Raw genomic sequence first — 67,774 nt, 5'->3', positions numbered from 1 at the left:
ATCATGTACCAGGATCTGAAGCACCCTGCCCTCTCCCACCTCCCTCCCCAAACCTTCCCTGTTTATTTATTTTTATCAGAGCACTACTCAGCTCTGGCTTTTGGTGGGCTGGGGATTGAACCTGGGACCTTGGAACTTCAAGCATGAAATTCTTTTGTATAACCATTATTCTATTCCCTAGTTCCTATATTCTCTCTTCTAATATCCCTTATCATCATTTCTCATATCATACTATTGGTACCTGAGTTTTAGTTTGATTTACCTCTTGATTTTGAGCTCTTGAAATCTAAGCTGATATTTCTTTTTATTTGCTACTAAGATTATCACTGGAGCTTGGTGCCTGTACTGTGAATCTACTGCTCCAGGTTGCCATTTTTTCTTTTTTATTTATTTCATTAAATTTTATTTAGTAGGACAGTGAGAAATTGAGAGGGGCAGGGGAGATAAAGAAAGACACCTGCAAACCTACTTCACCACTTGTGAATAAGTAGGTGGGGAGTGGGGGCTCAAACCCTGGTCACTGCCCAGCCCCTGGGGCTGTTTTTTTTTTTTTTTTAGTTTTTTAAAATATTTATTATTTATTCCCTTTTGTTGCCCTGTTGTTTTATTGTTGTAGTTATGATTGATGTCATTGCTGTTGGGTAGGACAGAGAGAAATGGAAAGAGATGGGGAAAACAGAGGGGGAGAGAAAGCTAGATCCGGGGGCTCAAACCGGGATCCTTATGCCAATCCTTGCGTTTTGCATCTGCACTTAACCCACTGTGCTACCACCCGACTCCCCCCCCCCTTTTTTAATTCTAATACCTGGGGCAGTCCTTGGGCATCCTTTATTGACTGAATGTATGATAAACCACAATTAGACTTGACTCTTACCCATCCCTAGTTTCAAGTGTGCCAGAGTGATGCTCTTGTTCTCTCTTCCCTAGCTCTTGTAAAGAAATAAAATTATTTGTGACTGTACCAAATGTTGTGACATAAGACGGGGGAATAGCATATGGTTATGTAAAGAGACTCCCTTTTCCTGAGTCTCCAAAGTCCCATGTTCAACACACACCACCAACACCACAAGCCAGAGCTGAGCAGTGCTCTGGTTAAAAAACAAACAAAAAAAACATAGAGGAAAAAAACCCCAAATATTGTGACACTTCCTCTGTATGACCATGAAAAATTGGGTTTTTGCAACTTCCTATTCTGATCCAGTTTGAAGAGGATTAATTTTCCCTTTTTCTGAAATTTGGTGCTATTTAAAAACAATTTTTGAAAGACATAAAATAGTGACTTCCACTTATGTCCTCCCATCAGATGGAGTTATTTGTTTATTCAGCATATCGTGGGGGAGGCAGGCATTTGCTTTTACAGTTAGTTCTCTCTCCCACCCACCTTTACATAAAAATTCATTCCCCACTCAATGTCCTTTTTAAAAAAATTTTTATCTTTACTTATTATTTATTATTGCATACAGACAGAGAAATTGAAAGGGAGATAGAGAGGGAGACAGAGACACATCTGCAGCCCTGCTTCACCATTCGTGAAGCTTTCCCCCTGTAGGTAGGGACCAGGGGCCTGAACCTGGGTCCTTTTGCACTGTAGTGTATGTGCTTAACCAGGGGCACCACCCTGTGTCCTTTTGTAACTCATCCCCAACCCATTGGTGAAGTTTCTTGAGCTTATTAGTGTGATTTCTGTCTGTTGTTTCTTTTTTTTTTTTATTTTTTTTTAAATTTTTATTTTATTTATTTATTCCCTTTTGTTGCCCTTTTTTTTTATTGTTGTAGTTATTATTGTTGTTGTTGTTGTTGGATAGGACATAGAGAAATGGAGAGAGGGAGGGGAAGACAAAGAGGAGGAGAGAAAGACACCTGCAGACCTGCTTCACCGCTTGTGAAGCGACTCCCCTGCAGGTGGGGAGCCTGGGCTCGAACCGGGATCCTTATGCCGGTCTTTGTGCTTTGCGCCACCTGCGCTTAGCCCGCTGTACTACAGCCTGACTCCCCTGTTGTTTCTTAACTCCTCACTTTACCCTGATTTCTTTTATATACATTCAGCTTTGGCTAATGGTGCAGGGGTTTGAACCTGGGACTTTGGAGCCTCAGGCATGAGTGCCTTTGCATAACCATTATGTTGTCTACTCTCACCCATTTACCCTTTTTTTTTTTTTGCCTCCAGGGTTATTGCTGGAGCTTGGTGCCTGCACTATGAATCCACTGCTCCTGGAGGCTCCTTCCCCCATTTTGTCCCCCTTGTTGTTGTCATTGTTATTTTTGTTGTCATTGCTGTTGTTGTTGAATAGAACAGAGAGAAATCAAGAGAGGGCAGGAGAAAGAGGGGGAGAGAAAGGCAGACACCTGCAGACCTGCTTCACCATCCCTGCAGGTAGGGAGTCAGGGGCTTAAACCGGGATCCTTACGCGCCACTTCCTGCTGAGTGTGCTTAACCTGCTGTCCTACCACCCAACCCCCTACGCTGATTTCTTAATGTTACATTCTGGTTTCTGAGCCTACTCCATCTGTCCCCCCTTCTCCCCTCCCCCATCATATAACTGGTCTTCCTGGGTTATTATGTATGACCTTGTGAATCTGCTAAATCCAAAAAATGTTTTGTCAGACATCTCTGCTACATTCAACCTAGTTAACCATCCTTCAAGTTCTGTGCCTTTGTATTTGTAGTCCTTGTCACTATTTTCTTCAGCATAATGTTCTGCAGGCTTTATTAGTTTGCTTATTCCCTCATTCAATAAACACGACTTGAGTATTATTTCTTCACAAAGCTGGATATGCTCCCCAATCTCATGGCGCTCATAGTACAGCTAGGAAGTAGCCATTCATTCATTTAATTCAACAAGTACTTGTTCGGTGCCTGCTGTTTTTCAGCCACTACTGAACCTAGAAACTAAATAAATGAAGTGAGCTATTTAAGTATCTATGATTAGTATACTTTTAGTCAGTCAAAGAAGAGATCCTTGAGGAAGGAATATTTCATGGGAGCTTAAATCGCTAAGTAAGGGGAAAAAAGACTTAATGGGAGTAGAGGTTGGCAGGGCAAGGAGACAGGAAAAGAGGTGGTTAATTATTGATTGTGCTGTTACTTATGAAGTGATCAACTGCTGTAGCATCTTAAGAATGAAATTCTGCTCTTATCTTTCGCCACTGTTGTGAACTGTGTGATTGAGACATGCACACTCCTTATTACACCATCCATAGTTGTGGTTCTCCTTCCTGGTCAGTAATATTTTGAGATCTCTACCTGGCAGCACCAAGGAGTTGTTTCTGTTTATTTGTTTTGTTTTTGTTTTTTAAGATTAATTGGGTTGTGGTGACATAGCTCACTTAGCAGAGTGTCTGCTTTACTATGTACATGACTCGGGTTGGAACCCCCAGTACTTTACATTGTGAGTAAATACAGCACTAGAGGAAACCATGTGCCTTCCTTCCTCTCTCTGATGAGTAAGGGTGTGTGTCTTGCCTTATGCAGGATCTGGAATCAAGTCCTGGCACCACATGGGAGTGCCACAGCTCTGGGAAGCTCTGGGAAGTCCATCTCTATCTCTGAAATTAAAAGGATGAAAAAATTGGCCCAGGAACTATGGAATCAAGACCTTGGCATTGGAGAGAGAGAGACCAGAGCACTGCTTCATCATTTGTAATGATGGGAATTCTATATATATTCCCGTTTGTTGACTTTGTTTTATTGTTGTTGTTGTCATTGATGATGTTGTTATTGGATAGGACAGAGAGAAATGGAGAGAGGAGGGGAAGACAGAGAGGGGGAGAGAAAGATAGACACCTGCAGACCTGCTTCACCACCCCTGAAGCGACTCCCCTGCTGGTGGGGAGCCGGGGGCTCCTTGCATTTTGTGCCACATGCGCTTAACCCACTGCACTACCACCGACTCCCTATTGATGGGGATTCTTCCTTGGCCCTCACGTGTGCTGGTTCTGTGCTCCACCTCTGAGCCATCTCTCTGAACTAACTTTTCAATTTAAAAAAAAAAATTTTTTTTTTAGTATTTATTTTGCCTTTTTTGCCCTTTTTGTCTTTTTGTTGTTGTTGTTATTGATGTCGTGGGTGTTGGATAGGACAGAGAGAAATGGAAAGAGGAGGGGAAGATGGGGAGAGAAAGATACCTGCAGACCTGCTTCACCTCCTGTGAAGGGACTCTCCTGCAGGTGGGGAGCTGGGGACTCGAGTCAGGATCCTTACACCGGTCCTCATGCACTAACTTTTCAATTTTGAAGAGAAACCAGTACATATGCATGAGAGGATTAAGTTACAATATAAGTTGTGTGTCACATCAGTGATATTGTTAATGGCCCAAATTCAGAGAAAGGTTCTGTTAAGCAGACATGGGGTGATTAAAGAGGCATTTGGAGGTAGTGAGGGCTGAACTGAAGCAAGACTCAAAAGCAGGGATGAAAGGAAATAGGCATTTCCAGGAGAGATGAAGGAATGAAACCCCTCAAGTGAGAATTTAGTATTCCAGTTAGGGAAAGGTATGTTATTGCCTGTAGGCCTAGACAGGGCCTGTCTTGTCATCAAAGAACCAAAAATATCAGGATCAAGAACTGGGATTTTTAAATGTGAACAGAAAGATAGCATGTGGAAACTCAGTTTTTAAATAAATCCAGCAAGGACTGGCTTCAGAACTCAACTCAAATGTGAAGATGGCTGGGACAGTGGTTGAATAATTCAGTTTCATACATGTTTATGGAGCACTTTCTGTGTGGCGGTGGGAAGGGAAGGCCTTGCGAGAGAGCATTTGCTTCAGAAGCCTAAAGACTTGTGCAAGATATGGTGGGAGGCTGCACTCAAGAGAGAAGTCAGGGGAGATGGAGGAGTAATGGCCCTTCTTCCCACCCCACAACTGTTAGAGGTTGCCTAACAAGCATCCACAGACACAGTCCACCCAGAGACCTGCTTTTGTCCTTGTGCTTTGTGCCATGTGCATTTAACCCGCTACGCTACCACTCAGCCCCCTAGATAGCTGTTTTTGTGAAATGCTTTTTACATTTTAACATGATTTTTCTAGAAAATGTAAAGATAGTTTATTTTATAGACATCTAAAAGAGAGTAGATTTTAATATGTAAAATAATGTAAACTATCAGTTTCATTGTCCGTAAGTCTGAGTTCTTTGTTTTTTTTTTAGCACAGCCTTGCTTGTCCTCTGGATTGCATGTGCCTGTCGTAAGGCACAGCAGCAGAGTGGAGTGACTGCGCGACCCACAAGGCCCACAGTATTTACTGTTCGGCCCTTTCTTCCCTTGAGGCACATCATCCTTAGAGAAATTTCTCTCTTCTCCTCTCTGAAGTGGAAAATCTCTCTTCCTATTGGAGTCCTTTCTCACTACCTGAGCTTTTTATTTTTCTTTCTTTTTTAAATTTTTATTATCTTTATTTATTGGATAGAAACAGCCAGAAGTTGAGAGGGAAGGGGGATATAGGGAGAGAGACAGAGGGTACGGGTGGTAGTGCAGCGGGTTAGGGTTAAGCGCACATGGCGGGAATCGCAAGGACCAGTGTAGGGATCCTAATTCGAGCCCCTGGCTCCCCACCTGTAGAGAGGTAGCTTCACAAGCAGTGAAGCAGGTCTGCAGGTGTCTGTCTTTTCCTCCCCCTCTCTGTCTTCCCCTCCTCTCTCGATTTCTCTCTGTCCTATCCAACAACAATAAACAAGGGCAACAAAAGGGGGGGATGGCCTCCAGGAGCAGTGGATTCACAGTACAGGCATCGAGCCCCAGCAGTAACCTTGGAGGCAAAAAGTAAAATGAAATAAGTAAATAAAACATTAAAAGAGAGAGACATCTGCAGTACTGCTTCACTACTTGAAAAACTTTCCCCTGCAGGTGGGCCCAGGGGCTTGAACCCAAGTCCTTGCACATTGTAACATATGTGCCCAACCAGGTGCACCACCACCTGTGCCCCCCCTTTTAAAGTTTTCTTTTTAAAGATTTTTTTTAAGATTTATTTATTTATAAACTGGAAACACTAGCAAGACCATAGGATAGATAAGAGGGGTACAGTTCTCACCACCAAAGCTCCATATCCTATCCCCTCCCCTGTTAGCTTTCCTGTTTTTTAACCCTGTGGGAGCATGTACCCAGGGTCATTATGGGGTGCAGAAGGTGGAAGGTCTGGCTTCTGCAATTGCTTCCCTGATGAACAAGGGCATTGACATGGTTCATAGAAAGTTCAAGCTTGTTATGTTTCTAGGGGTCTTAAACAAATTGAACAGCCCCATATTTCATAAAATCTGTTACATTGTTTGATCGAGGAGTTTTGTTTTGTTCCTTACAAAGAAGGCACCAAGGGGGTGTTGACCTGGCCAGCCTCTCCATAAAATTTAGCTCTCTAACTGGAGTCCATCTTTCTTGTATGCTTACTATGTGGCCTAGGTTCTCATGTACTATTCCTGTGTAAAGAAGCGGGAGTATAGTGGTGGATGGTAGATTAAAAGGCCCATTGTATCTAGGCGGGTACCATAACTGTCCATTTATTAACTATGCAGTGTAAGGTGGCCCCTCCACTGTGGGAACCACCAGTCTTTCTCAGTATCTTAGGGGGAATACTAAAGTAATGCAGGTTTTGCCATTACTTTTGTTATTGGTCAAGTTCTGAGCCTGGCCACAGGTAAAGGTTATTAAGACCACACAGAGCTTAATCCCAAGTCCTATACATGGCAAAAGGCAAGATGGTTTCAGTTTGTTCTAGAGAGTCCAGCGTGTTGAACTTCCTGCGAAGCTGATACCCTGTCAAGCAGCCCACATAGCAGCACCTGCGCCAAGCAACAAATGCTGGAGAGGTTGTGAGGACGAAGGAACCCTCCTGCGCTGCTGGTGGGAATGTCAATTGGTCCAACCTCTGTGGAGAGCAGTCTGGAGAACTCTCAGAAGGCTAGAAATGGACCTACTCTATGACCCTGCAATTCCTCTCCTGGGGATATAGCCTAAGGAACCCAACACACCCATCCCAAATGATTTGTGTATACCTATGTTCATAGCAGCACAATTTGTAATAGCCAAAACCTGGAAGCAACCCAGGTTTCCAACCACATGAGTGGCTGACCAAGTTGTGGTCTTTATACACAATGGAATACTGCTCAGCTATTAAAAACAGTGACTTTACCGTTTTCAGCCCATCTTGTATGGAGCTTGAAGAAATCATGTTGAGTGAAGTAAGTCAGAAACAGAAGGATGAATCTGGGATGACCTCACTCTCAGGCAGAAGTTGGAAAACAAGATCAGAAGAGAAAACACTAAGCAGAACCTGGACTGGAGTTGTTTTGTACCACAGTAAAAAACTCTGGAGTGGCGTTTGCGGGGGAGGGAGTGCAGGTCCTGGGAAAGGGTGACAGAGGACCTAGTGGGGATTGTATTGTCATGTGGAAAACTGAGAAATGTTATGCTTTTAATTTCTTTATTGGGGAGTTAATGCTTTATAGTCAACAGTAAATAGTTTGTACATGCATAACATTTTTCCCCTTTTGTTGCCCTTGTTATTTTATTATTGCTGTTGTTAGATAGAGGAGGGGAAGACAGAGAGGTGGAGAGAAAGACAGACACCCACCGCCTGTGAAGTGATCGCCCTGCTGGTGGAAAAGCTGGGAGCATCCTCACGTCATTCCTTGCGCTTTGCGCCATGTGCGCTTAACCCGCTGTGCTACCTCCCGACCCCCCTCTCTCTTTTCCTTCTATCTTTCTTTCTTTCTTTCTTTCTGGGCAGAAACAGAGGGATGGGGATGAAAAAGAGGAGACAGAGGCACTGCTCCACTGGTCATGACGCGTCCCCCTGCAGGTGAGGAATGAGGGCTTGAACTCGTGTTTTTGTGCATGGTAGCATGTATGTTCTACTGGTGCGCTACCACCCAGCCCCCAAATCTACTTCTTTATGAAGTTCAAGAGGAGTTGAATCCAGGGCCTCACACATGCAAGCCCTACCTGTGCTCTTCTGCAGCAGGCTACTGCCCACTGCCACCTAACATCTTGATCATTTTCTTTTCCTTGAGTTCCTTTCCCCTGTGACTTTTGTGGCATTATTCTCTTTGCTTCTCTTCCTATCTTCCCAGCCCTGACCTATTGATGACTTCTGATTAAGTACTTTACCAGTACTTAAATGTTAGTTGTTTTCAAGAGTCTATCCTTTGTGCACTTAGGGGTTGGGTGGTAGCTCACCAGGTTAAGTGAACATAATATGGAGCTCAGGGACCAGTGCATGGATCCTAGTTCAAGACCCCGGCTCCCCACCTGCAAGGGGGTCCCTTTGCAGGCAGTGAAGCAGGTCTCTCTCCCTTTCTCTCTTCCCCGCCTCTCTCAATTCCTCTCTGTCCTGTCCAGCAACAATGATGGCAGCAACAACAACAAAAAACAACATGGGGTGGGGGAAAGGATAGCTTCCAGGGGCAGTAGACTCATGATGCAGGCACCAAGACCCAGTGATAACCCTGGAGGCAGGAAGGAAGGAAGGAAAGGAGGACTTACAGAAGGAATGAAGAAAAGAAAGAGAAAGAAAGGTTATTTTATTATCAAGTATCTGCTGTCTGCCTATCACTGTGTTCAAGTGTTTTTACACAAATTATTCCTAACCCCTGCAACACTAAAAAGATTTTTGTTTCTTCATATTATAAATAAGGAGATTGGTACTTAGTGAGTTGAAGTAATTTTTCCAGTGGTTACATACTAAGTGCAGAGTTGAGGCTTGAATCAGGGACTGCTTTGATATACTGTCTTTATAATACTGTATATTATTGTCTTTGTGTCAAAGAATCCTATTATAAACTTTCTCTTTAGCTTTCAGCTTACATTTCTCTCTCTTAAATTTCTTTTTATTATCTTTATTATTTATTTGATAGAGACTGAAATCAAGAGGGAAGGGTGAGATAGGAAGAGAGACAGAGACACCTACAGCGCAGCTTCACCGATCGCAAAGCTTTCCCCCTGCATGTGGGAACCAGGGGCTCAAACATGGGTCCTTCCGCATTGTAACGTGCATTCAACCAGGTGCACCACAACCCAGCCCCCTGCATTTCTCTTTGTTTGGATAGAGACCGAAATTGAGTGGGATGTGGGAAAGAGATGGAAACACCTGCAGCAGTATTTCACCACTCATGAAGCTTCCCCCCACCCTCTGCAGGTGGTGCCCAAGGGCTTGAACCCAGGTCCCTCGTGTGGTAACACATACACTCACAGGTGCACCACCGCCTGGCCCTATCAGTGGGTATTTCTAACTGGAAGTTCTAGTTACACCTCAGATTTACCTAATCGTCTCTCCTCCACCCCTCATTCAAGTCCACTGTCGATCTGACGACTGTTTAGTCATCCAGGTGATAATCTTGATCTCTGTTCTGTCTTTCACTCCATAGCACACAGTTGTCACTTCAACTAATTGCTTCTTGTCGTGGTTTGTTTTCTGTGGAATTCGTCGTTCATAATACCCACTGTCACTTTACTAGTTCAGATTCTTCTCATCTGCCCCCTGAATTTCTGTCCTCACTTTTTAAAAAAATCTTTATTTTATTTATTTTGATTGTTGTTGTACTCACTTTCTTTTATAAGAGATAAGACTGATTGAGAGGAATGGAGAGGGAGGAGGGAGTAGCCAGAGCAGCACTCTGGTGTAGGCAGAGCCAGAGATCTGTCTCAGGACTTCATGTTCCTGTGTCCAGAGCCCTACTGCTGTGCCATCCTTAGGGTTTATGCCTTATTTTTCTATACTCTTCTTCAAGTCTTTCATGAACTGTAATTGTGTGTGCTTCACTGTGCCAGCACATTTTGTTCTCTCTCTGCTGCTCCTAAGATGTCATCTTTTTTCTGGAATATCCTTCTCCTGGCTCTTCTAAGGAATGGCTTTTTAGTTTATTCCAAAAAGGAGGGGGAAAAAAAAGCTACCAAAAACAGACTTGGGGAATAGCTCAGCTGGTAGAGCACAGGACTTACATGTGTTCAATCCCTTGAGTGGTTCTCTGGCGCCTCTCTCTCTCTCTCTTTAAAGAATTTATTTATGAGAAAGATAGGAGGAGTGAGAAAGAACTAGACATCACTCTGGTACATGTGCTGCTGGGGATCGAACTCAGGACCTCATGCTTGAGAGTCCAAAGCTTTATCACTGTGCCACTTCCCGGACCACAAAGTCTCTTTTTTTATTTTAATTATTATCTTTATTTATTTATTGCATAGAGACAGTCATCAGAGATCAAGAGGGGAGTGGGAGATAGAAAAGAAGAGAAACACCTGTTTCACCATTTGTGAAGCTTTCTCCCCTGCAAGTGGGGACTGGGCGCTCGAACCCAGGTCCTTGTGCATTGTAACGTGCACTCAATCAGGTGTGCCACCACCCAGCCCTGGCTTTCCTATGTCATGTAAAACTCTCAAATGAAATGAAATAATAATTAAAAAGAAAACTAAAATAATAATAATAAATCTCAGCTCAAAGAAAATATTTCAAGCTTCTAGACCTTCACTATTTTCATCTTTTCCCTCTTTATGCCCCACCCCCAGGCATTTTCTGCAAGTTTGTGCATGTCAGTTGAGCCAGTATCTGTTATAGGAATCGGCAGTCTGTAAGTAATAAGGGCCTCCATGGTCCAGGAGGTGGCGCAGTGGATAAAGCACTGGCCTCTTGAGCATGAGGTCCTGAGTTTCATCCCCAGCAGCACATGTACCAGAGTGATGTCTGGTTCGTCACTGGCTTATGGAGGTGCAGGGGACTGAACCTGGGACTTTGGAGCCTCAGACATGAGAGTCTCTTTGCATAACCATTATGCTATCTACCCCTGCCCAGATGTCTGGTTCTTTCTCTTTCTCCTCCTATCTTTCTCATTAATAAATAAGTAAGTAAAATATTTAAAAATAATAATAAGTGCCTCCTTAAAGCCGGCACTCCTTAACAGCAGAGATTTTTGTCTCCTTCATTTTTTTTGTTTTTTGTTTAATCTGTGGTATCTAATTTATTTCCTGAGGAAATAATAGTTCTATATCTGGCAAATGACTAACACTCATGTCATCAGAGATGTGGACACAGGCTTTGGAGAAAGGTGAAAATTAAGGATGAAGATGTTCACTAAAGTTGAAGAATAAATAGCTAATAGTGGCTCCTTGGTAGGTGTAATATCACCTAATGACAGTATTTCTCAGAAATGTTTTTTTCTCATTTCATTCCACTCAAAAGCACTAAGACAAGTAGAGAAGACATTAATATTCACATTTTAGAAAGTAACCAAAGCTCAGGAAAAATGACTAACTGATAGCCTTAAACATAAGTGCTAGAGTTCAGTCTTTTCCCACCCAGGTCTTTTATTTGTTTATGCTGCTGTGCATTTTTAATTGAGATATAGTTAACATGCTACAGCATTAACATATTAAGCTGGGGAAATAGCTGGCAGAGCGAGGGACTTGCATGTCTGAGGCTCTTGGTTGGGCCACTAGCCCTACATAGACCTCTGTCATCTTCTGGCTTTTCTTTCTTATGTGACACTCTATTTCAAATGAAATAAATTAAAATCTGTAGAAAACATTCACCATTTTAAAGCATGTAATTCAGTGACTGTTAGTGTAGTCACAATATTGTGTAACCCTCATCACTGTCTAATTCCAGAACACTTGTATCACTCCAGAAAGAACCTCATACCCATTGGCCATCCCCATTCCTTTCTCCTCTTAGCTCCTGGCAATTATTTATTTATTTATTTTTAAACAAGAGTGACTTAGATGAGTACAGAAACTAGCGGCCAACTTGGAGCTCTTTCTCTCTCCTCTCTCTCTCTCTCTCTCTCTCTCTCTCATTTATTTATTTATTCATGAGAAGTATAGGAGGAGAGAAAGAATGAGCCGTCACTCTTTGTGATTACATGTGCTGCTGGGGATTGAACTAGAGACCACATGATTGAGAATCCAATGCTTTATCCACTGCGCCATCTCCCGGACCACGCTCCTGGCATTACTAATCCACTTTGCATCTCTGGACATGCCTCTGCTTGGATTTGTATGTAAATGGAATCATACAGTCTTTGGTCTTTTGTATCTAGTTCCTGTCACTTACCATTTTAAAAAATTTTGCATATGTTATAATATGTATCTGCTTTGTTTGTTTATTTGCCAGAGCACTGCTTAGCTCTAGTTTTTGGTGGTGCCTGGGTGTGGCCTTAGGCATGAAGGTCTTTCATAATTACTATGCTATCTCGCCTGCCCTGTGACAGGTATCTGTATTATTTTGCTTTGTTGAGGCTAGATGATATCTCCTGTCTATATAAACCTTTAATTAAAAAATTGGGGGGGGGGGCGGGTGGTGGTGCACTTAGTTCAAGCCCCTGGTCCCTACCTGCAGGGTGCAAAGGGCAAAGACCCGTGCAAGGATCCCAGTTAGAACCCCTAGCTTCCCATCTGCAGGGGGAGGTCGTTTCACAAGCAGTGAAGCAGGTCTGCAGTTTTCTTTCTCTCCCCCCTCTATCTTTCCCCCCTCTCAATTTCTTTCTGTCCTATCAAAAAAAAAAAAATTTTTTTTAAATGGCCACAGGAACAGTGGATTTATAGTGCTGGCGGAGAGACCAGTGATAACCCTGGAGGCAAAAAAAAAAAGATAAAATGAAAGAAAAAGAAGAGAAAGAAAGAGTTTTCCATTCTCCACATCCTTGCCAACACTTTTTATTACCAGGTTTAAAAAAATTAAAGCCATCCTCATGGCTAAATGAGTCTAATGCTACTTACCCTACACCCATGTAAATATGGCAAAGGTTTGAGAGTTGAGAGAGGTTTTGGAATAAAGCTATATGTCAAAGTTTAGAGAAACAAGTGATTAAAGTGAAGGAGTTGGGCAGTAGCAGCGGGTTAAGTGCACGTGGTACAAAGTGCAAGGACTGGCATAAGGATCCCCATCTGCAGGGGACTCGCTTCACAAGTGATTCTCTCCCCCTTCCTGTCTTCTCCTCCTCTCTCCATTTCTCTCTGTCCTATCCCAACAACGACGACAACAATAACCACAACAATAAAACAAGGGCAACAAAAAGGGAATAAATAAATAATTTTTTAAAAAACTTTTTTTAAAAAAAGAAAAAGAAAGAGAGCACCTAATGATATACTGGGTTATTAAGGACAGGTTTTTAGGAGAGGACATCATCAATGAGATGTTTTTTGTAAATAATGAAAAAAGTGACAAAGAATGGAAGCGCTCATGAGGATAGTTTTGTATAGTGAAGCAGCTTGCTAAGTAGATAAGGAATACTTGAGTTTTGAGGGGATGGAGACACGCAAATGAAAGGTGAAAGGAGACTGTTGGGAGTGGGAGCATGAGAAATGTCATACTACCAAATATTCTTTTTTTTTTTTTTTTAACCATTATGCTATCTACCCTCTGCCCACTACCAAATATTCTAAGAAATTCTTTTTATTTTGTAGATTTTTAAAAATGCAGTAGAAGGGTGGGGATAGATAGCATAATGGTTATGCAAAGAGACTTTCATGCCTGAGGCCCCGAAATCCTAGGTTCAATCCCCTGCCACCTCCATAAACCAGAGCTGAGCTGTGCTCTGGTAAAAAAAGAAGAAAAGAGAAGATGCAGTAGAACATATGCTAGGGAAATGTTTCTTGGTGGCTGTGTATACAAATATTTAGGATGTTTTAGATTCAGTTTAACTTTGGTCAATTCTAATCAAGATACAGTGATGGGGTTAGGGCGTTTAATCAAGTCTTATAAAGACGCCATATTTCTATTTGAAAATAGATGACTAACAGGATACACCCACCTATAGAGTACAGAAATATTCTAGAGTTTGAAAAGACTGTTCTTCTTTTCATTTAGAATAATCACCTACCTACAAGCTTTTCTCTTTTCTATTACTCATCACTTGTTCAGGTGTGATTTGATCAGTAGGAAGAGTTCCCCACTTTGTTGTTAGAGATTGTTTTCTGTATTTATGATGATAACTCATTTGTATCTATCACACCTGCTAGGAGCCAAGCTTGAGTGTTAAGGTTGTGGACAGCTCTCTGTCCTACTGATAAAGTGTCCTCTGTCTGCCAGGTAAAGCGGTACCAGTGCACCTTTGAGGGCTGTCCCCGCACCTACAGCACAGCAGGCAACCTTCGGACCCACCAGAAAACTCACCGAGGAGAATACACCTTTGTCTGTAATCAGGAGGGTTGTGGCAAGGCCTTCCTCACCTCCTACAGCCTCAGGATCCATGTGCGAGTGCACACGAAGGAGAAGCCATTTGAGTGCAACATGCAGGGCTGTGAGAAGGCATTCAACACGCTGTACAGGTTGGCCCCTTCTCCCAACCTCTGACCCTCACTTCCGAGATCAGACTAGATCGGGCGTGTTCAGGGTGGTGTGGCCGTAGACTGACCCTCACTTCATAGTGTTTGCAGAGATCCCTCTCTATTTGCAGGGCTCACTTGCAGGGCTTTGAAGAGTTTATTAGAGGAACTTGTTACTTAAAGATTTCGTATATCAGGTTAGTTATAGGTGATAGCAAATTTGTGTTTAGATTTGTATCTCTTGGAGTGACGTTCTTTCTGAACTTGGGACTTCAGTATTTGGCACAGAGTAGCAACTCACCTTGATTCAGAATCTTGGTACTAAGGCCTCTGTCATTTTGTTTATTTGTTTGTTTTTCTTCCTACCTCACTTTGAATATAACTTTTTAAAAAATATTTATTCCCTTTTGTTGCCCTTGATTTTTTAAAATATTTATTTATTTGAATATAATTTTTTTCCTACCCTGAAAGATAGGAAGTGGTATACATATTACCATTTCTCATTTCTTTTTATATCAGGAGACTAGATTACTCTTCATTGAATTTAAGTAAACATCGCAATAGCTATCATTTAAGAAGCACTCACTCCAGTCTGAGTACTAATCCTCATAGCAGCTGATAACTTGCAATAGAGGTTCTGTAACTGACTCTTCAGGCCCACAGAGGTGGGTCCAAGATTTGAACCCTTAGGCATTGTGATTCCAGAGTCACACTCATGCGTCTCTGCTATCTGCTTCTCTGAATTTCTCTGAGCAAACCATTTTGTGTATTAGTATTGTGAATTAGAATTTTTACATGCTTCTGGGGCACGGGAAGCTGACAGAGAAAGGCTATGTTGTACATTCTGAATAAAGAATTTCCCCGTGATATCTTGTAGGCTGAAAGCACATCAGAGGCTTCACACAGGGAAAACGTTTAACTGTGAATCTGAAGGCTGCAGCAAGTACTTCACCACACTCAGTGATCTGAGGAAGCACATTCGAACCCATACAGGAGAAAAGCCATTTCGGTAGGTCTTGCTGTCTACTTGTTTGTCACTGATGAGGTTTCGACTGGGCATGTGGATGTATTCTAACATTTTTCAAAGTGGAAAGCAAATCCCTGCCACTATTTCTTTGGGAGTGTTAGCTCTCCACAGGCTAGCTGTAACCAGCTACTGCAGACTGATTTCAAGGGTGTCCTTGCTCCAGGGATGATAATAGCCTTTCCTCTTCATTTTCCCCATTTGTTGAAGCACACATCATATGGTAAGTGCTTCTTTTTTTTTTTTTTTTTTAAATATTTTAGTTATTTATTCATGAGAAAGATAGGAGGAGAGAGAAAGAACCAGATATCACTCTGGTACATGTGCTGCCAGGGATTGAACACAAGACCTCATGCTTGAGAGTCCAGTGGTTTATCTACTGCGCCACCTCCTGGACCACATGGTAAGTGCTTTTATCATGCTGGAGAAACAGTAAAACTTTCCTGCTGAGAACCTTGGACTAATGGGAGAGCCACAGGTGACCAGACAATGTCTGTGACCAAGGTGCCCAAAGATCTTTGAGCACAGGGAGCGGATACCTGCCCCTAACAAATAGGTAGAGTGGGAAAGAGACAAGTAGAGGAAATGAAGACTATGAGTGTTTAAGCTAGTAATGCAGACTTTTAATTGTATTACTTATTCGGTGATGATTTTTGCAGTGTCTTACTCCTGTACATTTATCTGTCTAGTGTTGGCCTCACTGGGGCTTCACTGCTCCAGGCCGACACCTTCAGATAGAAAGAGGAGAGACAGAAAGGGAGAGACCCCACAGCACCAAAGTTTTCCCCAGTGTCAGAGTTCTTGTGTGGTGTACTGGGGGCTCCAGTGGGGGGTTACAGGATTACAGAGGAGGTTAATGGATTACAGTTTTAATTGACACATCGGTACAGGTACAATGTCTCGTCTCCCCGTGACAGATGTCTGCAATGCACTCTCACCAGTTTGGGTCCCTTTACACCGTTACGCATCAAGACCCCAAAGCCTCCCCAGCTGCCTCCTTCCCCTTTCTTCCCACAACTGCTAATTTTCCTTAATTGTTATGTGGGGTTTTAGAAACAGTGATTATGGGGCCATGTGGTGATGCAGTCTGTAAAGCGCACAAGTTACCATGCAAGAAGACTCAGGTTCAAGCCCCCTGGTCTCACCCGCAGGGTGAGACTTATCTTCAGTGTAAAAAAGATCTACTTTCTTTGTTTCTTTTTACTTCTTTTTGATAGTCAGGTACTCTTGCCTTTTACAAAACTACTGAGCCATTCATCTAAATACTTTGTGGAATCTCTTATTGCCTAACTCATTTTATCTCTGTATACATACATTATTTGTTTTCCTGAATTATACACTTTTTTTTTTTTTAACACACCAGAGCACTTATCAGCTCTGGTTTATGGTGGTGCAGGGGATTGAACCTGGGACTTCTGAGCCTCAAGTGTGAGGTTGCATAAACATTAGGCTATCTACCCCTACCCTAAGCTTTTTTTTTAAAAGGTTTGTTGCTTGTTATTACCATGCTATAATTCCCAGATACCAAGTGTGCCACCACCGGGCTCTCACTCAATATGTTCTGACTAATTTTACTCTAGTATTTGCTTCATGCCTCCGTGAGAACCTCGGTACTCATTGTTGATGTCCCTGATATTCCATTGGCAGTGAATTTTCCATGTGGGCTGTTAGTATCAATGGAGTTCTGTTAAATAATTCATTAGAAGGATTTTATTGTCAGGGCTTTCAATGTGTGTCTTACTTGTAGGATAAGACGTATTATATATATATATATATATATATATATATATATATATATATATATATATATATATGTAATTTGTTTTCCGTTTTGTAGCCCTTGTTTTTTATTGTTGTTGTAGTTAAGTTGTTGTTGTTATTGATGTCTTTGTTGTTAGATAGGACAGAGAAATGGAGAGAGAAGAGGGGGAGAGAAAGACAGACACCTGCAGACCTGCTTCACCACCTGTGAAGTGACTCCCCTACAGGTGGGGATCTGGGGGCTCAAAAAGGGATCCTTATGCCGGTCCTTGTGCTTTGCGCCATGTGCGCTTAACCTGCTGCGCCTGACTCCCATAAGATGTATTTCTAATGGCCAGTAAAATAGCTCACTTGGGTAGTATGCTGCTTTGCCTTGTGCAGAACTCAGCCACCCACTGCATTGAAAAAAGCATGGGTGCTGTGGTCTCTTTCTGGCAAGGAAGGAAGGAAGGAGGGAGGGAAGGAAAGAGTGAAAGGGAAAGAGGAAGATGAGGAGGAGGAGAAAGGGAGGGAGGAAGATAGAAGGAGGGGAAAGAGGGAGAGGGAGGAAGGAAGATTTCTATAGGATCATGGGTCCTTCTGATCCTATAGATCACGCTACCTTATCTAATAACCTCTCATTCTCATCTCTAGAACCAATTTTATGGATATTATCTTAGAGTTCTAAACATTTGTTTAAGTTAGTATTTACAAGAAATGGTAAAGATAAGGCCTATTAACTAATGGGTTCTCTTTCTGTTTGCTTAACCTTTTTAGGTGTGACCATGATGGCTGTGGAAAGGCATTTGCAGCAAGCCACCATCTTAAAACTCATGTTCGTACACATACTGGTGAGTTCAGGTTAACTTTCATACTTTATTTTAACCTTCACTGAGCCTGTAGCTATCTTGTCTCTATTGAGATCAGGAGAATTTTGTGAAGGGAGAAAGTCAGATCAGCTTAACCTGCCTGCCTCTAATGTTTAAGCTTCTTTCAGAGGTAAAAGGATCTAAAGGTTGGACTCAGGAATTCAGCCTTCAGAAATGAAACCAGAACGACGACATCAATAACAACGATAACAAAATGGAATAAATAAATAAATAATTTAAAAAATAATAAAAAAGAAATGAAACCAGAGGCTGGGCAGAGTAGCGCAGCGGGTTAAGTGCACATGGCGCAAAGCACAAGGACCAGCATAGGTTCCTAGCTCGAGCTCCCGGTTCCCCACCTGCGGGGGGGGGGGGGGGGGGTGTTGCTTCACAGGCGGTGAAGCAGGTCTTGCAGGTGTCTATCTTTCTCTTCCCCTCTCTGTCTTCCCCTCCTCTCTCAATTTCTCTCTGTCCTATCCAATAACAATAAGCAACAAGGGCAACAAAAGGGGGAAAAATAGCCTCCAGGAGCAGTGGATTCGTAGTGTAGGCACCGAGCCCCAGCAATAACCCTGGAGGCACACACACACAAAAAGAAACCAATACATAGATAATAATAACAAGAAGGTGAGGAGTCCGGCGGTAGTGCAGTGGGTTAAGTGCGTGTGGTGCGAAGCGCAAGGACCAGCACAAGGATCCTGGCTTGAGCCCCCAGCTCCCCACCTGCAGGGGAGTCGCTTCACAGGCGGTGAAGCAGGTCTGCAGGTGTCTATCTTTCTCTCCCTCTCTGTCTTCCTCTCCTCTCTCCATTTCTCTCTGTCCTATCCAACAGTGACAACATCAGTAACAACAACAACAATAAAAAAACAAAGGGTAACAAAAGGGAAAATAAATAAATATTAAAAAAAAGTTTTAAAAAAAAGTAACAGGAAGGTGGGGAAAAATTAATCTGCTCTTCGAACATCCTAGGAGCTGCCCATTCTCAGAGCTCTACTCAACATTAAATTTTGGAACTGAGATGGTTACCATGTAACTATCTAGCTTTTAGCAACTGTTACCTGAATCCTCATAAGAATAGTTACATCATTCTTTTAGGGAAAAGTAGATGTCTTAAGCCAATGAAAGGACTTAATGGTAAAATTAACATTACTTGTCATTCTTGCAGGTGAAAGACCCTTTTTCTGCCCCAGTAATGGCTGTGAGAAAACATTCAGCACTCAATACAGTCTCAAAAGTCACATGAAAGGTCACGATAATAAAGGACACTCATACAGTGCACTTCCAAATCACAATGGATCAGAGGTGTGCAGTGTTTTGTCTTGTTTTAATCTGGGCACCAGGAAACACCAACAATTTGCTTATGTATCAAAAGGTTAAAATGTCTACTTTATAAACCTTATTAGGGAGAAGAAAACTCAGGGTCAAGGTCAGTGTTTTTGTGACGGGCTAACAGAAATCAGAAATTGCACCAGGTTTTTTATGCTTCAGCCTCTGATTCAGCTTCACATAATTTCTACTGGGTTTGTTGGATGTGTCTGGAAAGCAGAGGTTTCAGAATTACTTTCAAAGGACCAGTCCAATGCTCAAATGGTGTTATCTTCTCATGAATGTCATATGTATATCTGTACTTGAGTTTAAGGCATAAATTAATGATTCATCTCACAAATTCATAATCCGTCATTGGAGAAATACGTAGAGTTTAGCAGGTCCCTTGCCCTTCTGAATTATTTTCAAAATAAAAGGATTGAGATCCCGTGAGCCATCTGTTATTTTCAGCAGGTTCTTTGTGGAAACCCCTCTACCATATTTCTCTCTTTTCTGTGGCTCCATCATGGAAAGATCCTGGGATAAGTTTAGAGTGTGTGTGTGTGTGTGTGTGTGTGTGTGTGTTAGTGGAGCCAGGGCTCGTGTGTGTGTGTGTGTGTGTGTGTGTGTGTGTATGTTAGTGGAGCTAGGGCTTCTTTACCCATACAAGATTTACTCGTGCGTGTGCGTGTGCGTGTTTGTGTGTTAGTGGAGCCAGGGCTTTACCCATACAAGATTTAACTGCACTGAGTTTTTCAGACAGATAAACCGGGGGTGGGGTGGGGGGGTATGAATGAGAGGGGAGATGCCGAGCTCTGGCGCCATAGATCTCCTATGTGGTATGGGACTCAAACCTGGGCATGAAACCCTCACCAGTGTACTACCCCCCTCAGGTCTGTGCTATTAGTTCTGATATGATGGCCTCTTACTTTATATCTTTTTAATTTTTTATTATTTTATATAGGATAGAGACAGAAATCCAGAGGGGAGGAAGAGAGAGACACTTGCAGCCTTGCTTCACCACTCATGAAGCGTTCCCCCTGCAAGCGGGGGCCAGGGGTTTGAACCTGGTTCCTTGCATATTGTAACGTGCACTCAGTCAGCCTGGCTCCCTTACCTTCTATCTTTATAAACTGAAGAACTCACACTTCCTTTTGAATAATCAGGTTCTGAAGTCAGAGGGAATGGGAGATAGAGAGACAGAGACAGATATAAAGAAAGCCACCTGCAATACTATTTCACCACTTATGAGCCCATCCCTACCCATGTAGATAGGGACCAGGGTCTTGAACCCAGATCCTTGTGCACTGTCATGTGTGTGCTCTGTGCTCTACCAGATGTATCACCATCTGGCTCCTGAAGTAGTATGGTTTTGATTTTACAAGAGACAGTATATCTTAGTTTTGTGGTTTCCAATTTTAAAATAGCAAAGTTTCCTTTAAAGAACTCTGTATTGTATTATTACTAATAACTGATTTTACTGAATGCTTACCATGTGCCAAATGCTGTGCTAAGTACTTTCTATTTTTTAAAAATATTTATTCCCTTTTGTTGCCCTAATTGTTTTATTGTTGTAGTTATTATTAATGTTGTTGTTGTTGGATAGGACAGAGAGAAATGGAGAGAGAAGGGGGAGGCAGGGAGAGAGAAAGATAGATACCTGCTGACCTGCTTCACCGCTTGTGAAGCAACTCCCCTGCTGGTGGGGAGCCGGGGGCTCGAACCGGGACTCTTAACGCCAGTCCTCGCACTTTGTGCCACATGGGCTTAACCCGCTGCACTACCGCTGGCTCCCGCTGAGTACTTTCATATGGTTTATCTCACTCATAAGAGTTCTGCAAAGAGGTCATTCCTATCATTATCATCTCCATATTGCTTACGAAAAAACTCGATTCAAGGAGAAATGAAATAACTTGCCTGAGTATTCAAAACTTAAAATTAAGTTCTCACAGGTGGTCTGATTCCACTGCCCAAGCTCCTTCAGTGCAGTGGAGGCTGGGCTTGAATGTGGATAGCGTACATGGCAAAGTAGTACACTATCCAAGTGAGCTATTTTGACAGCCCTATATTTCAGTGATTGATATGAATAACAGATGAAATCATGGAAAGTTGCTCTGTAACTGTTAAGACCATATATACAAATAATAATTGTATGTTCTGTTTTTGTTACTCTGGAACCTAGGTTGTGAAATAACCTTTCTCTTTTTAATTGCCACCAGGATAATAATCCCTGGGGCTCAGTGCCTGCACAATGAATCTGCTATTCCCAGTGACTTTTTTTAAATGATTTTTTTAAAGTATCTTATATTTATTGGATAGAGACAGACAGAAATCAAGACGGAAGGGAGAGAGGGAGAGACACCTGCTGCGCACAGCTTCACTACTTACAAAGCTTTCCCCTCTGCAGATGGGGACCAGGGGCTTGAACCTGGGTCCTTGTGCACTGTTATGTGAGTGCTTAACCAGGTGTGCCTCCACCTGGCCCTTTGCCTCCCCTTCTCCCCCCACTTCTTCTTCTTCTTCTTCTTTTTTTTTTTAATATTTATTTATTTTTCCCTTTTGTTTCCCTTGTTTTATTGTAGTTATTGTTGTTCTTGATGTTGTTGGATAGGACAGAGAGAAATGGAGAGAGATGGGGAAGACAGAGAGGGGGGAGAGAAAGACAGACACCTGCAGACCTGCTTCACTGCTTGTGAAGCGACTCCCCTTTAGGTGAAGCGACTCCCCTGTAGAAGTGGGGGCTTGAACCGGGATCCTTACGCCGGTCCTTGAGCTTTGCACCACGTGCGCTTAACCCGCTACACTACCGCCTGACTCCCTCTTCTTTTTTTTTTTTAGAGAGAGAGACAGACAGAAGTAAAGAGTAAGGGAGAGAGAAAGCAAGACAGCAGCATCACTGCTTTACCACTTGTGAAGCTTCCTCCCTGCAGATGGGAGCTCGGAACTTAAACCCAGGTCTTTGCACATGATGGGGTATGTGTGCTCTACCAGGTGCACCAGCACCAGCACCAGCACCTACTGCCCACCCTGCCTTTTTTTTTCTTCCTTAAAAGGAGAGTATATTAACACTATTCCTGCCACCAAAGGTCTGTGTCCCCACCCCCTCCCCCTAGAGGTTTTTTTTTTTTTTTAACTTAGGTGCAGTAGTCCAAGCTCAATCAATTTCTGCTTTGCATTTCCCTTTCTGTGTGAGGGAGGCCAGGAGGCCACAGCAGCACTCTAGCAAATGTGGTACTGGGGATTCAAGTCAGGACCTGATGTTTGCAAGGCCATAGTTCTACCGCTGTGCTATGTATCAGGCCACAAGAGATTTATTTTCAAGCTGTTTTTTAATGAAATTCCAGGGAGTAAGCCCAGGAAGTGATACAGTGGATAAGGCACTGGACTAGGAAACATGGGGTCTGTAACTCCATCCCTGGTATCACATGTGCCTGAGTGGTGCTTTGGTTCTTCCTCTGAATTAATGTTATATGAATACCAGGAATATTTTTTTAGTAGAAACCATTCACATAGCCCTCCCCTGTCCCTTCAGGCCAACTTTTTCATAGAGAGAGACAAGAGGCAGGGGCAACAGCATAATGGTTATGCAAAAGGACCCCCCACACACACACATCACCATAAGTCAGAATTGAGCAGTACTTTGTCTGGCATAGAGAGGAGAGAGAGAGAGAGAGAGAGGAGGGGCAGGGTGCCAAAGCTCCCTTCAGTGCCTCGGGGACTGCTCAGACCTGGATTGTGTGCATGGCAAAAGCAAACAACACTATCCAAGTTAACTGTCTTGCTGGGCCCACATAGCTTTTGCCTCGGGCAGTTCATACCTCAACTAGCTATTTGAAACCAGGGGGTTTTGTAATCCAGTGCTGTCTTGAATGATATGCTATTACACCTTCTAGTATTTGTGATACTCAGATGTTTTCTCTTTCACAGGATACAAAGCACTCACTTTGTCTGAGTAATCTGAGCCTTCTGTCCACAGATTCTGAATTGCAAGAAAATTCTAATACAGTAAGTATACCTGAGATATGGGTGATAGAAAAATAAGCGCAAGGAGGGTTGGGAGTAGTGCACTTCGTTGAACGCACAGGTTATCTTGTGCAAAGCCCTGGGTGCAAGCCCCCAGCCCCCACCTGCGGGGAGGTAGGGAAGAAACTTCAAGAGCGGTAAAGCAGTGACGTAGATGTCTCTCTTTCCTTCTCTGTCTCCCCCTTCCCTCTCAGTTTGTCTCTACACTAACAAATAAAAGAAAAGGAAAATATGGCCACCAGGACCGGTGAATTGGAGGTGTAGGTTGAGTCCAGTGATGACCCTGGTGACAAGAAAGAGAGGAACACAAATACAAGAATTGAGCATGCCCTTTAGTGGGAAAATTGAGGGAGACCGATATTTGAAGTTTTCTAGGTTTAATTGTATTTTACTGGCCGTTGAGAATTTTTGTTTTCCTATTAAGAGCTCTTATAAGAGGTTGTTCTCTTTGACATCTAATGTCTTTTGACCCAGCTCATTCAATAACCTCTTAGTCCCTGAAAATTTCCTTATTCACTTAGCAAATATTTATTGACTGTTTACTTTTTCAGGAAGTGTGCCAGTACTGAGCTTGTAGTGGCAATAAAGTTTGCTCTGTCCTTGAGATATTTAACATTAGTTCACTAAAACATGGACTGAGAAACCTAGCTTCTAGCATTTTTTTTTTAAGCCTTACCTCACAGGTAGGGGAGATAGTATAATGGTTATGCAAACAGACTCTCATACCTGAGGCTCTGAGACCTCAGGTTCAACCCTCCTCCACACCACCATAAACCAGAACTGAGCAGTGCTCTGCTTTAAAAAAAAAAAAAAAAAAAAAATCAGGAATCAGGGGGTCGGGCGGTAGTGTAGTGGGTTAAGCACACATGGCACGAAGTGCAAGGACCAGCGTAGGGATCCCAGTTCGAATCCCCGGCTCCCCACCTGTAAGGGAGTCCCTTCACCAGTGGTGAAACAGGTCTGCAGGTGTCTATCTTTCTCTCCCCTTCTCTGTCTTCCCCATCTCTCCAATTTATCTCTGTCCTATCCAACAACAAACGACATCAACAACAGTAATAATAACCATAGCAAGGACAACAAAAGGGGGGGAAATGGCCTCCAGGAGCAGTGGATTCACGGTACAGGCACTGAGCCCCAGCAATAACCCTAGAGGCAATAAATAAATAAAAATCAATGCCTGAGACTCCAAAGTCCCAGGTTTAATCCCCCACACTACCATAAGCCAGAGCTGAGCAGTGCTCTGGTGTTTCTCTCTGTGTCTCTGTGTTTCTCTCTCTGCATCCCTCTCAAAAATAAAAATAAATAAAATACTTTTAAATAAATTAAATCAAGCCCTACCTCTGACCTGAGTTATGAGTTAGTCTTTTTCCTTTACTAAGCTCATTATGTTGGGGTTTTGAAGAATCCACTTCTACAGACCCTCTGCTAAAGGACCCAACTATCTCTTGATCTTCATTTCACTCTGTTAGAAATTTTCCCTTCCATTCCCAAGGCCCCCTGATGTGCTTCACGGAACACTGCATTAATCCTAGACTTATTTTTATTTATTTATTTATTTATTTATTTATTTATAGATTTTAAAAAATTTATTCATGAGAAAATAGGAGGAGAGAGAAAGAGCCAGACATCACTCTGGTACATGTGCTGCTGGGGATTGAACTCAGGACCTCTTGTTTGAGAGTCTGCTGCTTTATCCACTGCGCCACATCCTGGACCACCCTAGGCTTATTTTTAATGGAAGCGATACACAGAAACAAACAATGACAGAAAAATAAAAACAAAAAACACATACCAGCTCACTGTTCTATGGTGGTGCTAGAGATTGAACCTGGGACCTTGGAGCCTCAGGCTTGAAATATTTTTGCATGACCATTATGTCTCTCTAGCCCCTGAAAAATTAGATTTATACTAAGTATAAACACAGTAAAGAAGGAATAGTGGTGGGAGATATTTGAACAGAGACTGAATGAATCAAGAATGCCGTTAATATATATATATATATATATATATATATATATATATATATATATATATATATTCTCAAAGTGTGGCCAGTGGAGTCTGCTATTGCTGGCCCTTGAGTTTCACCCAGGTCTGCTGAGGTAATTTCCTCTGAAGGTGGCATTCAATGCTACATTTTTATGTAAGCATCTAGTTGCTTAGGTGCTTACATAAAGGGTCTTGTTTCTGGGAAAAACAAAGTTAACCTGGGACCTGGGAGCCTCGGGCATGAGAGTCGGGTTTGTATAACCATTATACTATCTCCCCCACCTAAGACAAAGTTCTTATCAACTCAGTTATCCCATAGAAAACAGCTATGTATGTTGGGGAAAAATAGAGAACTCAACTATTTGAAGGCATCAGAGAGTACCCTGAACAGGTAACATCTGGAAGAAGGGCCCACTTGGAAGATAACAAAGGCACTGAATGGGTTTTCAGGTTTTATGACTTAGCCACTTTGGGGCAAGACCTGATTGATACCAAACATGATGGCTAAAGCTTAATAGTCAGAGAAGAATCTATCTCTACAGCATATCCTTTACAACATGCAGGATAATTCAAAATTAATAAATGTAAGAAGAAACAGGAAAATGTTACTTCTACATAAGAGGAAAGATAATCTTTGGAGACCCCAATAAATTAGATATTAAAAATAGCAAAGGATTTTTAAGCATTATTATATGCTGAAAGGTATTAAGGAATATGCTTGTGATGACTGGATAAAGTGAAAATCTCATGGTCCGGGAGGTGGCACAGTGGATAAAGCATTGTACATGTACCAGATGATGTCTGGTTCTTTTTCTCCTCTGACCTTTCTCATAAATAAATAAAATATTTTTTAAAAAAAGTATTAACATTTTGAAAAGAAAAGAAAATCTCAGCAGAGAAATAGATGAGCCAAATAGGATTTCTGGGAATGAAAAGTATATCAAAAAAAAAAAATTAATTGTATAGATCTAACAGAGGATTAGAAACAGCAGAAGAATCAGTTAAATGGAAGGTAGCAACTAGCCAATATAAAGAATAAAGAAAAACATTAGGTAAGCACTTCACATGATGTTTGTATATATTTGCATTTCATAGCTAATGCTCAAAAATTATGCAGTGGGTGACCTAGATGCCCTTAATTAAGTTATTAAATCTAAGATTGCTAGGTAAACTGTTTCTTTACCTTAGGATTATATTTTATGGTTAGAAGTCCATTCTCTGGCCAGGGTTCTGACATATGGTTGAAGAGCTTTCTGGAATTATGAGATCACCAAGTGAGGAATCCTGACATGAGGGGACATTAAGTATTGTCAAAAAGTGATTTTTTTTTTTTTTTGCCTTCAGGGTTATTGCTGGGGCTTGGTGCCTGCACTATGAACCCACTGCTCCGGGAGGCCATTTTACCTATTTTGTTGCCCTTGTTGTTGTTATTATTGTTGCCATTGCTGTTGGATAGAACAGAGAGAAACCGAGAGAGGAGGGGAAGGCAGACAGGGAGAGAAAGATAGACACCTGCAAACCTGCTTCACTACTTGTGAAGCAACTCCCCTGCAGGTGGGGAGCCGGGGTTGTGAAGCGACCCACTGTAGGTGGGGAGCCGGGATCTGGAACTGGGATCTTTACACTGTCCTTGCATATGTGCGCTCAACCCGCTGTGCTACTGCCCGGCCCCCAAAAATGAAGGTTTTTCTGTCACGTTTTATATTGGCAAGAGGAAAGCTGCTGTACCCCTTCAGGTCAAATTACATACTGTGTTCTTGTCACTTAGCATTTGTCCCAGAATTGAAAATAGTTCTATTTTTAGCCTTTCAAACTAAGATCACAATTCCTTGAAGCAATATGATTAATTTTACTTTGGTTTAAAATAATTATGAATTGCTAAAGTCAAATAACAAATTTTCATAAGATTATAATTCTGTGTGTGTGTGTTTCTGGACATCCACATGTGTATGCATGTTCCAGATAAGAACTTGGTTTATTTTGATCTGCTATTAAAAAGAGTTGAAGGCTCTAGGGAATGGCCCACTGGCCAATATTGAGCTTCAGGATGCATCCAGGCCCCAGAACACTCCCAGTAGTCTCTCATCTCTGCTCTGGAACCCAGGGATTCAGCCTGTGCTTCTCTTTCTCCTTCTCCTAAAAGATGTATATATTTGTTAATGAGAGAGAGAACCAGAGCATCACTCTGGTACATGGAATGCTTGGAGTTGAACTGGAGACTTCATGTTTGAGCTACCTCCCAGCCTCTTCCTGTCTTACTCATCCCATCCCTCACCCCCTGGGATTTTTCCCTGTGTCCTGGCAGTAATGGAGTAAGAGTCCCCTTAGCCTTTCTTCAAACTTAAAAAAGTGTGTTATTTAGATATAATATGTATATACATACAGGAAAGTACACACACACACACACACACATATACCCTTATACCCTCTACAGCTTGAGGAATCATCACAATTTATCACATCTTTATAGCCAGCACTTTAAGAGCACATCTCATGTCTCTTAACAACTATTATCTCTCTCTAATGAACTACTGTCCTAACTTCTAACAACCTAATATGGACTTTGCTTGTTTTTTGTGCTTTGTGTCATTGGAATCCTACAGTAGGTATCTGTTTTGTGTTTGACCTTTTTTTCTCTCAATATTATATTTAAGTGACTAATCCATATTGTTTCAGATAATATTAAACCATTCTAGGATGGTCAGTTAGATACCATAATGATTATGTGAAAAAAGACTTTGGTGCCTGAGGCTCCCAAGTCCCAGGTTCAGTCTCCCGCACCACCATATACCAGAGTTGGACAGTGCTCTGGTAAATGTAAAATAAAATTATGTTGCTGCACATTTAATGTAATATGAATGAGTGAATATGCCACATTTTGTTCTGCTTTTTGCCATTTGGATAGTTTCTGTTTTGGAGTCATTACAAGTAATACTGCTGTAACCTGTATTTATTTTTTATTTGTGCTATCATTGGGGCTACACTGCTCCAAGTCAAGATTTTTAAGACAAAAAGAGGTACAGAGACGGAGGTGTGATATTAAGATACCATAGCACTGGGACTGGGAAAATAGCCATAATGATTATGCAAAAAGACTCTTCATGCCTGAAGATCTGAGGTCCCAGTACCACCATATTCCGGGGATAAGCATTGCTCTGGAAAACAAAACAAATAAACACTGAAGCTTTCTGCAATGCAGTGACGCTGGGCTTGAGCCTGGGTTGTGGGCATGGCAAAGCAGGCATATTACCACATGAGCTATTTTGTCAACCTTGTCATCATTCTTGTATATTCTCTTGGAGACACACAGGCTTATCTGGATTTTAACAGTGTTACTGCTAATAAGGTTTTGTAGACAGCAAAAACAACCTTGAGGAAGTTGTATAGCTTAAAGTGGGTTAGCAATGTTAGCCCCATTCTTCAAACTAGGTTGCACATCTTTGTTGGGCTATAAAATAATGGCTTTTAGTCAGTAATTTAAAATACATTAATAAGAGAAGATATTGAAAAGCATTTCACAGTCTTTTTTCAGTTATACTGTTTGCAGTATGGACTGTATATATGAATATATAATGTGAAGTATTTTTTGGTGTCAGTATTAAAAGTCTGAAGGTTACTATATGACCTCTGGTTCATTCATATATAATTTTCCCTTTTGTTGCCCTTGGTTGTTTTTTTTTTAATTGTTGTTGTAATTATTGTTGTTGTCATTGATGTCATTGTTGTTAGATAGGACAGAGAGAAATGAAGAGAGGAAGGAAAGACAGAGAGGGGGAGAGAGACACAGACACCTGCAGACTGCTTCACTGCTTCTGAAGGGACTGCCCTGTAGGTGGGGAGCCTGGGGCTCGAACTGGGATCCTTACGCGATGCACTTCACGCCATGTATGCTCAACCTGCTGCACTACTGCCTGACTCCCTTCTTTTTTTTTTTTTATAAGATTTTAAAATAATTTTTATTTTTTTATTTCTTTATTGAGGGATTAATGTTTTACAGTTGACAGTAAATACAATAGTTTGTACATACATAACATTTCTCAGTTTTCCACATTACAATACAATCCCCACTAGGTCCTCTGTCATCCTTTTCCAGGACCTGTACCTTTCCCCCCCATCCATCCCAGAGTCTTTTACTTTGGTGCAATACACCAAGATTTCTTTAATCATTTCATATGGGAGAGTATGTCCCATGAACCAGAAAGAGGGAAAGCCAGGGCACCACTCTACAGTGTCAGGAATCAAACTGGGAACCTTGGACACTCAAGTCCAGTCCTTAACCAACTGGACTATTTCCCTAAGCCATGTGACCTGATTCTTAACTCCTTCTGGACTAGAAGTTGGAAGCCTCCATAGCCTTCTGCCTCTACCCTCTTTTATACTAACACATTAACTGAACTTCCCCCTCTCATTCTTCCATTGATTTGGTCATGTGGAATTGGCCTCTTTCAAATAATGAGTCCCACTGGCTCACAGGGGCAGTTTCATCTACATGAGGACCTCTCCATCTCTAGACACCTACATTCACTGCATTTCTTACCCATTCCCATTTCCCTTTCCAGAGGCAGAGCTGTTGCAAAATGACTTTGAAAACACAAGCTGATACTGGGACTAAATCTGGCTTGAATATTGGTTTTTGCTTAGCCTACACCGTGCTTCTCACTTGTTATCTGTTACTTGCTTTTAGGTATAAACAAATAGATTTCATATAAAACTCCAAATTCTAGCCTATTCTTCAGCTCTTGTAGTTCCTAGCTTACTGAAGCCCTTCAGTGACTGGCTGCTTTCTCTCCAGTTGGCCAAAGCTTCCCCATTCCATACCCCTCTTGTTTCACTTATTTGTATTACTTGTCTGGACTCCTGCAAACTATTGCTTGTGTCACTTTTCCCCTACAAAATTTGGGGTTGGAAGTAGACTACAGATGAATTATTGTACTTGACTTACAGAAAATCTGGACATCATCATTTTATTTGATGTCTGTCAAAAGTTAGTCCCTTAGGCTACTATATGCTTTCCTTTGTTCACATTTTATCTTTATATAAATGCTTCTGACCTTTTATTATTTATTCATGAGAAAGGGGAGAGAGAGAAAGAATCAGACATCGCTCTGGTACATGTGTTGCCAGGGGTTGAACTCAGGACCTCCTGGTTGAGAGTCCAGTGCTTTATTCACTGTGCCACCTCCCAGACCACTAAACATTTATTCATAATTACCAGAAAGAGAGGATCTCTCTGATACTTGTGATGACAGGGATTGAACTCAAGGCCTTATGCTCCATGATCCAATGCTTTATATACTGTGCCACCTCCCAGTTCACTACAATTCTATTTTTTAAAAAGATGTATGTATGTATGTATTAATAATGAGTGAGAAAACTAGAGAATCACTCTGGCATGTGTGCCGGGGATTGAATTCAGGACCTCATACCTGACAAGCAATGTCCACTATATGTCCCAGGCCATTACAACCCTTTTTATATAGGATTTATTCTTCTAGAGCAGATGTCAGCAGACCTTTCTTTGTAAAGGGTCAGGCAGTAAATTTTTTCAGCTCTGTGGGCCACACATTTATATCACAACTCCTTGACTACAGTTGTGATTAAAAAGCATAGACGGGAGTCAGGTTAAGCGCAGGTGGCACAAAGCCCAAGGACATCTCTGTGTCTGAGATTTAGGGAAATATATGTCACTTTGGAAAAAGGGAAGTCGGAAAGAAAAAGCTTATGATAGGAGTCTTTGCTTCTGCTGCTCTATGTTCTATGAAGAATTGCCTCAGGATGTAAGTCTTACATCTTTGCCTTTGTCCGTCAGACACAGGGCCAGGATCTCAGCACACTTTCACCAACAATCATCTTTGAATCAATGTTCCAAGAAGATCCTCAACAGACAGGTTCGTTATATGGGCTCTCCTCCTGCTCAAAGCTCAGCGCTGGGATAAGGGGGTCATACTTGTTGACATACTGAATGGCAATAAATATTATTTCAATTCCTTTGAAGTATACTTTCAGTGTTTGATCAACCCATATTTTTCCCGACCTGCAAAAAAAAAAAATAGAAGGCTTTTTTTTTTTTTCCCCTCAAAAACTCTTGTTCACTTCAAAAGTGAGAGGAGGGGGCCAAGTAGTGGCATAACCAGATGACATGCATGTTATCATGTGCAAGTCCCTGGGTTTGAGTTCTCACCCCCCCACCTGCAGGGGGGATACTTCATAAATAGTGAAGCAGGTCTACAGGTGTTGTCTTTCTCTTTACCTTCCTCTCCTCTCAGTTTCTCTCTGTCCTATCAAATAGATTAGAAAGAAAGAAAAAAAAGGGGTGCTGGGAGTGGTGGATTCTTTTTTTAAATTAATTTATTATTGGATAGAGAAAGGGAGAAATTAAAAGCAGAGGGGAGATAGGGAGGGAGAGACAGAGGGACACCTGCAGCCCTGCCTCACCAATTGTGAAGCTTTCTCCCTGCAGGTGGGGACCACGGGCTTGAATATGGGCCCTTGCGCACTGTAGTGTGTGCGCTTAACCAGGTGCACCACTACCTGGCCCTGGGAGTGGTGGATTCTTAATGCTAGCACTGAGCCCCAGCAACAACCCTGGTGGCAATAAAAAAAATAATTAACATAAAAAGTGAGAGGAACTTTGGGGACAAGGTAGATAGCATAATTATGGTTATACAGAAATACTTTCATGCCTGAGGCTCCAAATAACCCAGATTCAATCCCTGGCATCACTGCAAGTCAGAGTTGAGCAATGTTCTGATAAAAAAGTAAAAGAATAAAAGAAGTATTAAGGGGGTGGGTGGGTGGTGCCACACCCAGTTAATCACACTTGTTCAAGCCCACCTGTAGTAGGGGAATGCTTTATGAGCAGTGAAGCAGGTCTGCAGGTGTCTGTCTTTCACTCTCCTCTCTACCTCTCCCTCCCCCCTTCAATTTCTCTGTCCTATTGAGTAAAAATAGAAAGAGGGGAATGGCTGCTGGGAGCAGTGGATTTTTTGTGTAGGCATCGAACCCCAACAATAACTGGTAAGAAAGGGAGGGAGAAACTATGAGCTTTCCTTCTTTCAACGACAGTTCCTTCTCATGATTAGGTAGGACATTCAGTGCTCGATCAAACTGTGTTTGAATGAGGACTTGCCCCTAAAGCTTCTTAGTAGTCAAAAAGTGTTCAGGGTTTATTCACCTTCCTTGCGTGTCTAATTTCTTTCACAGGAAAGCTTTAGAACACTTTTTTCTTTTTCCCCAAATGACTACATCTATACTAGATCTTCACATTTAGAAAGAATTGTTGATCATAAAGCCAAAGTACTTGACCAGAGATGCCATTGAGTGAAGAGCAGAAAGCCTGTCAGCAATGAGGGAATTGACTCTAATGTCTTTGGTTTCAACCATTATGACTTTTTATGGTTCCTCTAAAACTTGGGGTATACATATACATATATCTCTATTTCTTTTTCTTGCCAGCTGCCTTGATTGAAAGTTTTAATGGTGATGCAGAGTCAGTCAATGATGTTCCGCCACCCACAGGAAATTCAGCATCTTTGTCTCTTCTACTTGTACTGCAGCCTGGCACCTCCGAGCCACCCCAGCCTCTACCACCAGCCTCAGCACCATCTGCTCCTCCGCCTGCTCCCTCCCTAGGAACTGGTTCCCAGCAAGCTGCATTTGGCAACACCCCTGCTCTCTTACAACCTCCAGAAGTGCCTGTTCCCCACAGCACACAGTTTGCTGCTAATCATCAAGAGTTTCTTCCGCACCCCCAGGCACCGCAGCCCATTGTACCAGGACTTTCTGTTGTTGCTGAGGCTTCTGCAGCAGCAACAGCAGCAGCAGCGACACCAACCATGGCAGCACCACCCCAACCACAAAGTACTACTGAGCCCCTGCCAGCCATGGTCCAGACTCTGCCTTTGGGTGCCAACTCAGTCCTAACCAATAATCCCACTATAACCATCACCCCAACTCCCAGCACGGCTATCCTGCAGTCAAGCCTAGTCATGGGAGAACAGAATTTACAGTGGATATTAAATGGTGCCACCAGTTCACCGCAAAACCAAGAACAAATTGTAAGTATCATATGTAAATATATCCAGTGGAAAGAAGTATATTTCCATGGGTGGCATGTTCAGAGAACTGTTCCTAATAATAGCATATTCTCTTTGGACTAGGAATTTTACCTCTTAATCATTTTCTCTATGACTGAGCCATATGAATCCAATCCAGGAAATACTATGGTCAATACAGTACTGTGGAACCTCCATGCTTTTTTTTTTTTTTTTTTAAAGATAGAGATAGAGAATGAAAGAGACCACAACACTAAAGCTTCCTTCAGTGCACTGAAGGCTGAGCTTGAACCTGCATCATACACATTATCCAAGTGAGCTGTTTTTCCCACCCTCCATACGCTTCTTATTAGATTTCCATACAGCAGCTAGAATGAACTTGAACAAAAAGGAAAGTAGGCCTGGATTCTATCTCTGACAGTGCTTTGGTATCTGTCTGTCACATATACCAGTGTAAGAATCCCGGTTCGAGCCCCCAGCTCCCCACCTGCAGGGGAGTCATTTCATAGGTGGTGAAGCAGGTCTGCAGGTGTCTATCTTTCTCTCCTCTGCTCTGTCTTCCCCTCCTCTCTCCATTTCTCTCTGTCCTAACAATGATGATGTCAATAACAGCAATAATAACTACAACAACAATGAAAAACAAGGACAACAAAAGGAAAAATAAATATAAATTTTTTTTTAAAAAAATTCTATTGGTCTAGGAGGTGTTGCAGTGGATAAAGCGTTGGATTCTCAAGCATGAGGGCCATAGTTCAACCCTCAGCAGCACATGTACCAGAGTGATGTCTGGTTCTCTCTCTCTCTCTCTCTTCACGAATAAAAAAATCTTGAAAGAAAACAAAATTCTAGCTGCCATGTGGGCCCATCTGGAACAAGAAAGCAAACAGCAAACTCCACGGGCCCAAGTAATTTTCAGTAAAATAGGTTTTTCTTTAAGGCAGAGCCAGATGGAGTCAGACAGCAGTAATCAAGTCAGAGAAATAAAATTGTTTATCCTAGAACCCCCCTATCGAGGTATTTTCTATGAAAGTGCTTAGTCTTGATGACTAAGGATTTTACTTGCTCATTCAATTAAATATGTTTTGAAAGCCAGCTTTTTACCAAATACCATTAGCATGCAGGATTCTTTGACAAAACAAAAAACAAGAAAGAGAGGAAGGAAGAAACCAGCCTGTATGTGTGTTCATTCTAGTTAAAGAGGCTAAAATGCCCTTAAAAAGTTAATATTAGGATCAGCAAGATAGTTCACTTGAATATTATTTTGCTTTGCCATGTGCGAAACCCAGATTTGAGCCTGGCTCCCATAGCACTCTAGGAAGCTTTGATGCTATGGTCTCTCTCTCTCTCTCTCCCTCCCTCCCTCCCTCCCTCCCTCTTTCTCCCTCCCTCCCTCCCTCTTTCTCCCTCCCTCCCTCTCTCTATTAAAAAAACAAAAAAAAAAATGTGGCCTGGGGAGTGGCATAGTGGTCAGAACACCAGACTTGAAACCATGAGGTCCTGAACTTAAGTTCTAGCATTACATATGCTAGAGTGATGCTCTAGTCTTGCTCTCTCTCTCTCTTTCTTTTTTTAAATTTTTATTACCTTTATTTTTTGGATAGAGACAGTCAGAAATCGAGAGGGAAGGTAATAGAGAGGGAGAGAGAGACACCTGCAGCCCTGCTTCACCACTCCAAAGCTTTCCCCCTACAAGTGGGGACTGGGGGCTTGAACCTGGGTCCTTGACCCAGGTCCATTCTAACATGTGCACTCAATCAGGTACACCACCTTCTGGCCCCAGTTCTTTCTCTCTTTTTTTTTTTTTTACCAGAGCAGGTGGTACAGGGGATTGAACCTGGGACTTTGGAGCCTCAGGCATGAGAGTCTCTTTGCATAACTATTATGCTATCTACCCCCACCCTCTCTTTTTCTTTTTAACTTGCTTCCCCCCCCCCTTGTTGCCCTTGTTTTTGTAGTTGTAACTGTTATGGATGTTGTTGTTGGATAGGACAGAGAGAAATGGAGAGAGGAGGGGAAAACAGAGAGGGGGAAAGAAAGACACCTGCAGACCTGCTTCACTTGTGAAGCAACTCCCCTGCAGGTGGGGAGCCAGGGGTTCGAACTGGGATCCTTACGCTGGTCCTTGTGCTTAGCGCCATCTGCACTTAACCTGTTGCACTACCGCCCGAGCCCCTGGTCTTGCTCTCTTTCTTTTACAAATAAACACTTTTTTTTTTTTCCAGAGCACTGTTCTCCTGTAGCTTATGGTGGTGTGAGGGATTAAATCTGGAGCTATGGAATCTCGGGCATGAGAGTCTGTTTGTATAACCATTATGTTATATCTACCCTCTACCCTAACAAACACATTTTTTTAAAGTTAATATTAGGCCTAGGAAGTGGTGCAGTGGATAAAACATTGATATATTTCTTGGTTTTTTATTTATTGACTAATGAGAAAGATAGGAGGAAAGAACCAAACATCACTCTGGTACATGGGCCGCGGGGCATTGAAATCAGGACCTCATTGCTTTACCCACTGCACCATCTCCCAGACTACAAGCCTTGAACTCCAGCATGGGGTCCTGAGTCCATCCCACAGCACCATATGTGAGAGTGGTGCTCTAGTCTTCTCTCTCTCCTATGAATCACTAAGTAAAACTTAAAAAAATTTTTTTTAAATTTTTTTTTAGTGTTTTATTTATTTATTATTATATAGAGACAAAGAAATAGAGAGGGAGAGAGACAGAGAGACACCTGCAGCCCTGCTTCACCACTCGTGAAGCTTTCCCCCTGCAGGTGGGACCAGGGTCTTGAACCTGGATCCTTGCACACTTAACCAAGTACACCACCGCCTGGCCCCATAAGTTTGTTTTTTCATATTGTTTTGTTTTGTTTTTGTTTTTGTTTTACCAGTGCACTGCTCAGCTCTGGCTTATGGTGTTTTGGGGGATTGAATCTGGGACTGGAAACCTCAGGCATGACAGTCTGTTTGCATAACCATTATGCTATCTCCTCCACAAGTTTTTAACTTTTTTTTTTTTTTACCTCCAAGGTTATCACTGGGCCCCAGTACCTGCACTACAAATCCATTGCTCCTGGCAGCCATTTTTTCAATTTTTTGGACAGGACAGAGAAATTGAGAAGGGGGGGAGGATAGAGAGGGAGAGAGAAAGATAGACACCTGCAAGCCTGCTTCACCACTTTTGAATCAACTCCATCTGCAGGTGGGGAGCTGGGGGCTCAAACTGGGATCCTTGCTTCCAGTCCTTGCTCTTTATAGTGTGTGCACTTAACAGGGTGTACCACTGCCTCACCCTTAAAAATAATTTTTAAAAGTTAATACTACCAGTGGATAACATGTCAGATAATAACCAAAGTGACACTAAATTAGGAAACAACGTCTATGATATACTGAACCCTTACTATGTGTAAGGATGTACTATGCCAACTAAGCATTTTTTTCTTTGAAAACAAACAAAAAGCCTTATTAACAATAGAGCATCACTGACACATGTGATATAGGGCATCAAACTTGGAACCTCAGTGCTTTATTCACTGAACCTTACTTTGCTTTTAAAATATGTATGAGAGAGAGACTGACTACATGCCATTATTCTGGCACATTGGATGCCAGGGATCAAACTCATGACCTCATGCTGTTAAGTCCAGTACTCTAGCTATTATGCCACCTCCTGGGCTACTTTTTCAGAAGTGAAGAGTTAACATTCATCATTCATTACCTTATGTACTTTATTTTTAGATTGTATATTTCTTAGATGCTGTTGCACCGATAGTACAGAGAATTTTCACACTCTAGATCCCCACCCACCCAGTTTCCCCTGTTACTGGCATCGTGCCTCTTTATGGTATTTGTACTGACGAATCAGTGTTGACATATAGTAACCAAAGTCAGTAGTTTACATTAGAGGTCACTCTGTAGTGTGGTTCCACCAGTGCTGACAGTTCATTACACATCTACTGTTACCTATCAAGAATGGCTTCACCACTCTAAAGATCATCTGTGCTTTGCCTCCTCATCCCCAGCTTTCCCATAGTAGCCCCTGACTTTTTAATATATCTGTATCATAAATATTAGCCACTTGGCTAAGTAAGCAATCTTTAATGCAATACACATTTAGTCACAGAAATCCTTAAGAAGTAGGTATGATTTTACTGATGTAGAGCTGAGACTCAGAAGTTAAATGACAAGCCCAGAGTCACACAACTCCTAAGTGCAAAGCTGAGGACTGAGCACAGAGCCTGTGCCTTGGCTGCTGCATTATACTGCCAGAGAGGGGTTCAGAGACCACAAATTTGAGTGAAGCAACACTGGAGGGTCTTTCAGCACACAGAACCTATTGGTTTAAGCATCTAGGAGACAGCCAAGTGTGTGGGGGTTGGGGGGGGACACAGGGAGAGACACAAAGCTGGCTACATTGTCAAACCTAAATGTCAAGCAGTATGGTGGCCTCCGGTCAGAGTACAAAACATTATCACTCAGTACGAAAGTCCCTAAAACACTGAGGTTTTCAGTGTTTACAATTAGGAATCCTTAGAGATCTCTGTGATTAAATGGAAGTAAATGTCATTTTTTTCCCCCCCAGCAGCAAGCATCTAAAGTTGAGAAGGTGTTTTTTACCACTGCAGTACCAGTAGCCAGTAGCACAGGTATGTAATTCTGTATTAGATTTAAAAGAAAGCTTTGGGGGGCTGGGTGGTGGCACACCCGGTTAAGCACACGTATCACTATGCATGAAGCACCCAGGTTCAAGTCCCTGCTCCCCATCTGCAGGAGGGATGCTTCACAAGCTGTGAAGCAGGTCTTCAGGTGGCTCTCTCCCTCCCTCTCTCCTCCCTCTCACTTTCTATCCTGTCAAATAAAATAGAAAAGGGCAGGGATTGGAATGGCCTACAGAAGCAGTGGGTATGTAGTGCCAGTACTGAGCCCCAGTGATAACCTTGGTGACAAAAAAAAATTTTTTTAATTAAATTTTTAAAAATTGAGGAAGGAGGGTGTTAGGAAGTAGCACATCAGATTAAGCACACATAGTGCGAAGCACAAGGATCCCAGTTCCAGCCCCCAGCTCACCACCTGTGGTGGTTGGGGGGCTTGCTTCACAAGCCAAGAAGCAGGTCTGCAGGTGTCTCTCTTTCTCTCCCCCTGTTTTCCTTCCTCTCTCAATTTCTCTGTCCTATCCAACAACAATAGCAGCAACGACGACAATGGGGAAAAAGATGACCACCCGGAGCAGTGGATTTATAGTGTGGCATAAACCCTAGAAATAACCCTGGGGGCAAAAATAATAATAAGAGAATAATAATAATAATAATAAAGTCAACTCGCTCGTCCTCTTGAGGTACACTCAGTTGTAGCTTTGCTCAAGAATTGAAACTTTAAAATTAAAAATCTCATATTGTATCATTACTGTATTAAGAATATTTCTTGGGGGAATCAAGCAGTCAGTAGTGCAGCGGGTTAAGTGCAGTTGGCACAAAGTGCAAGGATCCCAGTTTGAGACAGAAGGAGAGAAAGATAGACACCTGCAGACCTGCTTCACTGCTTGTGAAGCGACCTCCTGCAGGTGGGGAACCAGGGGCTCTTACCGGGATCCTTACGCTGGCCCTTGCACTTTGAGCCATGTGCACTTAACCTGCTGCGCTACCGCCCAACTCTCTCAAATACAGTTTTTAAATGTAGTCAGAAAAAAGAAAAGAAAAAAAGTCTGAATCACAGTTGATGCTAAAGAGGGCAGTTGTTAATTGATCAGACGTTTTCTAATTACAGTCATGAAGAAATAGCATCTAGGTCAAAGACTCTTGAGAGAGTTGGAGGTCCTTTTTTCAAACTATTATAAACAAATTGGAATCCTGAAACACTGAATGGTTTCCAGAGTCACACACGGAGTTGTGGCTGAGCTGAAGCGCTAGCTGTCAGACCTCCTTGCTTCCATTCCAGTCTCCTACTCCTTCATCTCTAGCCTTGTTGAGATATGTGTGCGGAGCTCATCTGAATTCAGAGTGTGTACAACAGACATGCACACAAGGAGAATGTACATGCACACTAGGTTCAGAGACTGCAGCTCCAAACATGAGCAAACTCTCTTAAAGGAGCAGGCAGAAAGAACTAACAGGGACTGTGCAGTGTAGAGAGAGGCATGAGAAACGGACAGTGTCTCTGCACTTGTGCCAGCGGCCTTCAGCCATCCTTCCATTTAATACTGTTGGAAAACACTGCCTGGATTCATCGGGAGAGGGAGTGAGCAGGGTCTTCAGAGATAAGCATAAGTGCTCCAGAAAAAGCCTGTGAGGAGTTTAGGCAGAAGGCCTGGAGGTATGAAGAGCATGTCAGGAAAAGGGAAGCGTCTGTTGTGGCTGGCTGTGGTGGGTGTAGAGGAGAATGACTGGAAATAATAGGGTGAATGGAGTAAGAATGTGATCCAACTTAAAGCAGAGCAAAGCCTAGAGTGTGGCACCGCCCACTCCTGCCTTCATGGCACTGGGCTCCAGCTAATTTATATACCCCTGCCCTGTGGCTCCTTGAAGAGCAGTCTCTCTCACTCTTTCACAGGGAGCTCTGTACAGCAGACTGGCCTCAGTGTTCCTGTGATCATCATCAAACAAGAGGAAGCATGTCAGTGTCAGTGTGCATGCCGGGACTCTGCCAAGGAGCGGGCAGCAGCCAGGAGAAAAGGCTGTACTTCCCCACCCCCTCCAGAGCCAAGCCCCCAGCCTCCTGATGGGCCCAGCCTGAAGCTACCACCACAGACTTTCCCTGCATCCCCTGTCTCCCTACCATCACCCTCCACCCTAACCTCTTCCTGTGAGCAAAGCAGGCAAACAGATACTCCTTCAGACCTTAAGACAGAAACGTTAAGTGCCATGGATATGTCAGATTTTCTGTCCCTTCAGAGTCCAGACACCCCGTCCAGTCTGATTCCCATTGAAGCACTACTGCAGGGGGAGGAGATGGGCCTGACCAGCAGCTTTTCCAAGTGAAATGTCTCCATGTGCTCACCTCCAGGAAGAGGGGGCGAACTGGCAACATAAGGTGTGATACCTACCATCTTGGGTTCAACAGTTTGAAGGATGAAGAAATCTGTTTGAAATCCTCGCTTTCAGATGTGTTTTCTTTATTCACATCCCAGGAGCACCCATTTTAAGAAACTGATCTTTGGAGAAAAAAAAAAAACAGCAACAACAAAAAAAAAAGCTAAGTTATAAATGAAATGAACTGTTCGGCTGCACTGTATGTCACTTTTGCTTATTGTCATGTGAACTTGGAAATTAAGGTTACTCCGTATGCATAAAAATTCTAAATGAAAGGGTGTGGTTTCCATCAATCTGATGCTGCCCATCACTTGCACTGGGGTCTTCGTGGTTTGGGCAGAAGAGTTTCATTGTGTCAGCTGTTACTCCTGTATCTTGAGTCTGAGGTTGGAAGCTTGCTTGGGAAACCAGAGCCTCAGTCCTTCAGAGGGAGGTAGCAAGCCAAGTCTGACTGCCAGGAGGTTGGACAGGAATGGGGTGTGGTGGTAGTGTTGTTTGTGATTGGGGTCAGTGGAGCTCGGGGTGACTGGCAGGGCTGTCACTGCAGCCTGCTTCAGCACAGATGGGCCACTGAAAGCTTGGCCCCAACACTCTGGGTGTGATTTAGTTCTGCAGATGCCCAAGGCAAGTTACTGACTACCGTCTGTGGATGATGTGTGTACAGAGCAGGCTCTAGCAACATGGTCACAGTCTTGGCCTTCCTGGTTCTGTGTCTTGGATCTGCTTGCCAGGGCATGTAGATCACAGTGAATTTTTCTTGGGGAACATTTTGCTCTGGAGTGGAAATGTGGCTTATGGCCAGTTGCTGGTTGGTGGTCTGCCTTCCTTAAATGATGTTTTCTTCTTCGGAGCAGATGAGCTGCATTTTGTTTATCAAGAGAAGCTTTGACTTTTAACAAGTTTAATTAGGTGGCATGTAATTGACAGGCCAGGTGTCTTGGGTCCAGATTCAAGCCAGGCTTTTGGTTGTTCCCTTCCATCTCTGCCTCTCACCCCTCTAGATGGTGCATACAGTCTAGTACAGTGCAAAGAAGGATGTGGCTTACTCAGTCATAGACTTTTTAGATAAAAACAAACAAACAAACAAAAACACAAAACGATGATCTTCTACTCAGGGTAAGACGAAAAAAAAAAAAATTCCCCTTCCACCAAAAAGCCTGAAATGTTGCAATAAGTTATCTCATTTGGAATGTTTCATTAAGTTATGTTATTGTAAAAAAATTTTTTTTCTTTGATCTGTGTATATTATATTCATCCGTCTGCCTTTGGCTCTAAGTAATTGCCTCTTAAAGTAAAACATAAATTGCAACCCACACTAAAAGAAAGTTTCTCCCAACTGGCTATATTAATATAGTCATGAGCACTAAGCAAACTCACTGAGCTCAGAAACTAAGCATGGCCCGAGGTCTAAATTAGCGTGCTGCCTCCTCCCAGGAGCTCTCTCTCTGCTTTGAGCTAGAAGCAGGAATCCACAGCCAGTGCTGTTCTGCTGAGTAAATGACATCAGACAGAAAGCAACCACCATTCTGCCTGCCTTTTCCAGTCCCTACTGTAAAGACGTCTGCATCTGTTATTCTGTTCTCTGGGCCACTACTCAGGGCCAGCCATGACAGTATCCAGAACAGATCAATTGCAGAGGCAGCAGAGACCCTGCCTTTAACAGGATATTCAGGGACAGACTTGGACAATAGGGCAGTGGTGGTTAATGTTATTACTGCCATGAGGAGAAATGTGCTTAACCACAGGCAACTGGTGGCTTCTCATCCGAAGGGTCTTGACAACAGATTCAATTTCTTTTTGACCTTCTGCATCTCACCCTCGTTTCTCAAAAAGCTTATAGACTCTGGCTGTTGACCTTAGCAGAAATTGATAAGGCAGGAGGACTGTTGTATTATTACATTGGAATAATAGAGCAGGTGCTGGTGTGGATTGTCCTTAGCAGTCTCTGGGGCCTTGCACCCATAGGAAGTGTTGAGATAGGACTCTTGCTGTCTTCTCTACAGTCTGAAAGATAGGTGTGACGGGACCTCCATGTTAGCTTAGTAGATGGCAGGTATGACCACCCCACATCTCCATCCTGCAGTTACCTGGGTAGTATTCTCGAGGAGCTGGGGTAGGAAACTGGAGTCAGAAAGGCCCTTTGGAAGCATCCAGGGCTTAAACAATGCCTCTTCCTGTGCTTGTGTTGGCCTCCACTCTAGTCAGTGGCTTTTCTACTCTCAAAGTTTGAGAGTGACTAAGTGTCATCTTAAGACAGTATTTAAGCAGACTGATTTTTCTAGTGGAAGTTTCTGCCTTTTGAGGACGACTCAAAATTATAAGGAGGACTATTGGTTCTATCACCTTGGAGGGGCCAATCAGGAGTGTGGTTAAGATGTGAGTGAGTGGTTGTGGAGTGCAGTTTATCCCACAAGGTAGGCAGTCTTTCCTTCCTCTCCCAGGACTTTCCCTCCTCATCCTTTTTTTATAAGCCTAACCTCTAGTGCCAAGGGCCTGTGGAACCAGCAATAGCCTCCCTAGAGAGTATGGATTTCCAAATTCAGGGATGGATCTAGGGTGAAGTTAAGGAAGGCCTGCAGACTCCTGGTGGGTAAAATCAAGCCTTCTTTTCTCCTCATGATAACTTTAACCATGTTCACCCTATAGATTTCTACTTCCAGCTCCTACTGGCATCAATCATCCCACTAGTTAATACTGTCCCTTTAGAGGGTACTACTAATCACCACCGGGAATTAAAGTGTCTGGGTTTAGAAGGTGGTAGGAAAAATTGGCTGATATTGCCAAACTGCCTTAGTGAAATTGGCCCTTTCAAGGCAGGTGGGTTGAAAGTAGAGGAAAAGTGACCCTACCTTTCCTGGCAGAGGCTAGTCAGTCTTAAGGGAGCATGGCTAGTTGGGTGAAAAAGTTGGTGTCATTTATTGAATTCCATCCCACCTTAGGAGATCATGGTACAAAGCCAGGAGGGGCCTTATGGTGTGAATACCTCTGTGGGTAGAAGGCAAGGGACTTCTTTTTATCACCTCTTGGAGAGTCTGTAGACTGAAAAGTTTTTCCTTCAGGGTCAAGGCAGTGGATTGAGGGAGATAACGGAGGGTGAGTGGGTTTTCTTGACTTTGTATAATGTTGAATGTGTCCAGAGGGACAAGTTTGCAGAACCTCATATTGGTATATTAAATAATAAAATAAAAAGCACTTTAGGTTATTTTATCTTTAACCCAATTGCTGCAATTTCTTTTGTGTATATATACATATATATACTTTCCACAAAGTTTTATTTTTTGCTCAGAATAAAAAGTTAAATTGAGGTGTGAAAAGAAAAGCACTTACCTTGGTGCAATATGTGTATCTTGACGGTCGTTGTCCCATGTGGCCCTGGCCGCCTTTTTCTGCAGGACCAGCCCTGTACTATGAGGCTGTCTATAGGGAAACACTATTATGCATTTTCAGCATCTGTTCAATCTATGCAAGCCTTCCCATGTACCTGAGGGTGCCCCCTCAGGCTTTCTGAAGAACTGCTGCAGGTCCTGTTTTCTGCTGACTGTTAAGACCCTTGTTCATCACTTCTAAGTCCCTTGCCATTTTCCCCCCTCTTCACAACAAAATGATACCTGAAAGGAGTAGATCATGCCTAGGTGAGACTTGGCACCTTCTAGACTTTTATATTTGTAATCACATTCATTATCCTTTATCTCGAAGGCCTCTCCAGAGTCTGAAACCATTTGTGGAACTGTAACAATATTACTCAATAGAAACTAAAGAGTTTGCAATTTTCCTACAGTATCAATCAGAAATATGTTTGGCGAGGTGTTGGTGGTAGTGAGCAGGGCCTATAGCAGGAATTGTTTCTATACTGCTCCCCGTCTCTTAAGCACAACAATAACAAAAAAATAAAACCCTCTATTTTTATTAAATCCAGTAAACCAAGTTGTCAGTTACCTGCTTTATCAACTTTCTTCCTTTTCCTACTCTCCCCTCTTGCCCCATCTTCAATTCTCATACTAATAGAGGCATTTACAAATATACTTCAGCCAAAGCAAAAACATCTCCAGACTCAGTATGCAGATGCTTCTGCTGAGACATACATCAGAAATTGCCCATTCCTTTATATTGGGGAGCAGAATTAGATATGATAAACATATTTCTGGTTGGTCAGTCACTATAGCCTGTTTCTTCCATAATTTTGGAGGAGAAAACAAAAGGATCCCTGATTTCTTCTCATCATACCCTTCAGGACAACTGGCGATCACTAGATGGGGGCATTTCTCACTGTTACTCCTGCTCAAGAAGGGGCTCACAGTCTGCACTGAAAAAAAAATGCAAATTAAACTGGATCTTTATGTCATTGTGTACATAGTAAAAGCTTTTTTTACTGGAAGCAAAGTTTAAAACTACACACTGCCCTTTTTCGTGGTGTGCCTGCTGGGCCAAAAACTGGGTGATAATTTAGTGTCATTTTCTCAGCTCAGTGCAGTTTCTACTTTTTTTCTTATGGGAAATTTTTCATAAACCCTTTTTTCACCAAAATGCAGGGGTGTTTTTTGCAATGTCCTTGTTATCCTCATAATGATGCCAAGTCAGAGGCCTCTCCTGCCCTTCTTTCTCCCCAGTGTCCTTAGACCTCCCAAGGACTCTGTTTGATTCAGTAATCGACATCCTTTGTTGTGTTCTGGAGACTATGGGGGTGAGAGTCGATGTTCAGGGTGACTATCCCTTTCCCTGTAAGCTATTCCTACTTTGCTTGAGGAGGTGGCTGAAAACAGATTGTTGCTGAGCCTCTGCATCATATCTTCTGGCCAGAAAAGGCATGACACAAGAGAGCCGCCTTTTTTTTTTTTTTTTGGCATGCATTTAGTTATTGGTTGGAGGTCTTGGTGACAGTCTCTCAAACCCCTGATAGTTTTATTTGGATTAAGTTTAAAAAAAAAAAACTATCAAATTTATTTTAAGTGTGAAACATGGGAACAACAGACTTCCACTGAGCACTATGAAAACGTTACAGGTTCAGTACTTCCAAAGGAAGAAACCTCCAATCCCTCTCCCCTTCCCTCAAAGAGTAAATATGAATTTGTATTTTTGAAGAATGTGAAATAATGGTGTTTGCTTAATTGCTCATTTTGTATAAACTTAATATTGTACTTTAAAATATCTGCTAAAAAGTGAAAATTTAACTTTTTGGAATTGAAAAAGCAATATTAAATACTAATGAAATCCTAATTAAATGCTTATTTAAATCTGGTAGTATCTATGACATTTCTTCCCAGTTCTGTCCACGGTTGATGATTTCCCACCACTTTCCCCCTCCCCAGCCATCAGAGTCTTAAGAAAGGAAAGGTCAGTCACCAATAGAGTCTGCAGTTTTCCTTTTAATCAAGGTTCTGCTTGAAGTGTTTTTGTGAGGCTTGGAGCCCCCAAAGCGTGAAATGGACATGTAACACCACCTGGATCCCCCAAAGCAGGCCAGACCATTCTGGCGAGCACTGCTGGTCTGTCCAAATCTGGATCAGCAGACTGGGTATTGGCGACATTTCAGAACTCAGCACTGCCTTCAGCCAGGATGAAGTGGAAGTGAACCCAGCTGCTAGCAGAGCTGCCACCCCAGGCTGAGAGCCAAGTACCAGCCACTGTCAGTGAAGACTGGCCCCTTCACAGAGGGGGGTTGTTCAGAGTTCAGCCACTAGCCCCAGGGAGAGAGGTCAGGGTGCCCGGCTCCAGGAGGGTCAGGGCTCCACAGCACCGTCACCAGCATCCTTTGGTAAGCCACCTCTGGCGGAGACAGCTGGCTGGGGGGGCGCTCCGGGTTTGGCTGAGACGTTCTAGTTAGAACAGAAAGGGGAGGGGGAAGAGAAAAAAAAAAAAAGAAAAGTAAGGCTGGGCAGGAAAGGCCTTGGATTAGGCCCCGCGAGGATATGGCCACTTGGCATCTGGATAGCGCCTAACTTTTTCAAAGCCCGGGAGAGGAGAGGTTGGGGTAAGCAGTGGGAACCCTCTTCCTTCCACCCTGGGGCTCAGGAGGCCAGTCGGCGGCCAGTCCCCACCTCCACGCCCAGCCCGGGGTGGGCACTGACCGCGCCGCCAGCTGGCTCCGGGCGCCGGCGACCCAGCTGCCGCAGCATCTCCTCGCAGGCAGCGATGGTGTCCAGGAGCTGCCGCTGCCGCTGCTCCACCGCGTCCAGCAGCTGCTGGGCGCGCTCATCCCGGGGCTGCTGCGGGGGTGGCCTCCCGCCGAGCCCCAGCCCCGCCTTCCCACGGTCCACGCCGGCAGCTTCCCTGCCCGGGGAGAGCGAGAAACAGGCGGTCAGGGCCGGCGCTCGCGCGGAGTTCGAGCCCCCTCCCCCCGCCCCGACGGGCCCCCTCTCACCCCCGTGACCAGTCTGAGCCCGGGCCCCACTCCATCTCCTCTTGCGCGGCCCGACCACCGCCCCCCTTTCGGCCGTCCCCCCTCCCCAGCGCAGCGCCAAGGCTCTGCACAGCTGCGCCCCGCCCCGTCCCCACCGGTCTCCTTCAATCCTCCTGGGGGTCGTGGTCCCTTTAAGGTGACCGGCGCGGGGGTGGGACCGAGCCTCCAGAACCGGAAGCTGGCAGGGCGCGTCACTTCCTCCCGGAAGCGGGCCCTGGCGGATGTCTCCGGCGCGTCGGTGCAGGGGGCTGAGGGCCGCGGTGGCTGCCAGCGTGGGGTTGAGCGAGGGGCCGGCGGCCTCCGCCCGGAGCGGCCGCCGCCTCCGTCCGCCGAGCCCGACCCCGGGGGCCCGGCTGTGGCGTCTCCCCGGGGGTGGGGCCGTGCGCGCCGCGAGCCCGGAGCGCTCCGGCTGGACCGAGGCGCTGCGGGCCGCTGTGGCCGAGCTGCGCGCCGGCGCCGTGGTGGCTGTCCCCACCGACACGCTGTACGGCCTGGCCTGCTCGGCGAGCTGCTCGGCGGCGCTGGGCGCTGTGTACCGACTCAAGGGCCGCAGCCAGGCCAAGCCGCTGGCCGTGTGCCTGGGCCGCGTGGCCGACGTCTACAGGTGAGGCCGCCCCGCCCCGGCCCCGCTGGGGGCGGCTCCGCGGGAGGGGCTTCCGGTGACAGGCCTGGGAGACTGAGGCGCCGAGAGCGGGAGGGGCTGGTCCGGGCTCACCCCGGAATCCGGAACTGGAAATGTGCATCCAGCGCCGCATGAGTGTCGGCCCCGGACAGGGTCTGGGGCGCCGCGGCTATCGGAGGCCGAGGACGTCGCGAGGGAGAGCCTCGCGGCGGGGCATTTGGAGTCGGTCACTCTTGTGTGGTAGGAGCTGGCGCAGCGGGTTAAGCGCAGGTGGCACAAAGCGCAAAGACCGGCACAAGGATCCCGGTTCGAGCCCCCGGCTCCCCACCTGCATGGGGGTCACTTCACAGGCGGTGAAGCAGGTCTGCAGGTGTCTGTCTTTCTCTCCCCCTGTCTTTCTCTCCTCTCTCCATTTCTCTGTGTTCTATCCAACAACGACGACATCAATAACAATAATAACACAAAACAGGGAAATACATAAATAAATGATTTTTTTTAAAAAAAGAAGGTGGCTTGAAGAAAGTAAAATGCAACGACAGAGCGGTGCAGCGGAGACCAGAGGTTTGTGGGCTCCAGAGCCAAGTGTGGTCCGAAACCCGGCCTCCACTCCGGCTCTGAGGGAGCTGGCACGTCTCACTGTCAGCCCTGAAGACCCCTTTTCTGGACCCGCCTACAGGCTGGAATGGGACCGGCAGGGGCTCTTCATTCCTGGATGCGTTGCCTGTGTCCTAGGTACTGCCATGTCCAAGTCCCCGAGGGGCTGCTGCAAGACCTGCTACCAGGACCAGTGACGCTCGTGATGGAGCGCTCAGAGGAGCTCCACAAGGACCTGAACCCCTTCACTCCCGTGAGTCAGACTTGCTCTTCTCCTCCTCCCCACCGTGCCCCCACCCCCACTCCTGCCATTTGATTAGGATCCAGACCAGACTCAGCCCCTGCGCCTTCCAACCTTCCTCATCATCCCTTTTTGCTTTGGCCCTCAGCTTGTAGGCATCCGGATTCCCGACCACGCTTTCATGCAGGATTTGGCCCACATGTTTGGGGGGCCTCTTGCACTCACCAGCGCCAACCTCAGCTCCCAAGCTAGTTCTCTGAATGTAGAGGTGAGACTCTACCACCTCCTCCACCCCATCCCATCCCACCCCACCCCACCTCCTAGTTACCTAACTAGTTTCCTTTGAAGTGGGGTTGGGGGGGGGTGGTCGCTGGAACTGACTGGAAGTTTCCCACATCCCATCCTAGAGAATGAGTTCAAGGACCATGGGCCCTGAGTGCACCACTTGTCTTATTCTCAGACTTCAGGCTTCACTTGGACCTGGTGCCTGTACTCAAGGAATGGGGCAGCTGGAGCGGAATTCTGGGCTTTTCAGCAAGCAGTTGGTCTTTCCAACAGTCACTGGTGTTTATTATTACCCCTCATCTCTGATTACCAGACCTGCCACATGCATGGGTGTATATATTTTGGGAGGCTGGGGGAGGCAGTTAGAGACCAGGGTGCTCTCAGTTAAGGGCTCAGTCTGTAATTCTGGGGGGAGCATCCTTCCCACAACCCAGTGACTTAGTTCTAGTGGCATCCACAGTCAAAGGTCTTCATTCTGATTTTCTGTTTGTTTTTCCCAGAGCACTGATTAGATCTAGATTATAGTGGTGATGGGATTGAACCTGGGACTTTGGAGCCTCAGGCATGAGAGTTTCTTTTTGTAACTTTTATGCTGTCTACTCCCACCCTTCATTCTGTTTTTCACACCCTACTCTGATCCAGAGTTTGATATAAGATTAGTGATCAAGGTACTAGAGCTTGAAGGACCTTTACTGTTCAGTCCTGGATATATATATCTGCATTTATTTTGGAGAGAAATTGAGAGGGAAAGGGGAGATAGAAGAGAGACAGACAAGACACCTGCAGCGCTATTCCACTACTCGTGAAGCTTTCCCTGTGCAGGTGGAGAGTGGGGACTCGAACTCAGATCCTTGTCCATTTGTAACATGTCTGTGCTACTGGGTATGATACTAACGAGCCCCAATAACGTAATCAACATATAGTCACAAAGATTTGGTAGACAGCCCAGAATAGAGCCCACATCCTTGGAATTATACTCAGAACTCAAGTTTTTGTATTTAGACCTCCCTGACAGAAGCAGTGTGTTAAATCCCTGTTGTACAGCAACGTTCTCAAGCTCTATACAAGTGTTGTTTGGTGCTGATAGTCAGGAGTGGGCTTCAGATCCGATAGCATGCGGTGTCATAGCCACCATTAAAGTCTCTTGGTACACTTTACCTTAGTAAGGTTTTTTTCTTGGGTGGCTAGGAGATAACTCACCTGGTAGAATACGTATCTCACCATATGCATGGACTTGGGTTCAAGTCCCTACCAACATAATGGGAGCTCTTGAGTGCTGGCACAGTGTGTGATGTCTCTCCTTCCTCTCAAATTTTCTTTCCCCTGCTTAGAGAAAGTTGCCTCTTGGGAGTCGGGCGGTAGCGCAGTGGGTTAAGTGCACGTGGCACAAAGCTCAAGGATCGGCATAAAGATCCCGGTTCGAGCCCCCGGCTCCCCACCTGCAGGGGAGTCGCTTTACAGGCGGTGAAGCAGGTCTGCAGGTGTCTGTCTTTCTCTCCCCCTCTCTGTCTTCCCCTCCGTTTCTCTCTATCCTATCCAACAACAACAACAACAATGAAAAAGAACAAGGGCAACAAAAGGGAAAATAAATTAATTAAAAAAAAAAAAAGAAAGTTGCCTCTTGAGCAGGGGTAGATAGCATAATAGTTAGGCAAACACTCTTATACCTGAGGCTTCATAATCCCTAGTTCAATCTCCCATACCACCATAAATCAGAGCTGAGTAGTGCTCTGGTAACGAGAGAGAGAGAGAGCGAGAGAGAGATATTGAGGTGCTTTTTGTCTTAGTACCATGTAGCCTTTCATTTAAACCCTCCATGCAGTGTGTCATCATTGTAGATAACTGGGAGTTATGTCAAACTCTTCCTCTTAGGAGTTCCAAGACCTGTGGCCTCAGTTGTCCCTGGTCATTGATGGAGGACCAATTGGTGATGGTCAGAGCCCTGAGTGTCGCTTAGGCTCCACTGTGGTTGACTTGTCTATACCTGGGAAGTTTGGTATTATTCGTCCAGGCTGGTGAGTCTCTTTTTCTGTGATATGAAAATAGAATTTAAAAGCAGTTGAGAGAGGGAGTCGGGCGGTAGTGCAGCGGGTTAAGCGCAGGTGGCGCACAGCACAAGGACTGGTATAAGGATCCCGGTTCGAGCCCCTGGCTCCCCACCTGCAGGGAGTCCCTTCACAGGCGGTGAAGCAGGTCTACAGGTGTCTGTCTTTCTCTCTCCCTCTCTGTCTTCCCCTCCTCTCTCGATTTCTCTCTGTCCTATCCAACAGCGACGAAAATAATAAAACAACATGGGCAACAAACAATAAATAAATATATTTTTTAAAAAAGGCAGTTGGGAGATGTAAAATATATCCTTGACAATGGATTAGAGATGGAGATGTGCATTACCAAGCATGAGGCCAACACTAGGGAAGATCCATGGGTGGTAGGACAGTGCTGAAGTGTTTCTCCCTCTAAAACAGAGAATTGGAAAACATCAGCCCAGGGACCTGGGAGACCACATGGTATTGTGCATACATCTTCATTCTTCAGAGAGAGAGAGAGACACACACACATACACACACACATCGCAGAATGAAGATGTCAATCTGTGGGCAAATTTGGGAAGCAGGATTGTTAGTGTTTGCTGACTTTTCCAGAATCCAGTGGTTTGACAGAAAGCATGGTGATATCAGGAGTGTAGGAATTCCTGAGGACCAGACTGGTGAACTTGAATTTTGATAAGTCCAATTTTTAACTGTTTTCCATTTCCTCCTCAGTGCCTTGGAAAGCACTACAGCCATTCTCCAACAGAAGTATGGACTAAGTCCTTCCCATGGACCCTGCTTGTGAGGATGGACGTCTCGGGACTGGTGCTGGACACTGTGTGTCTGTTTGGCAAGGCCTCGTTTGCAGAGGTCACTGGGACTATATCACTCACCTGACCCATCTAGGTTTTCTGAACATTGTAGAACTGACCCCAGAAGCTGCTGGTTTTAGCCTTACATCTGGGGGAGAGCATATTTATTATCGAAAATCTCGTTTATCAGCCAAAGCTGAATAGAGACTTTAAAGAAAATCCACGTTTATTCTCTTTATTTTTAACTTTAGAAAATTAATATATTTAGGTTCTAATAACACTTTGTGGATGGTGGGAACTTTTAAAGTTCAAATCTGTGAGAGCAGTGGCTGGTGCTGTTTTAAGTCTCACATGACCAAAGTCACAAGTTCACTCTTGAAGCTGGAACCTGTTGGGATTAATATCTTAGAGCCACAAGCCAGCACTTCCTCTGAGCCAGGGAGATGCTAGTGGTGTGATTGTTCAGTGGAGAATGCTTTGATTTTGGTCTGAAAGTGGAATGCTAGCTGGTAACACCTTTATTTAAATCCAGTGTCGGGAGTTGAGCCGTAAAGCAGGTGGCGCAAAGCACAAAGACCAGTGGAAGGATCCCGGTTCGAGCCCCCGGCCCCCCACCTGCAGGGGAGTCACTTCACAGGCGGTGAGGCAGGTCTGCAGGTGTCCATCTTTCTCTCCCCCTGTCTGTCTTACCCTCCTCTCTCCACTTCTCTGTGTCCTATCCAACAATGACAACAATAAAACCAAGGGCAACAAAAGGAAATAAATATAAATTGTGTCTATTCAGCAGTTTTTTTTTTGTTTGTTTTTTTTTTGTTTGTTTTTTTTTTAAATAACCAGAGCAGTGCTCAACTGTAGCTTATGGTGGTGCGGGGTATTGAACCTCTGGGACCTTCGAGCCTCAGTCATGAAGCCTTTATTCATATGTATACCAGGTGTAAACAACTTCAGTGTCTTTAAAAGAAAGTAAAGTGGGTTAAGCGCACATGGCGCAAATCTCAAGGACTAGCTTAAGGATCCTGCTTTGAGCCCCTGGCTCCCCACCTGCAAGGGGGTCGCTTCACAGGCAGTGAAGCAGGTCTGTAGGTATCTGTCTTTCCTCCTCTGTCTTCCCCTCCTCTCTCCATTTCTCTGTCCTATCTAACAATGACAGCATTAATAATAACTACTAGATCCTCTCTCCATTTCTCTCTGTCCTAACAACGACGACATCAGTAACAATAATAACTACTACAGCAATGAAAAACAAGGGCAACAAAAGGGGAGATAAATATACATAAAAATAAAATACAGGAACAGTAAGGGGGGAAAAAGGGAAAATACTAAAAAAAAAATAAAAAGTAATGTAGGCAGGGGTAGACAGCATAATGGTTATGCAAAGAGATTCTCATGCTTAAGGCTCCAGAGCCACAGATTCAATTCCCCCACACCACTATAAGCCAGGGCTGAACAGCCAATGCTCTGGTTTAAAAAAAAAAAAGTAATGCTAATGGTTTGTTTTTAATTATTTCCCTAGAATGGGACTACCAGGTTAAAGGGTATACAAGTTTTATGGCTCTTTGCAGATTAGCCTTCAAATGAACTGAATTTATAGGACCATCAGCAGTATATGATTATCAAGGTCCCTTCCCCCCTAGCCGTGTGGGAAATGAATCCTCTTCTGTAAGTTAAGACAGAGCAGGGTCTAGCCCCGCTCCCTGCACCTATTGCTTTGGTTTTCCCAACTAAACTTAGTTTTCCCAAACTGGGAAACCAGGCCTTTCCATCCTTTTATTTGCTTAACTGGAACTTGAAGCCCTTCAGACTACTCACTCTCCCCCACCCACTCCTACCTCAATTCCCAGGCCCGGGACTCAGTCTTCAGTCCATAAACTCACTATGGTGGCTTCTGATACACATATTTCCAAGTAGATTCTAAAACTTGCTAGAATTTCCCAGGGGCCTGCTTTAATGTTTAATGAGGGCCCCTGCCACTAGCGTTTTCATTTTACCAGGGTTATTGCTGGGCTTGATGCCTGTGTAAAACCTTAAAAGAGATTGAAAGGAATGCTTACTTGAGAGACTATCACATTTAATACAAATCACAGTAGCACTGAAAATGGCTCTAGTGGGTGGGCCTCATTCAGTTTAGGCAACTAAAGGGAGTAGGGTATCCTAGTCCTCTCCCTGGAGCTAGGTGTTCATCTGGAAAATGCAGGCTCTGGAGTACAGAGGTATATTCTGAAAGGGAAAAGAACCGAACTCCCAGCCCAGGTTAGCAAAAATTCTTGTGCTCAGGCATGAGCTACAAGGTCACTCCAAAATAAGGAAGGCTGGGATACTGGAGGCTTCAGGAGGACAGGTACCACCCCTTGGTCAAGTCTGCCCATAGCACCTAACACATAGGTGCTCAATTAGTATGTGGTGAATGAAAGTGAATGCTCAGGATTATTTCCTAATAATTGGGTTCAAGATCTACCAGGGGAAAACAAAACCAACAATAACAACAAAACAAAAAAAACTTAAAGCTAGAATTTCCCATTAGAAGGTCTTAAAACTTAGAAGACAAATGTGGGAAAGCAGTCCAAAAAGTAGATACAGGTTGGCAGAAGGGAGCACGGTGCATGCTTGCCCAGAACCCTGTTCCTCTTCCAAGAACAATGACTGGGTTGTGCCATGATGCCAACCTGCCAAGTTCAAAACTGGAAGTGCTTAAAGTGTGAGGATGTGGAGTTGCCCTGGGCTAAGTCCGGTCACCTGTCAGCCTGTTTCTCTGGAACAGTGCCTGGTGTTGTTAGAAACATGCTTTACATGGGCTCAGGCATGACTTGGAGAACAGCAAGTGCTTCTCGTCTCAGCTGAGCCCCACAGGAGAACATCTTCCCTGGAGGCTAGGACACTAGCACCTCAGGCTCAATTTGCCAGCCCCTCACATTAGCCACTGTTCCTTCTCTTTGATGAAGTGCTCTGCCCAGCGGCGAGTCAACTCTAGGTACAAGTTGGGCTGATGGGGCAAGTAGTCTAAATACAGCCGAGTTGGTGTCTTCTTGGGTATGGCCTTTTCAATCTGGGTGCCCTCATGCCACTCATTGAAAGAGGTGATGGAAACGATCTCAGGCCTCACTGTCAGCGCTGCCTGCAGGGCTGTTTCATAGTATTTGCCATTGACCCTGTTTCGAGTATTGTGGTTGTTCCAAGGCCTGATGCTGGTGTCAATGTAGCCAGGCCCTACACTGGGAATGAACATGAGGTTGTTGGCATCGCAAAAGTTCTTCACAGCTTTCCAGTTCTGATGGGAAGAGCCGAAGGAGAAACCATTGGAGGCAAAGTAGGTATACATGCCATCAAATCCAGCAGCTAGGATGTCATGGGTGTGGCCCTCTTCCACCAACAATGCTATGAAGACCCCATCGTATGGAGTGTTGCGGATTGAGTGGGGCCCATTTGGTGTCAGGAGGTGGGCCCAGGCCTCAGGGGATGTCAGGTATGAGTCGTAGATATAAAAGAGCGGGAGGCTCTTGCCCATGCTGTTCTTATAGCGGTAAAATGCACCATGGGAGCCATACCTGAGGAGCAGGAGGAAGAATCACCTGAGTTGATAGCCTGTGGAGAAGCCAGCACAGCCACAGGATCCACCATGAACGAGACCTTTCTTGATGCCCCAGTGCAGTTAGGGATCCAGCCAGTCTCCACAGTTGAACTCCATCCTCTAAGCTAGAACCTAGTTCTCACCTTCTCCCAAACTTGTTAGTCCCCTGTGTTTTGTTTTTTAAATATTTTTATGTTGGATAGAGACAGAAATTGAAAGGGAAGAAGGGGGAGGTAGAAAAGGCAAGACACCTGCAGCACTGCTTCATCACTTTGAGGCTCCCCTGCCAAACAGGCCAGAGACTAACCCAGGCCCCTGGTTCTCTATTCAAGCCTCTCCTGCTCTAGTTACACAAACATTAACTCCTGTAACTCATAAGATTCAAGAGTTTTGCCTCATATCACCCATCAGATCACCATCATCTTTTACGGGGACTTCAGCAATACCCATCTGACTAGACCTCTAGGTTTCTATTGACTCTTAGAATCCATTCTCTTATTACTGGACCTTCACTGCTCCAGGCTGACTTGTTTAAAAATATGGAATGAGGAGGCTGGGTGGTAGCACTGCAGGTTAAGCACACATGGCGCAAAGCGCAAGGATCCCGATTCGAGCCCCCAGCTTCCCACCTGCATGGGGGTCACTTAACAAGTGGTGAAGCAGGTCTGCAGGTGTCTCTCTCCCCCTCTCTGTCCTCCCCTCCTCTCTCTATTTCTCTGTCCTATACAACAGCAATAACATCAATTAACAAGGGCAACAAAAATGGGAAAAATGGCCTCCAGGAGCAGTGGGTCTGTAATGCAGGCACCGAGCCCCAATGATAACCCTAGAGGCAAAAAAAAGAAGGGAAAAAAAAAATATATATATATATATATGTATATGGAATGCTTCATGAATTTGCCTTTGATCCCTGCACAGGGGCCATGCTAAATGTGGTGCCAAAGTGAGCACCAAACTGACTTTTAGGTACAAAGAGATCATAGCAATGAAGCTTCCTCCAGTGTGGTGGGGGCCAGGCTCTAACCTGAGTTGTGCACATGAGAAACAGTCACAATAGATGAGTTTTTCTGCTGGCTCTAATCTACTCTTTCCTCCCCCCTCCCTTCAAAGCACTGCTAAACTCTAGCTTCTGGTGGTGCTGGGGGTTGAACCTGAAACTTTTGGTACTTCAGGCATAACAGTGTTTCTACATAACCACTAGCCTATCTCCCTTTACTTTTATTTTAACCATAAGCTTTGATTTGTGGTGGTATTGGGGGCTGAACCTGGGGTCACAGAGCCTCAGGCATGGAAAGTCTTTTTGGGCAACCGTGTGGTGGTTCACCTGGTGAGACACATTACCATGCACAAGGATTTGGGTTTCAGGCCCTGCTCCCTGCTGGCAGGGGGGACACTTCACGAGTGGTGAGGCAGGTCTGCAGTTTGTCTCTTTACCCTCTCTTATCTTCCCTTCCCCTTTCAATTTTTATCTGTTCTATGTAATAAAAAATAGGAGACCAGGTGGTGGCACACCTGATAAAGTGCACATGTTACATTGCACAAGGACCTGGGTTCGAGCCCCCAGTCCCCACCTGCAAGGGGAAAGCTTTGCAAGTGGTGAAGTAGTGCTGCAGGTGTCTGTCTCTGGCTGTCTCTAGTCAATAAATAAATAAAGGAAAAGATGACCACCAGGAGTGGTGGATTTGTAGTGCCGGCACCAAGCATCAGCAATAACCCTGGTGACAATAAGGAAAAAAAAAAGTCTTTGTATAACCTTGATGCTACCTCCCCATCCACCACCTCCCTTTTTTCCCCTTCTTTGCCTCCAGGGTTATCGCTGGGGCTCAGTCTGGAGGCCATCTTCTTTCCCCAGTATTGTTGCTGTTGTTGCTGGATAGGACAGATCGAAATTGAGGAGGGGAAGACAGAAGGGGGAGAATGATAGACAAATGCAGACCTGCTTCACCCCTTGGGAAGCAAACCCCTACAGGTGGGGAGCCAGGGATTCACTCAAACTGGGATTCCTGCACCAGTCCTTGCACTTCGCACTATGTGGACTCAAGTTGGTGCATTACCGCCCAGGCCGCTGCGTCAGCCCTTTTTAAAGCACAAATCATATCTGACTACAAGATTCCATCTTATTTGATTTGGCCCTGCCCATCTCCATTCTAGCTTTTACTCCATCCAGGTCTGTTCTCCACCCCACTATGCCATCCTGTAATCAAGCTTATTTTATTTGACAGCTTTCTGCCTGGAATTTTCTGCCTACCCCAAATCTTTGCTAATTCTTCATTCAGACATTAGTTAACATGTCACCTTCTGGCACTAAAGCAACACTAACTATACTTTCCTCTTACTACTTTTTTGTAATGAATCACTAATTTGTCTTTTCCAGTGTAACTGTTGTCTGCTTCACTGTACCCCAACACACACAACATATCACTATCAAATCAGAAACTTTTCTAGGTCTACCTATTACCACTGGGGCTTCTGACAGTACCTTTTTTTCTTTTTCCTTTGAATGAATGATAGGCGCAAGCCACTATCTCAAGTAGTAATTCCTGTAACTCTCACTAAATCAACAACAGGAACTCAAGCCCAGTTTGCTGGCTCCAAGTGCAGTATTCTCTGTTATTTTTTAATATATTTACTTATGATTAGATAGAGACAGGGAAATTGAGAGAAGAGGGGGAGACAGAGGGAAAAGAGACAAGAGAATCACCTGCAAACCTACACCACTCATGAAGCTTTCCCCCTGCAGGTGGGGACCAGGGGCTTGAGCCCGGATCCTTTTGCACTGTAAGGTTAACCAGATGCACCACCACCCAGTACTCCATTGCTATAAAGCAATGGCTAGGGACACAGTCATTCTGCTCTAACTTTATTTTAAAGACTTATTTATTAGCAAGGGAGAGAGGGAAGGAGAGAAAACCAGAATATCACTCTGGCACATTCAATGCTAGAGAGGGATTCCTGACCCCATGCTTTTAAGTTCAGCACTCTAGTCACTATGCCACCTAACAGGTTACTAATTCTGTTTTTTATTCCCTTTTGTTGCCCTTGTTGTTTTATTGTTGTAGTTATTATTGATGTCATTATTGTTGAATAGGACAGAGAGAAATGGAGAGAGGAGGGGAAAACAGAGAGGGGGAGAGAAAGATAGACACCTGCAGATCTGCTTCACCACTTGTGAAGCGACTCCCCCATAGGTGGGGAGCAGAGGGCTCGAACTGGGATCCTTAAGCCGGTCCTTGTGCTTTGCACCACCTGCGCTTAACCCACTGCGCTACTGCCCAACTCCCACTAATTCTGTTTTTTTTTTTTCACCCTGAATCTCCACTATCTCCACTACCTATCCCTGCCCGTTTTGATTTCCACCAAAAACCCAGGCCCTAGAACAGCCTTACGTGTCAATGATGTACTTGACATTATCGTGCAGAGTGATGTCATCTCGGCCCTTGTAGGGTTGGATGTGGAAAGCCACCTGCCACAAACAGAAGATACTAGTCATATGAGTATCTGTCCAGTGGTTGCAACTTGGAAGGTTCATGCTTCAACCATGGCCTAAAGGAGAAGCTGTGTGTAGGAGAGAGTCTGGCAACAATAAGAATATAGAGTTTTTTTTAAGTTTTATTTTTATCTTAAGAAAGAGAGGGAGAGTATTTACATGGGACAGAGAGAGACAAGCCAGAGCACCAGTGACATGTGTGGTGCCAAGGATCAAACTGTGTTGGGTAGTATGCCAGCTCCCCCCCCCCTTCTGTCTCTAATCCTGCTTAACTAACCACCAGTATGCCTGTATGGGATTGGTTTGATCCCACTCAAAGCTGCAGTCTATTTACATAAATCACTAACTATGCACCACCCTCCCTCCAGGGCATTGGTGGTTCAGTGGTAGAATTCTCGCCTGCTCCGCCCCCGATCCTTGTCACACCCTGATTTTCACCAGTCACTTTTCTCTCCACCCTCTCTACGTCACATCCTGTTCACACCCTACTTGGAAAGTATATATAAGGACAGGATTGTTCGTTTTAGTTTAGCTTAGCTTGGCTTAGATTGTGCTGTGTTGCACATGAATAAAGAAATACTGCCTACAGCTCAACCATGAGTCCCGGGTGGTCTGTCTCCTGTCAGTGAAGCTCAGCCCGACAAAACTGGGAACCTCAGGCATCCAAATCCAATGCTTTCTACTAGCTTAGGCACTACTCCAACTTTAGAATACTCCTTTTTAAAAATCTACAGACAGGTAGAGAGAGAGTGAAAGAGACCACAGCACCAACGCTTCCTTCAATGTGGTGGAAGCCAGGTCCAAACCTGAGTTGTGCACATGACAAAGCAGCACACTATTCAAGTGAACTATTTGGACAACCCTGTGAATTATTTTTAAGGGCCAAACAAAGGAGATTAAGTTTTCCTACCCACCCACCCCCACAGTAAAGTAAGAATCATTCTGATGGACTGTTGCAGGATGGCTAATAGGTTTCAACTTAAATGTGCCCCTTTCAGTTGACTGACAATAGCTGCCCGAAACAATGGGATGCTGTATTGATGGGAAAATGTGCTATAATCTGTTAGACATGCCAGTGATGGGCTCACGAATGGGTGTGGGACTTCTTATTTGTTTATTTGTTTCCTTTGGTACAGGAAAGAAATGTCTTTGTTACCCAGTACATTTGGGCAAAATAACTGGACATGTCTAGCTCAGCACAGTCATTCCTCTTAAAAGTGAACAAAACATGTTCTTCTCTCTTCTTTGGGGCCAGCACTGAAACCCATTAAAAGAGCTGGAATTCAGTTTGTGGGCCCATCTGACCCTTCTTTCCAGAGTCAGGGACTCCAACCTAACCTCTAGCACTATGATACTTATTTACTTTCCCATTTGTCCTATATGTTTTCCATTTTTTCCCAGTATCTGGAAATAAGAGTGAGATAGATAGTATTTATCTGAACCTCACCCCAATACCACACTTGATACGGATTTGCCATACCCCAGCTTTGGCCAAGAATTTCAATAGAGGGCAGAACAGAGTATTAAATACCCAGAGGGGCATAGAGCATGTGACCTCTTAGAGACTGACCTGGATGTTGTATTGATGGGCAGTATCAAGAATGGCAGGCACCAGATCATCTGAGGGCTCCCCGTTATCATCAGCCATGCCAGGTGGGTACCAGGACAGGACCAGAACCCCTGAGAGACAACACAGAGGCTACTTCACAGACATGCAACACCCAGGTGTGTTTCTTCACAAACCATCTCCAACCGTGAGATAGTTTCAGAATGAAATCTTGAGGAAGGCTCCAGCCAAAGGTTCACTTTCTGCAGATCCTAGCCCAGAACAGTGAGCCCTGGAGCTGTCCAGCAGCGTGGTGCTGAAGTGCAGTAGCTGCAGAGACCTTAGCACACCAGGCCAGGAAAGAGCATGAGAAAAGCAGAAGCAGGAGCCACTCTTCAGGGCCTGAACAAGTTGGAGAACAAAGGGAAAGACGGTTGGGAAATGCCACACCCATCAATATAGAACCCACAGACAGGCCTATCTCTGGAGGAAAGGAATACCTCTGAGGTACTGAGGGAGAAAAGCCTGAGCAAAGGCCATTCTTATCTTACCCGTGGGAAAGAACACTTGTCTGGACTATTTGTCTCGACTAAAATTTTGGGGGAAGGTCTTGTATGTGCGTGTGTCTCCTACCATTGTCTCTTGCATTCAGTCCCCCTCCCCCAACTCACTAGCCATCTCAATTGAATTGACATGTGCTGCAAAAACTCAATAGAATTCAGTGACAAAATCTAAAGTAAGTGAGCCTACTCACCCTAACCTACAAAGGAGGCTCCCAGAGACCTCTTTTCAAGCTGGGTACTTGAAAAGCTCCCGGATGAGTCTGTCATGGAGCATGGACAAACTCCCCTTCCTCAGCTAACAAATGCAAGAAGGGCTATTTGCTCTACCATGCACCTGCTGTGAAAGAAGAGGCCATCCCGGTGCAACTTTGCTCAACATTAGACCTCATTCTGCCAAACCTAAAAGTTTCCTCTTCCGTGACTGTAGACAAGGTCTGCCTCATTCTCCTCGCCGCTGGGTGCAAACGCCGCCATCCCATTCACTTTTCAGGAAGCTCTTCCCGTATGAAATTGTAGGGAGTCAGAAGGGAGAGGTGGGGGAGTGTGAATGCGAGAAGTTGGGGTGATGTCTCATGGCGAGCACAGCATGCAGGTAGAAGGGAAGGAGTAAGAAGTCCGGGTGCGGGCTGAATGGGACGAGAGGCCCATAAGAAGTGGGGTGCGAGGACGCATGGAGGGGCAGGCCCACGACAACTCACCGATGGCGGCTTCCCTGAGCTGGGCCATATGCTCCCGCAGCACGTCGGGATCCCGAGAGCTGTAGGGCCCCAGTTCTGGATAGAAGCTGGAGCCCAGGTCGTCGGGGGGGCTGTGCCGCCCTCGGGGGTAGCTGGCCGAGATCTTGGGGTCCCAGTGCGGCACCATGACGTGGTCCCAGTGGACGTAGTGGCCCTCGCGCCGTGGGCTCCCGTACCAGGAGTAGTAGAAGGCGTGCAGGTCGGAGTAGACGCGCAGGCTCCGCGCGGGGGCGGGCTCCACCTCCGCGGGGGCCGGGTCTGGGGGGCTCCTGGGGCCCGACGGGCGGAGCGGCGGCGGTGGCGGCGCGGCGGGGGCTGCCGGGGCCCGGGCGGCGGGCATGGGAACCCCCTCCGGGCGGCGCTCAAAGGACGCCAGCTCCAGGCCGGGGCCCAGCGCCGGGAGTCCGTCCGGAGCCTTGAGCGTGCGCAGGCCCATGAGGGTGCCGAAGGCGAAGAGCAGCACCAGGAACAGCGCGATGCACGCGCGGCGCCGCCGCCGGGCCATGGCGGTCCCCGCCTCCCGGCCTCGGGCTCCGCTACCTCCTCGCCCGCCGCGCCATGGCCGCCCGCCCGGCTCGGCACGCCGCGCGACTGCGCGCGTCCCAGGAAGACGGCTACGGCGTGCGCCGAGCGCAGCGTGGGCGGCTCCCGGCCTCTGCCCCGCAGTGCGGGCGGGCCCGGCACACCGGAGAATGCGGGCGGCGTAGACCAAGTGGTAGCGAGCGGAGGGGGAGCGCAGACGCTTCTGTCCCCGGGCCTGGGGAGCAGGGGCCGGAGCCCCCCGCGGGGCCGTGTGTGGCCTAATGGCCAGGGGCCGCAGGGTGCGCGCCGGGTGAGGGGCAGAGCCCAGTGTGGAACGGAGGGGTAGAAAGCGAGGGTCTGCGGATGCGCTTCTCGCCAGCGCCCTCCTTCCCACTGCTCCCTCTGCACTGACCTCGCTGGCCGGCCCCTACAGCCCTGGAGGACTCTCCGCCCGGGTCCCTCCACCCAGCCACGCACCCCAGGCGCCCTCTGAAGCCTGGGGATGGGCACAGGACAAACAGCCCCAAGAGTGCAGCCATTAGAGAGCCGTTCTTCTCCTTCTCCTTCTCCTTCTCCTTCTCCTTCTCCTTCTCCTTCTCCTTCTCCTTCTCCTTCTCCTTCTCCTTCTCCTTCTCCTTCTTTTTTCCTTTCCTTTTTTAAAAAAAAATTAAATAGAGACAGAAATTGAGAGGGAAGAGGGAGACAAACGGAGAGAGCTTCAGTGCTTTTGAAGCTTCCACCTGCAGATAGGGACATGGCTTGAGCCCGCGTCCTTGCGCATGGTAACATGTACACTTTACTGGGTGCGCCACCACCTCGCCCCGTAGAGACCCCTGAAGGAAGAAGACCGTGGTGGCTTGGGCAAGGCCTCACTAAACTCAAGACTTAGTAGGCCTCGCCAGAGCCCTTGTCACTGTCCACACTACCTGGTCTTAGACCTGTTGTAGTACCTAGCTGCCTGCCTTTGGGCAACCTCCCCCAATCAGTGAGGACTTAAGTAAGTTTTTACAGAGCCTGGCAAAAGAAGCACAGTACATGTTTGTTCTTCCTGGACTCCGAGCAACTAGAGGGCAGGTCCTGAGTCATATTTACATTTTGAGATTCCAAGGGAAGTAGGAACAAGGTCTAACAGCTTCTTGAGATGTAGCTAAGAAGATAAAGAACACAGTGGTCCAGGAGGTGGCACAGTGGTAAATCATTGGATTCTCAAGCATGAGTTCCCGAACTCAATCCCCGGCAGCACATGTACCAGAATGATGTCTGGTTCTTTCTCTCTCCTATCTTTCTCATAAATAAGTAAATAAATCCTAAAAAAAAAATTTTAAAAAAAGAAGATAAAGAACAGTATTTTCTTTTGGTGATTTGGGACCTCAGACATGCAATTTCACCACTCCTGAACCACTTTTCTATACATTTGTTTTTTTTTTAACTTTATTGATTTGTTATTGGGTAGAGACAGAGAGAAATTGAGAGAGAAGAGGGAGGTAGAGAGGAAGAGAGACAGAGAGACACCTGCAGACCTGCTTCACCACCTGTGAAGTGATTCCCCTGCAGGTGGGGAGCTGGGGGCTTGAACCGGGATCCTGACCGGTCCTTGCACTTTGCATCACATGCGCTTAACCCACTGTGCTACTGCCCAACTCCTACCTGAACCACTTTTTCATTCAGATAGAAAGAGGGACAGTGATCCAGGAGGTGGCGCAGTGATAAAGCTTTGGACTCTCAAGCATGAGGTCCCGAGTTCAATCCCTGGTAGCACATGTGCCAGAGTGATGTCTGGTTCTTACTCTCTCCTCCTATCTTTCTCATAAATAAAAAAGAAAGAAAGAGGGACAGAGGGCTGGGGAGACATCATAATGGCTATGCAAAATACTCTCATGCCTGAGACTCTGAGGTCCCAGGTTCAATCCCCTGCACCTTCATCAACCGGAGTTGATTAGTGCTCTGGTCTTTTCTGTGTGTGTGTACCTTTATAAATAAATAAATAAATAATATTAAAGAGAGACCAAAGAATGAAAACTGTCCCCAGTGTTGTGACACTCCCACATGGTGTTGGAACTAATCTGGGCCATGTGCATGGCAAGGCAGGAGCCCTATACAGTGATGTAGTCCTCTGACCCAGGGTTTTTTTTTGTTTTGTTTTAATTTAAGAAAGGATTAATGAACAAAACCATAGGGTAGGAGGGGTACAATTCCATACAATTCCCACCACCCAATCTCCATTTCCGACCCCCTCCCCTGATAGCTTTCCCATTCTCCATCCCCCTGGGAGCATGGACCCAGGGTCATTGTGGGTTGCAGAAGGTGGAAGGTCTGGCTTCTGTAATTGCTTCCCCGCTGAACATGGGCGTTGACTGGTCGGTCCATACTCCCAGTCTGCCTCTCTCTTTCCCTAGTAGGGTGGGTATCTGGGGAAGCAGAGCTCCAGGACACATTGGTGGGGTCTTCAGTCTAGGGAAGCCTGGCCGGCATCCTGATGACATCTGGAACCTGGTGACTGAAAAGAGAGTTAATATACGAAGCCAAACAAATTGTTGAGCATCTGACCCAGGATTTAAAATGCATACATATGTGGTCAACGAAGTAGTTCAGTGATTAAAATATTGGACTCTTAAACATAAGCTCTTGAGTTTGATTGCCAGCATTGCACCTGCATCATTCCAGCACACATATCATCATGTACAGGGACCCAGGTTCAAGCCCCTGCCCCCCACCTGCAGGGGTTAGGCTTTCATGAGCTGTGACACAGGTCTGCAGGTGTCAATCTTTCTCTTTCCCACTCTATCTGCCCTTCCTCTCTCAATTTCTTTCTGTCTTGTTCAATAAAAATAGAAGGAAAAGAAGAAAGAAAGTAAAAAGAAAATGACTGCCAGGAGCAATGGGTGGTAATGCTGTCACCAAGTGCAGCGACAACACTGGTGGCAAAAAAAAATTTTTTTAAAGGATTGGAGAAAATAGCATATTGGTTATACAAAAAGGCATTCAAAGCCTTAGGTTCAACCCTTCATGTCACCATAAACCAGAGTTGAGCGTGTAAGAAGTGAAGATTGTGGGAGTCCGGCAGTAGCGCAGCACGTGGCACCAAGCGCAAGGACCATGGAAAGGATCCCGGTTCGAGCCCCTGTCTCCCCACCTTCAGGGGAGTCGCTTCACAGGCAGTGAAGCCGTGCTGCAGGTGTCTATCTTTCTCTCCCCCTCTGTCTTCCCCTCCTCTCTCCATTTCTCTCTGTCCTATATTGACAATGACGACATCAATAACAACAACAATAATAACACAACAATGAAACAACAAGGGCAGCAAAAGGAAATAAATAAAAATAATTTTTAAAAAAGACATGAAGATTGTGGGGCCAGGTGGCAGTGCACCTGGTTAAGCACACACACTACAGTGAGCAAGGACCTGGGTTCAAGCCCCTGAGTGGTGAAGCAGGGCTGCAGGTATCTCTGTCTCTCTCCTTTTCTATTTCCCTCACACCTTCTCATTTTCTCTCTGTCTCTATACAATAATAAATAAAGATCAAAATTTTAAAAATAAAAAGAAGTGAAGATTGTTTCATTTTCATATATATATATATATATTCAGAACAGGACATGTATTAGCTTGTGTGCATGCGTGTGTGTGCGCGTGCGCGTGTGCGTGCGTGCGTGCGTGCGTGTGTGTGTGTGTATCTCCCCCCCCCCCCCAATCAGGTGTCTTCCAGGAAAAGAGTTCCTGTCTGAGTACTAACAGTCACTGTAGAAATAATTGAACTGCTTATCTTAGACCCACATTTGAATGCCATACGACTATGTGAAGAGGGCCAAATCAGGCCCCCAACTTAGAAAAGAAAGTCTCCCCCACCCCACCATGCTCTGCCTTCCCCTTATTCTCATAAGACTCAAAATATCTGGGAGTCAGGCAGTAGCACAGCGGGTTAAGCGTACGTGGGTGGTGCAAAGCACAGTGACCCGAGTAAGGATCCCAGTTGGAGCCCTCGGCTCCCCACCTGTAGCGGAGTCTTTCTTTCTTTTTAAACAGTTTTTTAAAATATTTATTTATTTGTTTATCCCTTTTGTTGCCCTTATTGTTTTCTTGATGTTGTTATTGATGTTGCCGTTGTTGGATAGGACAGAGAGAAATGGAGAGAGGAGGGGGAGACAGAGATGAGGAGAGAAAGATAGACACCTGCAGACCTACTTCACCGCCTGTGAAGCAACTCCCCTGCAGGTGGGGAGCCGGGGGATCGAACCCGGATCCTTACGCCAGTCCTTGCGCACATAGTATGAAACAAGGACACACACAAGGATCCCGGGTCCAGCCCTGGGCTCCCCACCTGCAGGGGGACACTTCACAAGCTGTGAAGCAGGTCTGCAGGTGTCTGTCTTTCTCTCTCCTATGGGAAAAAAAAATGGCTGCAGAACAGTGGATTTGTGGTGCAGGCACTGAGCCCCCACAATAACCTTGGAGGCAAAAAAAAGGGGGGGCCAAGAAAGAAAGATAGACACTTGCAGACCTACTTCACAACCTGTGAAGTGACCCCCCTCTCCCCGCATCCCCCGCCCCCGCAGGTGGGGAGCTGGAGCCTCAACCCAGATCCTTATGCTGGTCCTTGTGCCTCTCACCATGTGTGCTTAATAACCCGCTGCACTATTGCCCAACTCCCTCATTTAGGTTTTTGACTATAGTACTGCTTATCTGTGATTTATGGTGATGCTAGGAAGGAATGAACCTGGCATAGTCATACCCCAAACATGAAATTTTGCTGCATAAACCGCAATGATATGTGTCTGCCCCAGAGCCATTTAAAAAAGAAAGATTTGGGGGTCGGGCAGTAGCAGCAGGTTAAGCACACATGGTGCAAAGTGCAAAGACGGGCTGGGCTTAAGGATCCCAGTTCTGGCTCTCCACCTGCAGGGAGATCGCTTCACAGGAGGTGAAGCAGGTCTGCAGGTGTCTATCTTTCTCTCTTCTTCTCTGTCTTCCCTTCCTCTTTCTATTTCTCTCTGTCCTATCCAACAACTATACCACCACCACCACCACCAACAACAATAATAATAGCCACAACTATGATAAAAGAAGGGCAACAAAAAGGGAAAACAAATAGTCTCCAGGAGCAGTGGATTCATGGTACAGGCACCGAGCCCCAGCAATAATTCAAAAAAAAAAAAAAGAAAGAAAGATTTGTTTATTTATGGGAGGGAGAGATACATACAGAAAATTCAGGGCCGTGGTCTGGGAGGTGGCACAGTGGATAAAGCACTGGATTCTCAACCATGAGGTCCTGAGTTCAATCCCCGGCAGCACATGTACCAGAGTGATGTCTGGTTCTTTCTCTCCTCCAATCTTTCTTATGAATAAATAAATAAATTCTTTAAAAAAAAAAAGAAAAAGAAAATTCAGGGCCTATGCTACAAGTCTGTTGTTCTACACACTGAACTAACACCTGGGTTAATCCTTTCTATTCTCCTCCTCCTCTTCTTCTTCTTCTTCTTCTTCTTCTTTTTTTTTTTTTGTTTTGTTTTCCTGTCCAGTACTGGGGGCAGGGGGATAGTATAGTGGTTTTGCAAAAAAGACTAATGCTTGAAGCTCCAAAGTTCCAGTGATTTGGTAAAATAAATAAGTAAATAATAAAAGCAACAAGGGCAACAAAAGGGAATAAATAATTATTTAAAAAATAAAATAAATTGTGGCTTCAGTTAAGAATAAATAAATAATAAAGTAAAAATAAATGCAGTGCTGGGGAACAAACCCAAGGTCCCACACGCACAGTACTGCTAGATCGCCTTCCCCAACTCAATTCTTTATTCTCTGTTTTGAGGGCCTAAAGCACTGATCCACCATTCATGCAATTCATGGTGGCATTCATGGTGGGCAAGATAAAGTCCAATGAAAATTAATTGTCAAGGCAAAAGATAAGAAGTTGAAGCAAGGCAAAAGGGCATGTAGCCAACAGAGTAGCAGTCACACATCGCATCGCACAACCCCCATATCCCTTCACATCCTCCTCCTCCTCCTTTTTAATATATATAACAGAGACAGGAGTAGAGAGAAGACCAGGTATCATTCTGGTGCATGCATTGCCAAGGATCGATCTTGGGGCCTCATGCTTGACAATCTGACA

At 44.8% G+C, this 67,774-nt stretch overlaps 4 protein-coding genes across 12 annotated transcripts; 2 read left to right on the top strand and 2 right to left on the bottom strand.

Annotated features, from left to right (window-relative positions):
- Positions 1–13,968: 13,968 nt before the first annotated feature.
- Positions 13,969–41,369, top strand: MTF1 (metal regulatory transcription factor 1; the record flags this gene model as incomplete). Its single annotated transcript, XM_060183976.1, has 9 exons — positions 13,969–14,245; positions 15,120–15,251; positions 17,784–17,857; positions 19,041–19,177; positions 23,108–23,185; positions 31,002–31,080; positions 32,648–33,249; positions 37,830–37,893; positions 39,794–41,369. Coding segments are annotated over 9 exons (1,871 nt in total), but the record flags the coding sequence as incomplete, so codon positions are not given.
- A 4,246-nt stretch (positions 41,370–45,615) lies between these two features.
- Positions 45,616–46,898, bottom strand: CUNH1orf122 (chromosome unknown C1orf122 homolog). 2 transcript variants are annotated; one of them, XM_016194772.2, is made up of 3 exons: positions 46,765–46,898; positions 46,338–46,539; positions 45,616–46,085 (listed from the first exon to the last, which is right to left on the bottom strand). In XM_016194772.2, the coding sequence occupies exons 2-3, from the start codon at positions 46,383–46,385 to the stop codon at positions 45,990–45,992; spliced, it is 144 nt and encodes a 47-aa protein (XP_016050258.1). In that variant the 5' UTR covers positions 46,386–46,539; positions 46,765–46,898; the 3' UTR covers positions 45,616–45,989. The 2 variants fall into 2 exon arrangements, with proteins under 2 accessions (XP_016050258.1, XP_007538145.1); XM_007538083.3 differs by having other exon boundaries at positions 46,631–46,767.
- YRDC (yrdC N6-threonylcarbamoyltransferase domain containing) lies at positions 46,891–52,031 on the top strand. 6 transcript variants are annotated; one of them, XM_060183983.1, is made up of 6 exons: positions 46,891–47,273; positions 48,024–48,138; positions 48,275–48,394; positions 50,284–50,426; positions 51,174–51,266; positions 51,786–51,905. In XM_060183983.1, exons 1-5 carry the CDS (start codon positions 46,891–46,893, stop codon positions 51,244–51,246), a joined length of 834 nt encoding a protein of 277 aa, XP_060039966.1. In that variant the 3' UTR covers positions 51,247–51,266; positions 51,786–51,905. The 6 variants fall into 6 exon arrangements, with proteins under 6 accessions (XP_060039966.1, XP_060039964.1, XP_060039965.1 ...); XM_060183981.1 differs by lacking the exon at positions 50,284–50,426 and having other exon boundaries at positions 51,786–52,031; XM_060183982.1 differs by lacking the exon at positions 51,786–51,905 and having other exon boundaries at positions 51,174–51,472.
- Positions 52,032–53,308: 1,277 nt separating this feature from the next.
- On the bottom strand, positions 53,309–61,821 carry MANEAL (mannosidase endo-alpha like). 3 transcript variants are annotated; one of them, XM_060183980.1, is made up of 5 exons: positions 61,113–61,799; positions 59,876–59,985; positions 58,205–58,281; positions 54,572–54,795; positions 54,343–54,462 (listed from the first exon to the last, which is right to left on the bottom strand). In XM_060183980.1, exons 1-5 carry the CDS (start codon positions 61,654–61,656, stop codon positions 54,458–54,460), a joined length of 960 nt encoding a protein of 319 aa, XP_060039963.1. In that variant the 5' UTR covers positions 61,657–61,799; the 3' UTR covers positions 54,343–54,457. The 3 variants fall into 3 exon arrangements, with proteins under 3 accessions (XP_060039961.1, XP_060039962.1, XP_060039963.1); XM_060183978.1 differs by having other exon boundaries at positions 53,309–54,795; XM_060183979.1 differs by lacking the exon at positions 58,205–58,281 and having other exon boundaries at positions 53,309–54,795; positions 61,113–61,821.
- Between the last annotated feature and the right edge of the window lie 5,953 nt (positions 61,822–67,774).

Source organism: Erinaceus europaeus, unplaced genomic scaffold, assembly GCF_950295315.1.
Source record: "Erinaceus europaeus unplaced genomic scaffold, mEriEur2.1 scaffold_703, whole genome shotgun sequence".
NCBI classification, from domain to species: domain Eukaryota; kingdom Metazoa; phylum Chordata; class Mammalia; order Eulipotyphla; family Erinaceidae; genus Erinaceus; species Erinaceus europaeus.
Note: the sequence above shows the minus strand (reverse complement) of the source record. Positions and strands in the feature narration are given on the sequence as shown.

Bases quoted from the DNA above. Each gene is read 5' to 3' on its own strand.
- CUNH1orf122 (XM_007538083.3), bottom strand. From the start codon at position 46,665: ATGGAGTGGGGCCCGGGCTCAGACTGGTCACGGGG. The intron at 46,540-46,630 runs GTGAGAGGGGGC...CTCCCCGGGCAG, and splicing joins GGCTCAGACTGGTCACGGGG to GGAAGCTGCCGGCGTGGACC. The intron at 46,086-46,337 runs GTCAGTGCCCAC...TGTTCTAACTAG, and splicing joins CGGAGCCAGCTGGCGGCGCG to AACGTCTCAGCCAAACCCGG.
- YRDC (XM_060183981.1), top strand. From the start codon at position 46,891: ATGTCTCCGGCGCGTCGGTGCAGGGGGCTGAGGGCCGCGGTGGCTGCC. The intron at 48,139-48,274 runs GTGAGTCAGACT...TTTGGCCCTCAG, and splicing joins ACCTGAACCCCTTCACTCCC to CTTGTAGGCATCCGGATTCC. The intron at 48,395-51,173 runs GTGAGACTCTAC...TTTCCTCCTCAG, and splicing joins CTAGTTCTCTGAATGTAGAG to TGCCTTGGAAAGCACTACAG.
- MANEAL (XM_060183978.1), bottom strand. From the start codon at position 61,656: ATGGCCCGGCGGCGGCGCCGCGCGTGCATCGCGCTGTTCCTGGTGCTG. The intron at 58,282-59,875 runs GTCAGTCTCTAA...TGTTTGTGGCAG, and splicing joins CCCATCAATACAACATCCAG to GTGGCTTTCCACATCCAACC. The intron at 54,796-58,204 runs GTAAGGCTGTTC...CCTGCTCCTCAG, and splicing joins GTCAAGTACATCATTGACAC to GTATGGCTCCCATGGTGCAT.